Source organism: Melopsittacus undulatus, chromosome 1 (genome assembly GCF_012275295.1).
Source record: "Melopsittacus undulatus isolate bMelUnd1 chromosome 1, bMelUnd1.mat.Z, whole genome shotgun sequence".
In the NCBI taxonomy this organism is placed as follows: domain Eukaryota; kingdom Metazoa; phylum Chordata; class Aves; order Psittaciformes; family Psittaculidae; genus Melopsittacus; species Melopsittacus undulatus.
In genome coordinates this window covers 6,738,846-6,810,934 of record NC_047527.1, presented here as the reverse complement: position 1 = coordinate 6,810,934, position 72,089 = coordinate 6,738,846, and the positions used below count along the sequence as shown (strand labels likewise).

The following is a 72,089-nucleotide window of genomic DNA, read 5'->3' as shown; positions in this document are numbered from 1 at the left end:
CTCAACCTACAACATTTTCCAACCTTTTTGTCCCCCTGTCCTGTTGATAAGGAGTGAAAGAGCAATTGTATGTGTGTCTGGCAGCCCACCAAGCTCAATCCATAGCAGAAAGCTACTGCTGTTCCTGTGGTTGTAGCAAAGCTTTTCCATTTACTAGTTCAAACAATGATGCGCAGTTACGATGGTTAGGAAAATAAACAATTCCCCAGCTTTCACAACTTAACCTATATGTTCTGAAGTTCCTTCTGAATTAAAAACTACAGCACTTAGATTATCTCTGGTTGTCCAGCTAGGGGTTTTGGTGGCTCAGATCTTTACTATAGCCAATGTCTGTAGTAGAGACATGGTCTTTGGGGTGTATGTAGAAGTATTTCTCAAATAAATCCAGTACACTTGTAAATCCAGGATGACACCTTCTTAAATAAAGAATGCTTGTGCCATAAATGACTTTGGATGTAGCAAATTACTGAATTGGATAGAAAATACCCAATTAATATTCAGCTCATCCAGATTCACTTGGCATCTGAAACGCTGTCACCATTGCTGATGCTCATAATTTGCTCCTCTTCTTTGCAACTTTCTTAGTGATTGACAAGTTGTTTTCTCTCAAGGATCTCCTCTGTTCTTATAACAAACCCCCTAATTCCCAGTCCTGTAGGGTTGGCTAAAGTTCACATACTAGCACTTCTGTCAATTTGGCCTAATTTATGCTAACTACTGTTTGTTAATTCCTAATTCCTAATATGAATAAAATTCATAGGTGATAGGCTCTGGGCCAGGCTTGAACTAAGTTCTAGAACAAGTGACAATTTGACCATTTTCCAAGTAGTCTTATTGGCTGTTGCTACAAGCAGATATTGGGTGGGTAGGCTTGACAGATTTTCGAATTAGAACAAAATATATAACATAAAAGAATTCATGTAGTCTCCATTTTGCATCATGAACAAACCTCTTGGCCAGTTATGTGAATAATTCATTCTTGAGTTCATGACCAAACATCAGTCATTTTATTTCTAATGAATCAAAACCTGTGAATGTCCTGATTCTAAATTGAGAGGAATACTCCAGTGATATGAGGAAATAAGGGTAATTTTTCCCAGCATATCACCTTTATTTTTTGAAAGGTTCTTGAATCACTTTGGTTTCCTGTTCTAGAAAATTAAATAAAGAAAATTAACAATTAAAGTGTTTGTGTTTAGACAAAAATCACAAATGAACACATGTAGAAGACAAAAAAGATGAACACAAGAAGCACGTATACAGACGTATAAATGCTTTGTAACACGTGATAGGGTCTGAGTAGGTGTCAAGTTCAGAGAAGTTGCTGGAGCAGTGGGTTTTAAAATACAGTTTAATAGGTTTATGAAAAAGCATTGATTTACTGACAGAATAATAGTATAATAGACAAAATGGTTACATACAAGACCTTGTAAAGAGATGTGTGAAGTGCTGCAGTCTTCTTTGTGAAAGACCTTGAAGTGGAAATGCAAAGAAGCTGTCACTCTGGAGAGCTTTTTATTCCTGAAGACAAAGGCATCACAAGTTCCTCTTGCCAGAAGCTGAATTCAGCTACACTCAGATAAGAAATTAGAAGTAAGACCATACACTTACTGTAATCTGAATAAGACTTCAAGATAAATAACCATGGAAGAAATCAGCCAAAGATATAATTCACTCTTTGAACCTGAAATCTGGAGATTTCAAGGGTTGTCTTTAGAAAGCTTTAATGCCCAGCTTAAAGTATATTAGACTACAAGTTGAAGGAAAAAATAATCAAAATTAATATGAAATCCAAACACAGAATCACACAGTCGCAGAATGACCAAAGTGTCAAAGGTGCCTCTGGCGAATACCTAGTGTCATTCCCTGATTAAGGCAGGGCTAGCTAAAACAGATTGCCCAGATCTGTAGCCAGTTGGAGATGGAATGTCCCTAAGGATGGAGGTTCCATTGCCTCTCTAGGCAGCCTGTTCCAGTGTCTTATCCAGTGCACAGTTAAAAACTGTTTTTCCTTCTGTTTCAGTGGAATTTCCTGTATTTCAGTTTGTGTCCATTGCCTCTTGTCCTTTCACTGAATGTCACTGAGAAGAGACCTTCTTTCTTCCAGCTGTGTCAATACTTGAATTAGATTTGTTTTTGTCTGAACAGACACACAGTGCAATGAGCAAAGAGAAGCTGTTTCTGCAGTTATATTTTGTAGATTTAATTTTTGGAAAATGTTGAAGTTGTTAATATCATTTAGATTACAGTATCATCTAGAGATGCCAGCTGAGAATAGTTCTGTAGATAATGTAAGATGGGGATCTTGTTATTAAGATGGAATAATCTACATAGGCAACGAGGGGAAAGAAAAGGAAAAAAAAGAAACTGAAAAAGAACTTCTCCTTCATTTGCATGATAGACAATTGTCAGGACTAGAGACAAATCCTGCTTTGTTTTACTGAAGCCAGGCTGCAACTTTCTGCTAAAAGCGTCCACATCATTTACATTTCACATTCTGTAATTCTATGCTCATCACAAATTTGTTATTTTTTTTTATTTTTGCATGAGTGTTTGCCTATTAGAAACATTCATTATTTAAAACATTATGCTCATGTACAAGCTCTTACGTGAAATAAACTCAATATAGGTTTTTGTTTTAGAATGCATTTATATAATTTATAAGCAAGATAACGCGTTTGCTTTCAGACTATAATCTTTCATATATGTGAACAAGCTAATAAAATCTCATGGAAGTATGATTTTTATATTTATGCTGGTGAGACATGGTGTTTGTTTAAAAATAAAGAACAAACAGGTTGCTACTTCAGTATTTATGGGAATGCAGACCTGCAGTAGCTACACTGTTATCTCTCACATGTACTTCTTTCTAAAATAGCGTATCAGGCTTTTATTTCCAGTGCTTAGAGTTTACTTAATGCTTATCACATATTTCTTTTAAAGACCTTTTAAATCACCATAGCAGAAATGTACACATCTCCTTTTACATGTATGATATTTTTACTCATATCTTTAAGACACTAGGTGAAATCCTGGCTCCAGCAGTGTCCACAGACATTTTGATCGACTCGTTAGGATGCATGTCTGAAGTCCGATTGCTGGTTCACGCCACTACATAATAACAGTGACAACTAAAGCTACTTTTCCAATCTTGACCATAAAATTATATCATATAAGCTACAAATGCCATGAGAATCATAATTCATTCTGCTAATACCATAAAAAACCCAGGGAAATTCAGTCTGTATTTTGGGCTCATAATGAAATTCAAACACAGAAACTTTTATCATCATCTCCTGAAGACAATATCTATGTGCTATGTAAAACTGGTAAGCATTTTAGGAGAACATTAGCACATCTTTTTACATTATGTAAATGAGAGGAAAAGCAACTTCATGTTTAAAACTTGTGTGTTCAAGTCCCAAATCTGTAACACTGGAATTGCCTGAAATAGCATCAGAAGTTCAGAGATAAAAATATGAAAACATTTGAATTCTTTGTTGATATTTACTTTTATGTTCAGGTGTGCTTCTGATGTATAAACGAACTTTCCATTTCCATTTCCATTACTGATATTTTGCTATGTCCTTTCATTTCAGGGCACGCTGAAAAGATAATAGATTTGATTTTACAGAATCTGTTGGTTTAAAGAAAAGTCATAATTGGAAAATATCAACACATTCATTGATATAATCACCCATGGAAGGAAGCAACAAGGAAACAGTGGAAAAATGGATTTTTGTCAGATGATAAGACAGACTAGAAAAGACTCGGTCAAATTAAAGTCTCCAGAAGAATAGCAACAAATGAATGTATAAAGATGAACATTTAATCTTCCAAGAGTAAAATTGCTCTGTTTTGTTCCTTTGGTATTAAATAGCTGATTTTTTCTCACACAATTTAAAATTTTTACTGGTCTTGTCCATTGTGTGACAAGAAAGATTTTTACTTCAATTTTAACACCTGCAATTTCATAATTCTCTTCACTGGGTCCCTAATCGATTTGCTCCTCAGTCTCCATGATATATATAATGCATGACATTTATTCCCTCACTGAAAAATTTTGGGAGCAATTTCACATTTCATGCATTTAGCTCTGATCAATACTGCAGGCTCTCTTATGTACAGGACAAATACAAACTACATCTACTCAAGGAACTTTGACCAGGGACCTTCAGCATTCGTAATACTCTGCAACCAATAGGTCACAAACCACAGAGCACTTACTATAGCTAAGTAAATGTGAAACACTTTCTCGTCTTATTCTGTGCTGGTTTGATACATTTATATTTTGTTCTTTACAGAAGCAATTTAAATAGTTTTGAACTCTATATGACCCATAGCTGAGCTTCTTCTTACTGAAATACATCAGGGGCAGGGGAAATGAAATTCAAAAATGTGGAAAGTCCCAGAGCTTACTTTGATCTCTTTGTCTTATAGCTTTCACCTTGAACTCTTCACTTTGTACAAATTTGTGTTCTCAGTATGTATAATGCAGGAAGAAGGGAAGGCAATGCATGGCAAGGCAAGGCATGACAACACAAGGCAAGGCAAGGCAAGGGATTCTTCGAATTGAAGTTATCTTCCTCTACTTATAAAACAAGTCAGGATGATAACTTTAGAAATCTTTTACCAAAATTTTTTACAAAAGAGGCACACATACCAGCCTGATTTCCAAGGTTGCCTATTTCATTGTAATCATTTCAAATTAGCTATTATAGAGTGCACCTTGCTTCCAGTATTTACACAATGCATGTCTTTCTCTTCAAGGTCAGAATGTGGCTTAAGATGAATTTTGATCTCCTTTGACCTTCTCTTCCTTTTCCTCATTCCTTGAAATGCATGCTGCTTCAAAATCTTTTAATTGCAAATTAGGTGAAAACCTCACAGGATTTCAGAGCACATCTCACTTTCTTTAAGAGAGAAAGCAGGTTTGTACAGGTTAAACAAATGTGCAGTTTTTTTACCTGTTGCTTGCATTTTTAAGCCTCTGTTTGTTTCTTTGACAGAAACAATACCTGTGAAAAGCTGTGCTTCATGGCCTAATCCTCCTAACCGCTTTTATGTGCACCTTTTCTGGAAGCCAGTGAAGGTTCCACTGGCACAAAACCAGCCATCTCTGTCAAAGAAGATAAAATAAACATATTTCAGCTCTTAGACATGCAGAATAACACGTGCCTAGGCTCAGCTGACTTTGCTTGATTCATTTGGATCTTAGAGGTTTCAAGAAGTAACTGCCGTATTGAAGCTCTTTCTTAAGTGTACCTAAGTCCTAAGTGGATTCTGGCAGCAATATATTCTCCTATACTATCCTTCTGAAAGCCTAGTCTTTCAAAGGGTATTTTAGAGGTGAGGAGTATATCCTCTGCTTGAGTTCAGAATGTGCTAGAAACAGAAATCTGTAGGTTGATAATATCTAAAGAATTCATTTCTTCATTCAAACCTCTAGTTCAGCCTAAAGACAGAAATTCCTACAGTCTTCCAGAGAACAAATTGCAAAGTGTGCTACATAGCTAATGGCATTCAAATACTGTTGTCAGCTCCAAAGCAGCCTGTATAGAGTGTTGCTAGGAAAGGAACTGAGAGAACACCGACCTCATAACACAGAATGTATTATTTGTATTTAACCTGACATAAATTAGAGGGACACAGTTTGGAAATCACAAGTGAAACAAAATGTGAAGTGAGTCAACCATTCATGATGCATGCAATAAAGCATCTTGATGGAAGAAACTGGTTCTGCATAGCACCTTGGAACTAGATGATCTTAAGGTCCTTCCCAACCCCAGCTATTCTAAGATTCTATGATTCTATAATGCTATTAAGAAATGCCTTATGGGTATAGAAGGCAAAAAAAAAAGGCAAGAAGGTAGAAATACTGAACCAAAAGCATTAGGAATCAACACAGGACCTGAGCAGCACAGGGATTTGAGAAATCACACAAGGATCCAAACTCCCATAAAGTGACAATTAATATCTCATTAATCTTGTTTAATTGAAACTTCTTTGTGACAGAGGTTGAATACATTATCTGTAGTTTTCAAAATGAAGTCACACATTGGATCTAAATGTACCTGTGCTCAAGATGTCTTACCTCTTGGTAAGACTAAATACTGAGGTGTCTTCCACCTTCCAGCCTCTTTAAGAGCCAGCTGCTGAGCGAACTGATGTATTCTTTCAGTCAGCTGGTTTGACTAGTGTGTGGCAGTAGCCCTTGACACATAACAATCCCAGAAACACTGTATGGAATAGTATTAATTTTCTGGCTAGTCTAATAAGGTTTTTTTCCACATGAGATTTCTTTCAGTTGAAAATCTTTCTGGGAAGATGATGCTTGTGATGCACATAGGCACTAACATGCAGTCAGGAGAGTATTTCCTTTGCAAATGGGGTATACAGTATTAGGCAGTGGATTAGGAGTAGCAGGCTTTGCACAGCTGCTCCCTCATTGCTTCTAGGAAAGCTGAGCTTTGCCTCTGAAATGTCTATAGTATAATAGTAGCTTTAGTAACTTCAGGATGTGCCAAACAGCAGACATCTGTAAGTGTTTATCCTCTACCAAAGCAGGAGATAAACAGTGAGAATATCTTTCTGCCACAATTAGAGTTTAGATTTGACTTATGAAACATCACAACAATGACTTGAGGCTGCGTCACTGAGGATGTGTAGACACAAAGATCTTCTAAAGTAAGGCTAGTTAACACAATTATAGCAGAAATTGAGGGAGAGATTTAGACTGCCTGATTCATTTGTTACACTAAATGAAATGGTGAGACTTCATGTACGTAAGCAGAGAAAACACGAGGGCCACAACAGGGCACCCTGCATTTTTCTTTAGCACTTGGGATTCCACAGAGTTAGGGTTCTGGAGGAAGCAAACTTCCTGTCCAATTGAATATGATCATATAACCGTTAAAATAATGCAGTTTTGGAGAGTCTCTGGACATTTTAATTCAATCCTTGCTCAAACTGAGATTAGTTCTGAGATGAGATCAAGTTGCTATAGGGTCTTAACAAATTTGGTGTTGAGGATCACAAATCATATTCAACATACTCTCCACAGCCTCTCTGGGCAACCTGTTTCTATGCTTGCTCATTCATATTTGAGCACAATTCTGGCTTCAATTCCTCTATAAGACTAATAGAAAACAGCCATTAGGTGCTCCCTGAGCCTTCCCTTCTACAGCCTATACATGCCTAACATTAATTTTTGCTGAAACAGTAACCTCCGCATACACAATCACCTTTCTCTTTTTTGCTTCCTGACCTTTCTTGATTCACCTTAAACCTTCATTTTTCCCATCTTCAGTCCTTCTCCTAAACTTTCTGCAGCAGGTTTCACATCTTCACATGGTTTCTTAAAACTTAGAATAATAAGTTTTGCGCAGTCCTCAGATTGCCCCTATATTCCATAGGAAGTCCTAAAACCATCCAGGCAATAAACAAGGGAAGAATTTCCTTTGCTGATTGACCCTGATGGGTTTCATCTTAGGGACAATGGTGTAACCTTTGTTCTTTGATAACCTTAGAAGCAGCCCATACAGCTCAGGTTAATTTCCACTGATTAGGTTCTGAATGATCAAGTAACAATGGTTTCTCTGCTTTCTATTGCTCCCCCCATCCTTTCCAGGTCTATGTTGAATTGGCTTAGCCTGTGCCCAAACAAACAGGAAGTATTCATTAACTCTGGTATCCATTACCATTAAGTCTCCACTGCTATGCTTTTGGTGTTGATATTCGTGTAGAAACTGTTCTTATCCTTCAATTTGTCACTATTTCAACTGCATACAAGTTGACTTTGATAACTTTAAGCCTGGATGCTTAGGCAATGTCTTCATTCCTCTTCTGGGTAGCTTTAGCATTTGTGCTGGCTCAGGAGCTATGTTTTCAGCCAATCTGGCTTTCAGCCATGCCAGTTCACCTTAACTGCACATGGGAAAAGACAGACCTCATGTACCAAGGAAGCTGTCCTTAAAGATCAATGAGCTCTACTGAGCTTTTCATACTTCAGAGCATTCTCCCAATGCGCATGGACTACCACTTTCCTGAACAAGCCTGCTTTACTGAAATCCTAGCTCATTTTCTGTTACTGTACTGTTCTGTTTATGTTAGGGTCTTAAACTCCTCTACTTCATGATCACTGTAGACAAGTCTCCTATTGATCATTGACCACTTCTTTCTTACTCATGAGTGGCAGGTCCAGCACCTGCAGCTAAAATCTCTCTGTTTTCCAGAAATTTCATGGATTATTTACACCCTGATGTGATGCTCTTTTATTAGATCCTAATTTAACCATCTAGCACTCTTAATGGATTAGTACCATTGTTGAAAGTGAGAGAGAAATGGTGTTTTACTTTAAAATGTAAGTGTAGTGTAAGGTTGCTAAAAAGAATAAGCATAATGACCCTTCATAATCCACTTAAATTTAAAGAAAACATTGTCAATAAGCTTATATTATACATTATTTTAGTTATAGATGAAGCAAGTCCCTTCTCTCTCAGCTGTTACTTGAGCTTCCATTTCAGCAGTTTACATTTAAAATGCAGATGATTCTTTTTTCATTTTGTTTTCATTTCAAAAGCAACCTAGCTAAAGAGTAACGTTTAAAAGAGAAGAAAAACAGTCCCAAAGGGCTACCATGAGTAATGTACCAATTATTTTCTGTGCTACAATTATATTTTCTGCCCTGAGAGAATGCAACAAAATATTGCTGCATTAAAAAAAAAAGAAGCAAAAAAAAGAAAAAATAAAAAGAAAGAAGCATTTTTGTATAAGAGAAGCGTGACCGCAAATATTAAGTATTCCATTCCACTAGAACTGAATTACAGAACACCCACATTTCTAATTAACACTCTGTAGTTTCAGGACAAGAATCTCCAAATGATTACATTTACAAACATAAAAATGGCCAAAAACATTCACCCACAAGTTACCACAAGTCTGTGGAAACTCCTGTGTCTAAAAGGCCAGTGACCTATTACTACGAACAGTTGCACCATGAAATTACTCTCTAAGGCTTATCAAATAATACATTAAATACAAATATTGCCTTTCTTTATGCTGTGTCTTTTGGAAAGCTCCAGAGTCCAGATGTTCTGGAAGCTGGAAAACATTCCTCTCAGCTTCTGTTGAAGCATGTTTAAAAGTCTTATTCTGATGTGAAAAATGTTCTTTTTATATTTTCCTCTGTCACATTTACCTTCCTTTTTATGTTTTCACAGAGCACCGGTGTTTTGTCTCCACCAATGATGTTAGAGGACTTTGTATTCAATAATGCTTCTTTCAACTCAACTCAATCTGAGCTACTACTTCTTTGTGTATCAGTTATTGTTTACACTCCATCATTCATAGATTGATTAATATTTGTTTCTATAGTACTAAAACAAATGCTTTTCCTTTCTCCTCCAGAAAATCATGAGCTTTCTAAAAACAAGTAGTGCTCATCTGATATGATCTGTCTTTATTTTAAAAATCTTCTATTTTATTCTCTGATGTGGTCAAACCAATTACCTTACAGCTGACCTGGTAACGTGTTCTTGTCTTTTACATATATACATAGAGAGAAGCAGGCTCTTTAGATGTGGAATTGAAATTACTACCACTGTGTTAGGGAAGTTAGAAATACTCATATATGTTCCTTTGAGAGACATATTGAGATGAGTTGCTAACTATCCCATGGGTGTCACACCTCAGGGTTCCAGGCTGTTACAGTGAAGGTAAATGAATGGGGTCCTTCAGATTCTTCTCACTTTAATTAAGTTTATGATGTCATTCAATCTGTAATCCAGGAAGTCTTAAACTCGTTATACATTATGTCCATGTTCCTTCCACTAACAAGGGCCAAAGGTGTTGGAAGAGATGATAAACTTCTGTTTGAAGTGTGGGGAGCGATAGAAGCAATCAATTAGAACCACACAGGGTACGCTTGTTTTGGGTTGCATAGATGATTTGATCTTGCTTGATATTATGCAGTGTATTCTCAGTTCAGAAGAATACTTAAGCATTTGATTAACTTTAAACAGGCAAATTGTGAAATGGATTTAAACTTTCCTTTAAAAGTGTTATTTATACGGATTATTGGTGTGTTTTATGGTAACAATGCAACAACTAAGATAAAAAAGAGAAAAGCAGCAGACAGGGGATCTAGTTAAGTAATTTTAGAAATACCAGGTTTAATTGGAGTCCCATGAAGTGGTTGAGCTCCAGGCAAAAATACATATTGAAAGACATTTAAGACATGTATTAAATTGAAGGAACTTGCCTTGTCCTTTCTTTCAACATTGTTTTCCATGGAAAACTGCATTGTTAACAAAACTGTGATAAACACATCCAGAAATGCAACTCAAAGCTTTTTTAAGATTCTAAGTAAAAGCTTATAGGAAATATTGGACAGTTAACTAATTAACTACCTCTGTTAGTATCTCTGACTAATTGCCTAAAATCAATTAGTCTGTTAACAAAAATCAATGATGTTTTTTCTTTTTCATTTGTTTTCAGAAATGGATCTAGGAAGAAAAGTCTTCATATTCTGGATAAAGAATACATTGGAAACTGATAAAAACCAGCATAAGTTTGTAAGAAATACATTGTAGACCAGTTAGTTTGATTTTTCCAATCTCCTCAGAGAAATATTATAATTCTGATGGAGAAACAGAGAGAAAAGTGATTAGAAATTCTTTCTGCCAGCAGTGGGATGACGGAATACATGTTACAGCAGTCATTCAAAATATTATTACACCTCTTTAAGTTTGTTTTGACTAGTATGGTAATGCAGGTAAAATGGCTTGTCAGGAATGAAAACTGTAAATTTCATATAGGTTTCACTGAATTTTCCATATTAAACAAAAATCAAGACTTTGTAAATGTATCCATCCTCAGGAAAATAACAGCTTACAACTCAAAGTGGTGTCAAAACTCATGCTGGTTTTTATAGAGCAGTAATATCTTTAGGGAGCACAGTATGAAGAGAAATCTCTACCCCAGGCTAAACAGCGCAAACAGCTCACTTCCAAGCTGTTCAGAGTTAGCCCTCTCTGGGGATGACTTAGCATTTAGTCTTACTGTCCTCCAGGAACCCTGTAGTGTTCCTGGGACACAAGCTGTATGTGTGAGTGAATTTTTTTTTTTTCCACATAAGGAGCTGGCTATAGAATCATAGAATAGTTAGGGTTGGAAAGAACCTTAACATCATCCAGTTCCAATCCCCCTGTCATGCCCAGGGACACCTCACACTAAACTATGACATCCAAGGCTCTGTCCAACCTGGCCTTGAACACTGCCAGGAATAAGGCATTCACAACTTCCTTGGGCAACCCATTCCAGTGCCTCACCACCCTAACAGGAAAGAATTTCTTCCTTATATCCAATAGAAACTTCCCCTGTTTAAGTTTTAACCCATTACCCCTTGTCCTATCACTACAGTCCCTAATGAAGAGTCCCTCATCAGCATCCTTATAGGCCCCCTCTTCAGATACTGGAAGGCTGCCATGTGGTCTCCACGCAGCCTTCTCTTCTCCAGGCTGAACAGCCCCAACGTCCTCAGCCTATCTTCATACGGGAGGCGCTCCAGTCCCCTGATCATCCTTGTGTCCCTCCTCTGGACTTGTTCCAACAGTTCTATATCCTTTTTATGTTGAGGACACCAGAACTGCACACAATACTCCAAGTGAGGTCTCACAAGAGCAGAGTAGAAGGGCAGGATCACCTCCTTCAACCTGCTGGTCCCTCTCCTTTTGATGCAGCCCAGGATACGGTTGGCTTTCTGGGCTGTAAGCACACACTGCTGTCTTGTGTTTATTTTCTTATCAACCAATGTGCTGCAGCTTGAGAAAGTGTTTCTTCTAAACCACGTAGTTCAGGTTGCATATTGCTTAACCTTGGAAGTCCCACTGGTAGTTCAGTGGTGGCATTGTCTTTTGCATGAAGGTGCAAAGCCTATCATTTTAGTATTGTAGGACACATAGCACTGTAGGATTCAGCCTGCATTTGTCTCATTTGTGCAGCCCTTAGTGAAGTATCCTATCGTAGAATCATAGAATAGTTAGGGTTGGAAAGGACCTTAAGATCATCCAGTTCCAACCCCCCTGCTATTGGCAGGGACACCTCACACTAAACCATATCACCCAAGGCTTCATCCAACCTGGCCTTGAACACCACAGGGACGGAGCATTCACAACCTCCCTGGGCATCACATTCCAGTACCTCACCACCCTAGCAGTAAAGAATTTCTTCCTTATATCCAATCTAAATCAGTGATACTGTTTTTTCTTTGGGATAACCACTTTGCTTCAGGATCCAACTTGGAAGAGAGCTGATGTTCATGGAGTGTTGGTAATGATGGAATGTTAACCACACAATTAAAAGCAGAAAAGCCAAGTTGATGGTGCATACGTATCTCCCTTGAAACCTGGTAAGGTCTTGTGCAGGCTTATGAAATAATCTGGAAGCCAAGACAGGGTCATGTTAAAGTACAATGCCACTGAACAATACCATGTAGGATTAGGACACCCTTTAGACCGGCAGAAAAAGTTCCATCAGAAGCTACATCAGTCCCTGATGCAACTGACCAGGGTTGAGATATTGCAGTATTCTGACCTTATGTTAAGGACCAGGACCAATTTTAGTGGAAGAAATGTGATGTTATCAAATACTGTAGAAATACTGATACAGTTCCAACAGGGTAGCCTGGAGGAAGAGGAAACAGGAATGCCTACAGAATGAGTCCAGGATACAATGAATTTACAGCTGATCATCTTCAGCAGTGCTTTTAAAACTCAGACAGAAAGAGGTAACTATGATCATAGATTGTAGGTTGGAAAAGACCTTTAAGACCATCAAGACAAACCATTATTCCAGGTCTGCCAAAGCCACCACTAACCCATGGCACTGAGGGCCTCATCTAAATGTTTTTTGAACGTTTCCAGGGATGTGGCCTGGGCAGCCTGTTCCAATGCCTGAGCACCCTCTCTGTGAAGAAATTGTTCCTAATATCCAATCTAAACCTCCCCTGGTGCAGCTTGAGAGTGTTTACTCTTCTCCTGTCCGTTGTTACCTGGGGGAAGAGACTGACCCTGAACTCGCTCCATCTCCTGTCAGGCAATTGTAGAAAGTGCTAAGGTCCCCCCTGAGCTTTCTCTTCTCCAGACTAAACCCCCCTGGTCCATCAACCATTCCCCATCACACTGTGCTCCAGGCCCTTGCACAAGGTCCAATGCCCTTCTCTGGCCCCACTCCAGCACCTCAATGTCTCTCTTGTAGTGAGGGGCCCAGAACTGAAAACAGAATTCGAGGTGCAGTCTCACCAGTGCCAAGCACAGAGGTTAAAAGAGGACAGTGGAGAATGCGGGCATCGATCCCGCTACCTCTCGCATGCTAAGCGAGCGCTCTACCATTTGAGCTAATTCCCCTCATGGTGGTATATCCCTGTAGGAGAAGGCTGCAGCATTCTCTTGGGCAGGAGATGCAAGTAAGATGAAGCAGGAACTGCAGACTGGCTCAGAGACTGAGTGGCAGAGTGAATGGTTGTGAAGTATAAGGGTCTGTACAGTCATCTAACTGCATACTATACATGACTCAGTTAAGATTGCTATCACGCTGATATCGTGAAAGGCTGAAAACCATGCCAGCTGTACAAACATTTTGGAAGTGGTAGTCTGTGGGAATGTGAATTAAAAAACAACAAAAAAAGAAAAGAATCATAGCTTTTTAACACTAAAGGTAGAATAGTTTATTTGTAAATTTGAGTTTTAAATTCAAGGAAAAAGAAAAGAGCTAATCTGGGGAGAAATGAAAGCTGGATCACAGGCTTTGCCATGAGAGATCATTTGCCCTGCCATTTGAGACTGGATCAATAAACCATTAGACCAGTTCCCTTTTCTCATCTACGCAAAAAGTACAGTGATTTGAAAGGCCAGATTGCATGCAAATAGAAATATAGATCTAGTCCTTGTGCAGAATCAGGGCAACAACAGCCTTAGGCTTCTCAGGTTGACCAAAGCTAGTTAGGAAGCAGATGATTAACTGTGGCAGGTTTTGTGTACTTGTCTCTTCACATAAGGATGAGCTTGTAGGTCAACTTTCTGATATTTATGCTACATTCCAGCAGGGATTCACATCATTCCAGAACTCCCTTCCCTACCAATGAGGCAAGAGAAGAAAAATGACCCATACCTGTACTAATCCATTCCAGATGTCAGGTGAGTCAGATCAGTAACAGTGGTTTTAATGGTGTCAGAGTTTGAGGCAGCTCAGCTATGTCCATCTGCAGCCCTGTGCTTTGAGCTAGAGGGTGCTACAAAAGAAAGGAACTACAGTTTTGGCAGTGTTCAGAAAAGCTAGAACAAGTCTTTTTTTTTTGGCCAGAAGATGGAGGTGGGCTTCAACTAAGTTGATTTTAAATTAGACATCTATAGCCAGCAGAGAAAGTTTTTCAGGGAGTAATTTTTCTGCCCTATTTTTAACCATGTACTTTGTCTTAAGCTGTATTGCACAAAGAAGGAACTGTTCTCTCCACTGACTATAAAAGAAGCTGAGATACTTACTTTGGCTATGCACATTGTGCAAGATGGACCAGACTCTTAAGTCCCCAATTCATTTTTCTACAGTAACAGCTAAAAATAAGAAGCTAACATCTAGCCACAAGCACACCCTAAATCCAAGTGTAAGAATTACATTTAGAGAGCTCTGGAAATGAAAATTATGAAGCTGGTTCAAGAAAGACAGCAGATTTGTCACAGCTGGCAGTGGAAATGGTTATTTGAAAGAGGCAGGCAGCATCCTAAGTTATATCCTAGTGGACAGGTCAATGCAAAGGGAAAGAAGGGTATCAGACTGGGCGCTTACAGAGGTATACTTTAGACAGCAGTTGGAGTAATTAGTTAATGAAGACAATTGGGTTGTTCACAATGTAGTGGTGTTCCTGGTAATATCCCTCCCATAATGGGGCTGGTACAGGGCACTAGAAGTTGCTACATTCAGAACTCTGAAGGAAATCATCCATCAATGCTTTAATCTCTGGTCTTATTTCAAAGCTATCAGCCTTCCACTAGGTCTCAGCATCATATGAATCTCCTACTTCGATGGCAGTTTGCAACACACTGACTAATTGGTTTTGACTGCTTTTAAAAGTCTGTCACATTGTTATGCTTCGAAATGTACATAGCTCATGGTATTGCCTTCAAAACAACTGTGTACTTCATCCTGAAAGCATTAGGGCTCACTTGCTCCAGTCTTGCTGGGATATATAGACTGGTCAGGTGAAGCTAGCACCTGGGCCATGTCACTGTTAAGAAGGAGCCAGTTACAAAAGATATGGGGGATTCAAATAAAGGCACCGAATCTTGCTGACTTATGTGAGACCTTTGAATATTTGTTAATTCTTCTATTAAAGTTACAAAAAAAGACGAAGGAGAATGTGTGTGCAGAAGGGAGAAAGGGAGAGGAAAATAAAACATTAAAGTTTTGAAACATGTAGAGTATCAAGTAAAGATGTCAATTTAACAGTGCCCTTCAAAGGCTTTTCTTTTAGCAGAGAGTCATTTTAAAGGAAAAACCTAAAGGGAGAGAAACTATTTAATATTTTTTTTTAATTATTCCACATAGTAATATTTACCCATTCTGGGAAGAAGTTATCTTTCCATTCCTTTTACTTATTGGGACTACTAGTTTTTCCTTCTTCCTTTTTTCCCCCTCAGTGTATTTGATGGCAGTACAGAGCACATAAAGTGCCTTATTTATTAGTTATAAATTAGCTGAGATTGTCTGAAGGTTTTGCTACAGCTGTTATTAGAGCCTGATGTTATTTTCTTGAAGACAAAACAGTAATAACACATGAAAGTGGGGAACAAGAGGAATGGTGCAGTAGCAATGGTTCTTTCTGCTGCTGTTTTCTTGTAAATCTCACTGATAAGGATAAAAAGTAATACATACAGTTTTATTATGTACTAAAAAACCAAATAAAGTTCTGCTACCATCAGGATGTTTAAAAAGCTTTTAACTGGGTTGGTGGTATTTTTGTGTGTGTTTGTGGCTTTTTCTTCATTTTTTCTTTCAATTTTTCCTAGTCATGGGTTCACAGCAGAACTGTAAATGAAACAGTCATGCAGGGCGATATCCTTCTAAGAAAAGGTGTAAGAAAAGAACAAGAACAAGGAGGGAAAAGGTCATTGAAGGAGAAGATCAAGGCAAGGTCAAGGTTTCCTCACTTCTGGCATGTCACTGTCTGGGCTCTAGGAACCATTATGGGATGCATGGGAAGAGCATTGAAATGGTGATGGTCTGGGCAGGGTACAAGAGAGGCCTCTGTCTTTGCACTGGCTACTACAGGAGCCAAGATGTCCGAGCCAGCTACTGAGGAGTCCATGAGGTCTAGGAATCAGCTGAGGGACCATTCTCCATGTATATGTCTCTGTGTGAGAGGTATCTGGAGGGCCACAAGGGCCCAAGGGCCAGCCTCTGAGTAGATTCAGTGTCTAAGGACTATTACTGCATGGTCTATAGTGTGGTGGTGTGTGCAAGTGGATCTATGTACCGTTAACTGGAGTGGGGACCTTAAATCCCAGTGTTGGCAACTTTGAGGGATTGAGATGCAGGTTCAGCTACTGAGCAGACTGAGCATCTGAGGTCACTTACTGCAGTAATTGCTTATATGTATAAACAAGTTTTATTTCTTTTATATTATAAATATATGTTTTATATATAAATATATACTGCTTGTATGTATTTATATTTTCCGGTAAAGGACTTTCATCCAGATCAGAGAGGAGAACAGGACAAGGCCTTTGGTGCTGTTTAGGCTTACATATTTGCTGAGCATGTTTGTTTATTTTGATCTGTGTGTCTAGCTCTGTGTGTGTGCATATGTGTATGGTATATGTCTGTTTGTGCATGTGCTTACTGTAACACACTCTCAGCCTCATTGCTGGCTGAACTTAGGGCATGTACATCACCTCTGTTAGCTGATCAAAATCTGACCACTCCCTAGCAATTAGAACAACTGGAATCAGGTTGGAGATGCTTTCTCTACAGCTGCAGGAACATGGTGAGAAGTGTCAAGAGAGTATTTTTGTCTATTTCAATAGTTCATAAAGCTTCAGGACCATAGGATTCTCATCTGCACCAAGAGGAAAGATACAACCCCAAGCAGCAGCAATTCTTCTGCTTTGCAACTGGTTTCTGGCTCCAGGGAAATTCTTGTCCAGGCTGTGGAGTAAATCTTGGAACCACTGCCTTATGGGAGGTGAGTCGCCACTAAATTGACATTCTGTGCCTGAGCTGACAGCTTTTCCTAAGGTCTGATTTCTACAAAACAGAACTATTAATAATTACGGGGTGAGTAAAAGCCTGTGTCACTCCTTGGCTATTTGGTATTGGCATTTGATGACAGCCACATTTTTAAACGTGACTTTGATGCTGGGCTTTTCATAAAGCAAAATAAAATATATCTGTCTAACTGAATTTAAATAGTCATGTACTTTCCACTGTTCCTGATCATTCTGCATGAAATATTTACTCCCAAGACAGCCTTCCTGTCTATTCCCAGCCTTTTAATCTCATGTGGGTGACTTGTGTCAAGCTTGAATGCCCCATGATGCCTTTCTCTTTAATTTTTTATGATTTTATTAATCTATGACTAATTATCTTGTTAACTGGTTGATCCGAGGTTTTGGCAGCAAAATCTGGCCCGATGAAGCCACTCCAGATTCTTGGAGTTTCCCCAGTATGATCTATAAAGTTGTTCATGGTGTGTCAGTAGGAGACTGATTGGACTGTTCATGTCTCAGAGCTTGCTTATCAACAGCTCTATGTAACAGTTCACTTAGGCTTCTGCTTTCAGAAGTCAGAACCTGTGTGGGTCTCTGCTGCTTGAAAACACAAGTGCAAAGAGTCAAAAAGAGCCCAGCACATGACATCTGTGATTTACTCTTCACTGAGTCAGACCTGAAAGAATGTCTGGAAACACAGGGAGTGAGGAATGCAATTACTCCCTTCTGGAATCAAAGACAAGAAGTTTCATTTCTAATGCAAAATATGAGAGCAACGCTTGGAACCCAGGCTGCTTTTTCTGCCAGAGAAAAACCCAGGCAGAAATTCTATCTCACTTTTTCTCTCCATTCTCTGACCTGATCAATTCTGAGTTCTTCTTGATAAAGTGAAGCCAATTGAAAAGCAACTTAACCTCCCCCTTGTTATTAACAGGCTTCTTGTCAGGGAATATGTTACAATGAGGAACAGCTGGGTCTTTGAAGTTATTCAGGCGTAAAGGTTTATTCTAGGTGCATTCTCTAAAAAGAAGTTGATCTGTTTGCACTTTAAAATAAACAGTGATTTTCTCAGCAGCTGAACAAGACTTCCTTTACACATTCTCTGAGAGCCACCAGAGCAAACTGCTCAGAGGTGATGCATCCTGCTCCCAGATCCTGTTTTAGCTTGGGTGGTGGAATCTGAGATGTTTCTGGGCTGGTAGATTTTAACTTCTCCCGTATGAAGCTGTATAGCCAGAGATAACTTATCCACAGCAAGTCTGGGGTTGACACCAGGCTGGGGAAAGCCATCATTGCCCTGGAGGGCAGGGCCACTGTTCAGAGGGCTCTGGACAAGCTCTAGAGAGATAGGCTGTATTATATCAATAGGATATAATGGGACAGTGTTGAATGCTTTGCACAAGTCTGGATACTAGATACCCTGATGCTTCTATATATTGTGCTCTGTGGGCTTCCCCTCTGATAAAGCAGGTTGGGCTGTCCCCTGCTGTGTATCAGAAGATCAATAAGCAGTTTAGAATCTCAGACTGTTGACATTTTCCTTTCTCCCTCAAAAATATCTTGGCCCAATGAAAATTCAGTCAGGTTTTAACAGCAAGGGAAAATTTAGCAGCAATAGAAGCTGGGGGTTTATGTTGGGTCTTGACAGGAAAGTGAAAGAAGAAAGATTTGAAATCATTTTCAGGCGTAATTCAGTTCCAGAATTTGATTAGGGATCACAGTCTACTGTCTGAGGTTAGTATTTATTCCTTAAGGTATTTCAATTCACTGCAGAAGTAAATGCTAGGGAATGGAAAAACTGTCAAAGTACCTTAGCTTTAAGGCCCACATTGCTAATCATGACACCCATGCCCCAAGGCCTTGAACCTGTAAGTTCTTGTTCAACAAGGACAGCAGGTGGGAGAGGAAGCTGTACAGAAACACAAGTGAAATTAAGTGCCAGATTTATTTCTCTGCACAGAGTGGAAGTGAAATGTCGGTTTTCCACAAAGCTGCTTTTTATTTGCAAGAAGGGGAAGGAAGAAAGGGCTATTGTTCACCAAAGACTGTTGGATCTGACAAATTAGTGTGCCACATCTACAGCCTGTTTATGCTGATTTACACCCACTGAGGGTCTGGCCTGAATGCTGAAATATAGAACTTGGCTTGGTAATGAGATATTTACTCATGTGGTCCTGTTAGCCTCATTACAGCTATTCAGGATTAAATTGGAAGCTGCACAACTCAGGTTGCTTTCCACTCTCTGTCTCCTTTTTTACCTCATGCTTTCACATGAAACAACTGGCATCTGCCCAGAATGAAGGATCGGCCTGCTAAATCCATCATGTGTGCTTTTGTTCTCTTCCCAAAAGAAAGCTTCCTGATCTTCTGGATTGATCAGGCTATTCGGAGCTTCACTTGCTAAACAAAAGAAAGGCAAATTAATGCAAGTGTTATCTGGCTACTGTCTTGAGCAATATTATTACTGATTTGGAAAATTTGTCTCTTTTTTTTTCGTGTATTTTTTCCTTTTCTTCATTGCATTTGGAATTTTACAGAGGTACATGCATTATTCCATTTGTGGCTTCAGTGAATTTCACAGGCAAATCTGCTGGTCTATTTGTTGAGGTTTATTTGGGTTCTTTCCTATCAATCAGGTTTAGAGCTTGTACAACTAGATCCAACTTCAATGAAGCTCATAACCTTAAATTATTTAATGATATGCAACAAAGCGTGCTTACAATACAACCTGGTAGGGGCAGAATTTGAAAGAGATTCATGTACTTTAAGTTAATTCTCAAAGGAGAACTGCATATCAATGATATCCTAAGAAACATGTTTTCAGGGACCTCCCAGGGGATCTACTGTTTTCCCTGGAGAAGTCTGGTTTCCTCACTTGAGCACCCAATCTGCACCTAATTATATACATCTCATAGTATCTATACTTCACAAAGTCAGCTTCCAGTAAAGAAACTATTCATGGCATCAGTACCAAGAAGTACATTGAATATTCATGAAGATTCATACTAATCACGGGTACCTAAAATACAGAGGCATAAAAATGCCTATCAAAGCTAGGTTGTACAAAAAATAAATTATAAAAACAGCTCTGGAATAATTTTATAAATATTTTATGTCAAGAAGAAGAGATGAATCTTGAGATTGGATGTGAGGACAATTGCTCAGTTAATTACCCATGGACAGCATATAATTTAATTACAATGTAACAGTTTTATGGAATTTTCTGGTTTGCATCAGAACTTATTGAAACAAAAGTCTGTGAAAATGAGATTATAAAGTAACCTGAGGCCCTTCCAAATCAAACTCTGTAAACTGAATTAAAATCAAAAGGCCCAAGCCTTTTCAAAAGCATTTGTTATACAGCGAGACGTGTTACTTCGCAGTGGTGGTGGAGTGAAGGAAATAGCTAAAGGCTCTCATTTGATTGTGATTTGTCAAAAGAAACTATTTTTTCACCTATCTGTTGGAGAAGTTTTCTCAGTGGTGATGTAAAATCAATGCACTTCCTGGAAGAGAAGATTTAATTTCACAACTTTGAGGAAAAAAAACAAACCAAAAAGCCTATTTATAAGGAAAAAAGATGTTAACGGCCAAACGCATTCAGTGATTCCTCACAGCTGGACTTCCTCTTGGCAATCTAATTTTATGAGCCTCCCTAGGCTAGAGTTGTATCTTTGTCTCTTCCCATATCTGGAGTATTCTCTGGTGCTACTCAGCCCTTTCCTCCCATGTAGGAGTAGGAATGCATAAAACAATGCATGGAGCTTTTGATGTTGAATAAGCCTTTTAAGAGCCATTGCTTTCAAGGAGGGAAACCCTTATTTTTCATTCTCTAAGGCTGCATAACCCTCACAGCTTTTTTCCCTTACTATTTTTTCATTAGGCTCTATAAAATCGACTATCCTTGTAGATTAGTATTACTGTTTGTTCATATCTTTATTACACCTTTTTTTTTAGTTATCCAGTAATTTTACATTTACTTCAGATATTTAATTCTGATGTTGAATAACTTACTAAGTTTTAATCTTTGCACAGTCCTGCTACCATAAAATTCATCATGATCTGGATGTTGACTTATTGAAATGTCAGATGGATATTCTTAATCTTTTAAATACACACATTATGATTTTTGTGCTGATATTTTCAGTTGAAATATCATGTTGGGTTAAGTGAAATGTCTGTGCATGTTAAATTAAAGCAGATACCTTCACCAGTAAGGCTTGCTATCAAAAAGAGACTTGAGGGGAGGAAGGACAAATTTGTTTACTCATTTTTTGGCTTATGATAAGGCTAAAATATCTGAGTATTCAGAAAACTAGCAGCTACTGATTTTTTACTGCAAACTGATAGTATCATCAGCTTCTGACAAATTTTCCCACAGTACTCCCAGTTATCACTGATGTTCTTCATTACAAATTTATACTTCTTCTTTGTTATACTCCCAAATTTGCTTCCTTGGGGTAAAGTATCCCCTTTGTTATCATTCAACCATCTTTTGTTCAGAGCATGTTCTAAAAATGAGATCTGGATCACTGACTCCAAGAGGATGGTGAACCTCTTCACAGATGGGATATAAGCAGCAAGCTAAGGCTGTTCATCTGGTATCTGTCTGATGCTGTATGAGACTGTGGATCCCAGCATCTGAAGGATCATAAGATTTATTCGCTATCTGTATTTCTCTTCATAATTCTTATGTGTTGTTATCAATACTGTTATTACAGCAGTTTTGTCATACCATTTATGCTGTGCCTTACTTACTGAGATCTGGAAAGAACTCTGCACCTTTCCTGGTGCAGAACTGAGGGCTAAGGAGTAACAGCAAGACTTGCACAACCTCCATAAATTGAAATTCAGATTTAATATTCAGATTTATTTTGGAAGAAAAATGTGTTTATAAAAATAGACCATCTTAGGATGTGTCTGTGACTTCTTGCCCATTGATCACATCTTAATTCGTCAGAAATAGGTCAGTGCTGCAGGTTCGAATCTCAGTTCTTTAGCTCTGCAGTACTATGGACCACAAGTGTATTGTCTTAATTATAAACCATGTTTCTTAGCAGAACTCCACTGCACAACAGAAACAGACTGCAGTGCAAGGAAAAAGTGCAGAGTAAATATTCCAGCTATCATGTTGACCATCAAACTAGAATTCTGAAGTGCCAGACAAGGCAGTATAAACTCTTACAAAGTGTGGGGGAAATTGGCGTAGCTGGGATATCTGTATTTTATGTGGTGAATAAGTCAGTTTTAGAACAATCTTAGCCTGTGGTACACTACAAGCAATAGAGCTTGTAGAGAAAGAGAGCTGCTAACCTAGAAAACATCTAATCATTTTTGCTTTTATGAAAGAGGAAATGATTCTGCTGTTTACAAAGTCTCAAGTGTGACTAATTTATCATTTTACTTATGCATGGGTAAGCTTCATACATAGTGCTCTTAATATGTGCAGCAGAATGAGAAGGGATGGTGGTGTTAAAAATAGAAGAAATTGGTGGGAAGTGAACCAGTCCCCCTAAATGAAATATTTTAACCCCATAACTAGTCAGTGGAGAGCAAGAAAGTATCTCTGACAGCTTACTTATCATCTTCCAGTTTGACTAAATTAGGTCCCTGAACTAAAAAGACTTGTGAATATAGTTGAAGGTTTACCAGTCTGCAGAGAATTTGAACAAATTGCGGTGAACTCAAGCTATTCTTGCAGTGGGAACAAACAGCACTGTTAGCAGGTTGGGAAGTAGAGATGTCTGTAAAATAATAGATGATGTAAAAAGTAGCATGGTAGGGATAAAAAACAAAGAAGGAAAGAGAAGGGCCATGACAGAATAAAATACTTCACCAAAATATATACATCAAATAAAAAAATGTCTTTCAAACCCCTGAGCATACAGGGAACTGTTGTCTATGGCATTTTGTTCACTACAGGCACTGCAGAAACTTACAGTGATTTAAAAAATATGTATTATTCTTTCTATTCTGTTATTTACTATAATTCATATTTTGACAGCATTAATATTATACATATAAAATATTTGCCTATAAGTTTCTAGGGTACACACCTGGGCTCTAGTTAATGGACTATTTTGCACTGAAAAATCACTACATAAAACATTATTAAGGACTTCCCTAACCACTAGGCTAGACATCCATACCCACACTTGCTTTCATTTCCTGTCGCAATACAGAAATGCCTGTGAATTAAAATTAAAGAAGTAATAGAATAAAATGAAATGCATTAAAATTAAAAGAATAAGAAATACATACTTCTGCAGAGCAAAAGAGCTTCCATTATGTCCTAGAACTAAGTATGACATTAAGGAACCATTTTTTAATCTTGTTTAGAAAGTGCTCTACATTCTATGTTCTATTGAGACATACAAGGCACTTTTTCCCCCTTCTCTCTAGATTTTGTTCTTTTTCTGTCTTCTGTATGAAAATACCTGGTGCTCAGTATGTTGCAAGTCTTGCGAAGTGCTTAAAGATGACCTCCTGGTTAAAGTCCCTCTGCAAATAAAAGTAAATCCTTAGTTTGTGGCTCTGTATCTTGGCATAAAGATCCTCTGAACTGCCAAGATGAGGCAGCTCTGGCCACTTGCCTCAGTTTAGAGTGAGACACAGGCCAGGGACAGACCCACCTATGTGATTACAACAGCATGATGTGATACAGGGTCTATCAATCCAGCTGGCACCAGTGGAAGCTAAAGAAAAACACTTGATTTTTTCCCTTCCACAGTAATTATTTAATGTGCTCAAGCTGGGATTTAGTGTCATCTATTTTCAGAGTCACAAGGGAGGTCTAGATTAGGCTTGGAGGGTGTTTTCAGATGGCAGTTTGGTACCATGGGATCACAGGATAATTCAAGCAGGAAAGGGCCTCAGGGACTCCAGTCAATAATCCTGCTTGAACCAGAGAGCTCTACTAGGTCAGAACAAGTCACTCTGGTCTATATCTTCAGCCTTGAAACATCTAAATGCCAGCTGACTTTTTTTTTCTTTTCGTTTTGGGGTTTGTTTTTTTTTTCTACTTTTCTTTTTTCTTTTTCCTTTTTTATTTCTTTTAGTGTTCAAATTCCTTTATTTAAGTAAGCAACTGTAATATGCAGGGTTGTCTACTCAAAAGAGCGTAGCCAGATATAACTTTATGTCTTGACTCTGAGCCTGCTAGATACGAGGTGTGAACAATCTTAACACTGTGCAATTCCGTTAGCTCTGGGATGAATTTCACTAAGCACTTTTAACCTCTGTCTGCCCACAACATCCAGTGTTGCTGTTCCCTAAACAACACTGGGTAAGATTGAGTGAGCTTTTGCATACAAGCTCCTTGCATACAAACTGCTTTCATGCATAATATAACTAGGAAGGCACATGAGGGCAATTCAGAGAAGAGCATCAATGCTTTTGTCTCTCTCCTGAGCCTTCGGGAAATTATTCAAAGTGCTTGGAGTTCATGCTATCTTATGCTGTTGTACATCTCCTGCTTGGAGAATTCAATGAAATCCTGGATAACCCCACTACATCAGGCAATACCTACATTTCCTAGTGTTATTATTAGAAGCAAAATGTCTGTAAGAAATGCCTTTCTTTATTTTTAGCTGGGTTTGTGTTTATGTTGGGTTTTTTCCCCACTGCATTGAATTTATCTAAGACAGCTGTACCTTTAAATATGTAATTACTTTGCCTACTGCTGTAGAGCTTTCCTTGGGGGAAAGGTATCAGAAGAACAGTTATCTTCACCTCGGATGAAGTGGAAAATTTAGTTGTAAGTGGCATTTACTGCTCTCTTCAGTAGCAATAATCTAGCCATCGAAATGTTACTCAGATTGCTTCTTTTGACCCTTTTTAACAAGATCACAGCTTTCAGCATTTCAAATACCCTTATCAACCAGACCCAGCAGTGACTTCAGGAAAGGCATTACCTGATGTGGGAAGCTCTAAGGTGTCGGAGTCAATCAGCCCCAGTACAAAGCAAATCTTATCAGAAATCCTTTGCTCTTTACTTTGTGCGATTGTTCTCTTCCTTATTGATGAAGGGGATGGAAGGTTGGTTGAAGAAAGAACTCTGTGAGTAGCGTACAGGCTTTTTCCCTACACAAGTGTCTTTTATGAAACATCAGCTTATTAAAGCTGTTACTACAGTGGGTGTGTTGGAGGTGATGTGAGTAAAATGAGGTCTAAAAAACATTAGGCAACCTTTAAGGTGGTCAGAGTAAAAATCAGCAGGTCACATCAGCATGGATTTCTGCTGTGGTACCAAAACCACAGAAAATGTCTTCTTCTCATGTTCTCAATAGCAGTACATCACTGCGTTCAGTGGAAAGAGAAGCTGATAGTTTGAAATACAGCAGCAGATGATGGTACTCCATGATGGAAAATAACCTTTGTCAACTTCAGGCATTAAGGGCTAGAGAAGATGCAGGTGCTGAGCACCAAATTAGTTCTTTGGGATAATTTGGCAACACTTTAAAAGTTCAAAGTCACAGGGATCTTTTGGACTTCTAAAACTAGTAAGAAATAGAAAGAGGACTTATGGAAATTTAGCTTGAATTTTCCATTCTCTGAAAATACCAAAGGAAGACATAAAGAAGATGTTCATCTTGAAGGTAGTGAGGCCCTGGAACAACTTGCCCAAGGAAGTTGTGAATGCTCCATCCATCGTAGTGTTCAAGGCCAAGTTGGACAGAGCCTTGGGTGACATGGTCTAGTGTTAAGGTGTCCCTGCCCATTACAGGAGGATTGGGACTAGATGACCTTAAGGTCCTTTCCAACCCAAACTATTCTATGAGTCTATGATTCTATGGTTCTATGAACCACTCACTCTTTTTTGATATGTTGGTAAAAGAAAAGAAGTAGAAGTGGTTGGGATCCTCTGTTTTCATTTTTTCTAGGTGTCACCACTGTATTCACTTTCTGTGCTGAATAACTTGCAATTTTTACATGGATTAAATAATTTTAGACTCTATTGCAAAGTATCTTTGGATCTATTGCCAAAAATTGTTGGAGAAAACTAAATATCCTTATCATATGAATGAGATAATTATTGATCACTAAATTGTTAGATACTTAGAAATATACATTAATATTTTTATTTTATTATTATTATTATTATTGGAGGGGATTTAAAATATTAAAATAACAATAATAAGCAAATTCAAATCTAATTGAAATATTCTTGCATCACATCCATAGTCCACTTGTATGGTTTTTATGAGTAATGGAAATGCATATGGGTAAATTTTGTAGCATGAAAAAGTAGTTATTGAATTCTACTAATAAATGTAATAATTTTGTGAGGTTCTGGTGTATTCTTCATCCTTAGAAGCTGCTTCATGCAGTGGGAATGTCATTCTACATAAATGGCAAGGGGTAATCAATGGAATTGATGCAGAGATTATGGAGTAAAGTTGAAAGGCCTGGGGATATCAGACTTAAGGCCTGTCTAAGCCTACAACTACTGTTGTGAAGATCTATTAAAAAGCACTGCTGCAAACATCATATTCAGCTACCTTTGATTCCTGTGACTGTTTCTATGTTCTTGGCTTGCAGAAAATTATCTGGGAGTCCTGATGGTCATCAAATAAAACATGAACCAACAATACACCCTTGTAACAAAGAATTGTTTTCTATAAGGTGAACCTGGTACTGCAAACCTGCGTGCTAGAATTGTGTATTACTTTCTATATTCCTGAATCTATCTATAGGGTCTGTTAGTGCTCAATGCAGCAACATTCAAAGGATTTGTTTATGCCCTCAGTAAAGATCAATATATTTTCAATATGCCTAGAATAGCTTAATGAGTGTCCTGGAAACCTCATGCAAGATGAAAAATTGATTGGATATGATTCTTGTTAGAGCCTACCTATGAACTCATTGATTTTTGTTAGATGTCAACTTTGCAAAATGCTTCTTAGAAGTTTTCAACTCTGAAACATCTACAGTGAAATAAAAGCTCACTTATGTCAATAAAAAGCTGTGATATCCTTATAGAGCTTAAAACCTTCAGCAAGCGTACATGTTTTGTAAAAGGTATAACACATTAGTATCCATTGCTCCTCTTGTTCAAAGCATGCATTTCCTATTGGATGTTAGATGAATTCGTGGCACCACTCAAAGAAAAAGAGAAAAGAAGGAGGACACTTCAGATTTTACTTGCAGTAGGAATTAAAGCAATTGCAGTAGGGATTAAAGGATTTACTTGGGGAGCAGAATTAGTTATCCATACCTAGGCTTTCCTATAGTGTGCTAGAGGAAGGGTATGATTCCCAACTCATGCTTTTCAGAAGACAGGAATTTTAGTAAATGCTTTCTGAGGACAGAGGCTTTTAACTTCCAAGTAGCTCAGTCCTCTCAGGATTCATAAACTGTTTCTTCTCCTGAAGTTATATTGCTAAACCCTTTTCTAAAAATAAAAAGGAGGGAAAGGAGAAAGTCAGTAATTTCCCATGAAACATAGCTAGATGGGAAAAGAATTCTCTGCTTTTTGCCTTTTAGTCAAGTAGTTAAAATAGTCTTCTAGAGATGGAAAAGCTGAAGTTTTTTCTGACTAAGCTATATCAAACCTACCCTTTTTAAGTAAATGTGCTAACAATTAGAGTGTAAGATATCTGAGGGCATACTGTTCCCATTTGTCTCCTGTTGAAATTATTGTAAAAATATATGGGTAAATAAATATAATAAAAAAGAAATATATAATAAATTATATAGACAATCTACATATTTGTAAAAATATATAGATAAATAAATAGATCTACAAATGATTTCTTCAGCTACTCACAGGTTTAAGAACAGGAAGCGAATCTGATTTCCTAAACGACTGCAGTTGTGTTTCCATACTTACTAACTCACAAAAACTGAAACAGCTTCAACAAAGGAAATATAAGAAAAGTCTAGTATCTGAATGACCATGTCCTGTCTCAAGTGAGTTTCCATTGGCTATTTGAGTGCACCTACTTTCAGGTAAGGCTCAGGATTGTATTTGTTTTTCCTTTATGAGTTTCACAGCCACTAAATTATATACTCAGTCTCTGTTTATTTTGTACATAGCCCAGTTTATGCTTTACTCTTTAAACATGGCTAGATAATATGAAATTAATATCTGAGCATATTCTCTGATCAAATGTTCTATGTGTTCAGCTGGGATGGTGGCAATAGGGATGCAGAATGAGAGAGCAGATTTGATTCAGGTTATCATATATTTCAGAAGAATATTTTTAATTACTGACTACTGGGAAAAGCTGACCCGCATCACTGTCTCAACTAAGAAATGGCCTCATTGAGTTATCTACTTCGACAAGATGGCAAATTGTAAAGGGAAAGATGAGCCAAGATTCCTGAGAAGCATCATCCTTCTGATAGCATCTGCAATTAGCCATTTTAGAGGATTTCCAGGGTCAGTATTAAAGTTTTTATATTTTATACTTTTAAAAGCCTGGATGAGCGATAACACCAGCCTTTAGATCCTGTCCTCAGAAAACCAATAAAATTAAGCACCCCAGTACTGACCTTAAACCCCTTTGAAGTTAGCTTAGTTCCATAGGTACGGAATATCTCCATTCCACAGTTAAATATCCATTTTGGATTTAGCACAATGGTAAAAGAGAAGACAAGGTCAGGATGAAGATCAGTTGAGAAAAAAAGGGAAAAAGAATATTATGAGAATAACTAGATTAAGGCACTTTTAAATATCCCTACTAAATTTCCCCACTGCTTTTTCTTCCAGGCAACAGAAACAGATCTAAGGCCAAAAAGTGGTTTGAATGGCTTGAAAAGTTTCTGCACATATATGTGATGGCTCCAAAGTCAGTTATTCTGATTTATATAGAGCATCAACACACTTGTCTGTGATCACACGTGGCCATGACCAGCCTGAATACATCTGGGCTCTGTGCAGGGATATGAAACTGCTATTTCTGTCATTATTCTTATACCTTACTCACTTCCTGATTTTAAACACTACGTCTTAGATTCAGTTTTTTGTGAAAGGTTCCTCCTTCCCATCATCACTGTAAGTAGTGAATCAGAACGGTTAGAAATACCTTTACATTGACAAGATATTAGAAAAAGCACAAAGACAAAGTGTATATGTCTTTTTTTATGAAATATAAGCTATTCCAGAAGATACAATTGAAACAAAATGAAAGAACAGAAAATCAAAACCCAAACTGACAAAAAAGAAAAAAGCTTCCTGAAAATCAAGAAACTTTCATTATCTCAAATTTGAGACCCAAGATCCATTGCAACTTATAAAGGCTAGAATCAAACCTTTTTATATGAAGTTCTAATATAAAGAACATAGAAATTGTGTTTTCAGCTTTGTGTCTGCAAAATGGGGAAGAAACTGGAAGGAACTTCAAGAAAATAAATAAATGCTATGAACTGATCAAAACAGATGCCTCGGGTCTTCAACTGGAGTCAATTAATTGCAAATGATTATTCTCCTTAGCTGGTACACATTTAAAAGCTATCTTTATTTTCCTACCACCACTAATAGAATTCTCCCAATTCCATCTACATTTCTCATAACCTGTTGCAACATTTCCTTGAAATGCATGAAGCATGAGGTCATATTCCCCACACTCTGCTTCCCAACAGGATGTCCTTTGAGCACATCAGCTCTGTAAATACGATTAGCAACGCATGGTTAGTCTGCGCAGCAGCACTTACTCGGAGAAAAAAAGCAAACTCCAGTCTTGCTCATTGTTTCCTGAGAGTAGTCAAGCCCAGTGGATTCATTCGTTTCCATCTGCTTCACTAGTTTTGTTTCTGAGTAAAGGAAATATTTCAGATTGAGTACAAGATGTGCAGATTCAGTTGTGGACATGTTCACCTTTGATTTAGCTTCTTGGTTTTTGTTGGATTTGTTTGTTTGTGGGTAGGTTTTCTCCTCCCCTAGTCTGTTTTGAAAGAAGCAGCTGTGGTGTGATTCTGTCACTGGTAAGGAGAAAAGGCTGTAAGGGAAAGGTAAATCATAATCCCATATGAGGCTAAAGTGAGCAGTGATTGGTGGTCAAGGAGCAAAAAAAGGGGAATGTTTTTTTGAGGGGCAAACTATTCCTCCATTTCTCATTTCTCCATATAGTATATAAATCCAAATCCATTTACTGCACTAAAAAAAGACATCAGGAGTGTATTTAACTGAGGCAAGAACTGATGGTAATTCTAAGTTGCCGTATCCAGGGTGTCAGTGAAAAAGTGTCATCAGGAGAGGTCTTCAGTGCAGCCTGCACACTTAGGGGAGAGGAGTCCAAGTGAAATGACTGAATCTGGACCTTGTAAAGGTGAATGTGGAGAAGTGTCAGTTTAACTTTTTGTCTTTAAAATAGATTCAGTACTTGAATTTATTTTAATGGGTAAGAAATTAAATCAGTTTTCCCTAAGTTTCCCTAATTACTACCTGTGGCAGTAATTGGTGAGTGATCCCCAATTGTCCTATGTGACTGAAATGTTTTAAAACAAGTGTTCCACACTGTTCCAAATGACATCCCTGACACTAAATTGGAGAGACATCAATCTGATGGGTGGATCACTCGATGGATAAAGAACTGGCTGTATGGCCACAAACAAAGAGCTGTGGTCAATGACTCAATGTCCAGCTGGAGAGCATTAACAAGCGGTGTCCCTCAGGGATCGGTGTTGGGACCAGTCTTGTTCAATGTCTTTGTCAGTGACACAGACAGTGGGATTGAGTGTGCCCTCAGCAAGTTTGCTGATGACACCAAGCTGTGTGGTTCGTTTGATATGCTGGAGGGAAGGAATGGTATCCAGAGGGACCTTGACACACTTGTGAGGTGGGCTGATGCCAACCTCATGAAGTTTAGCCATGCCAAGTGCAAGGTCCTACACCTGGGTGGGAGCAATCCCAGGCACAGTTACAGGTTGGGCAGAGAAGAGATTCAGAGCAGCCCTGCGGAGAAGGACTTGGGGGTGTTGGTTGATGAGAAAATGGACATGAGCCGGCTTCAGTGTGCACTCGCAGTCCAGAAAGCCAACCGTATCCTGGGCTGCTCTTCCACAAGAGGAGCGTGATGATCCTGTCCCTCTACTATTGTGAGACCTCACTTGGAGTATTGTGTGCAGTTCTGGTGTCTTCAACATAAAAAGGACATGGAACTGTTGGAACAACTCCAGAGGAGGCCACAAGGATGATCAGGGGACTGGAGCACCTCCTGTATGAAGACAGGCTGAAAAAGTTGGGGCTGTTCAGCCTGGAGAAGAGAAGGCTGCATGGAGACCTCATAGCAGCATTTCAGTATCTGAAGGGGGCCTACAGGGATGCTGGAGAGGGACTCTTCATTAGGGACTGTAGTGATAGGACAAGGAGTAACAGGTTAAAACTTAAACAGGGGAGGTTTAGATTGGATATAAGGAAGAAATTCTTTCCTTTTAGGGTGGTGAGGTACTGGAATGGGCTGCCCAGGGAGGCTGTGAATGCTCCATCCCTGGCAGTGTTCAAGGCCAGGTTGTAAAGAGCCTTGGTTGTCATGGTTTAGTGTGAGGTGTCCCTGCCCTTGGCAGGGGAGTTGGTACTAGATGATGTTAAGGTCCTTTCCAACCCTAACTATTCTATGATTATAAGACACTTTGTGTCTTTAAGTGGCCTTGTCTTCAGCCATAAGGTTTTCCATCCTGTGTTTTTCATGCATTCTATTGAGGAGTGTGTCAGGTCCACCCACCCTGACCAAAGCATGTGGAAGCTTCCCTGACTAGACAAGATGCCAGAATTGCTCCTGCATGTTCAGATTTTGTTTCACACACATGGAGGTGGTCAGCGGGTGGAGGGGCAGGAATTTGGTTCCTGAGCCCACGGGTGTACATGACCTCATCTGACCACAGCTCAGATCCCTCCAAAGCAGCAATGGAGCCCCTTGGGTTCCATTTGAAGTTACTCCTCCTCAGAGCAGTGGGGCTGAATTCGGACTCTCCCTTGGGTAGGGACATTATCCAGGAGAACTCCTCGAGGTTGAGCCTCTGTCGTGGTTTAAACGCAGTCAACCACACAGTCTCTCTCTCACCCCCCCACTTCTTTCCCTCTCCCTGCATCCAGAGGGATGGGGAGGAGAATCAAGAAAATGCAACTCCCACAGGTTGAGATAAAAACAGTCCAGTAACTAAAGTATAACACAGACCACTACTGCTACCACCAATAATAATAATGATAAAGGAAATAACAGGGGAAGAGAATACAACACTTCACCAACCTGTGATTGATAACTTTCCCCACCCCACCCAACCAAGCATCGACCAATACCTAGTCCAACCCCGCAATGAACTAACCCTTCCAGGTAACCCTCATTTACCTCCTGGGCATGACGTGCTGTTATGGAATACCTCTTTGGCTAGTTTGGGTCAGGCGTCCTGTCTCTGCTTCCTCCCAGCTTCCCCTCTTCCCTGGCAGAGCATGAGACTCACAAAGTCCTTGGTCAGTCTAAACATTTGAGCAGTAACTAAAAACATCGGTGTTATCAGCACTGTTCCCAGCCTGAAAGTCAAACCACAGCACTGCACCAGCTACTAAGAAGGAGGAAAAATGACTGCTACTGCTAAACCCAGGACAGCCTCCCTTTTAGGTGTGTGAGAGCACATTTTGGATCATTGGCCATAAAATTTAAGAGTCAGCAGTGTAGTGATGAATCCATGTGACATCCCCAATCCATGGTTAATGCTGGTGGAGTCTGAACAATAAATTTAGTTTAGCTTCAATTTACTGGCTCCACAGCAAGGAGAAGGATGAAGAATTGCTGAGTGGGTTAGTCAAGGTCAACTCACCACAACTGTGTTACAGAGATGAGCTCAATGAAAGTAATAAGAACAAAGACATAGTATAATTTCTAACATAGAAAATCCTAAAGCTATAGATGGCTGGATGATGAGAAAGCGTGCAAGGGTTATGTGGATGCTGCTCCTAGTTTTTCCCAAAATATTTCATACTATTGGAGATCAGTACCAATGGAGTCTTAACCAGTACTGCTGCTCTTCCAGTTTGTTGTTATTCTGGAATATAGAAATATTATTGGTGTCAAAATCACCTTCAGCACAAAGTCAAAGGGCTAAAGGTATACCACCTCCTCAGAGCAGTCAGTGTCAATCTATCATCTTCCTGGACTCGAAGCTTCTCTTAACATGTCACCTTCATGGATAAAGTTGTCCTCCCATAAGGCTGTGGAGCATTTAGGATTCCCCCTGTTCTGCTGAGTTTGACCCTTAGCCAGTGCTAACCCACCAGAGCAGGGATGATATTATACCTTTTCTGGAGCTCCACACTGAAGTCCCAGATTTGACGAATGTCTTTGCCTGTAACTTTGCTGGGAATAGTCAATAGTAATGATGTCTGCTGTGTTTGTCCAGAAGAGTGACGAAGGGATTTAAGAATGTCTTGGATTATATGGCCTGAAGAGCTTCAGTCACTGCTCCATTAAATAAAATGAAGTGTTTATCTTTCATCTGAAATAGAAAGTCCAGGGCACCTGATCTCCAGTACCCTAGAGGAACATCAATTCTGAATTAGCATAGATAGATACACGCCATTACACATGGTCCACTCTTTACAGTATAGAGACACTTCCTCTATGGACCCCAGTGCTGCTTTGGGTTCATTTGCATTAGGATTTGATCAGAGTTCATAGCCAGTTCTGGTTAGAAATTATCAACTCCCTCACACAAGGTCATTTGAAACAAGGCTAAGTCAGTTTCGCCACTCACAGAACAGCTCTTTAGGTTCTTGTTGGATTTTAATGCGTGTATTTTATATGTTTGCTTGCTCCGTAACCGTGTTTTGTTTCCATGGCATTTTGTTCTTTTTCTCATTTAAGTACTTTCTTGGAAAGCTTAACTTCCATTCAGTTCAGGCCTTGAAATCAATGGAAAAGAACCTGAGAGTCAGCCTGAGTCCAGGTCAAACCAAGGATGTTCTCTGAAAAGGATTTAAGTTTTATCATACAGCCACATTTCCAAATTATACATTATGGAGAAGTTTCCTGTCAGTTTAAGCACTAGCAGATGGAGTGCTATGAAACTGTAGGCCTTACTTTTTTACTAAGTGTATGTCAGCTTAGATTAACCTTAAGTTTTGAAAACATATCAGATAAACATGCAGTTTAATATGTGATCTAAGGGCAGCATCTTTCAGAAGTAAGTGTTTTACTATACGCAAGTACTCCCCTACAATAAAGAAATAAATGAAACTAAACTTGACATTGAGAAGATCCCAGAACGCTTGAACTGTGTCAGGGAGAGGAAAAAAGTCTTCCCACTGCTTCTGTCTAAAACGTGACTGATCAAAGAACTCCATTCTGATCTGTCTCAATTGTACTGCTTAGCGGACATTGAATGAAAGCAGGAGAAAAGGAAACATGACACCGAGGGAGAAATAAAACCAAACAAAAGAAAGAAAACCCAAAACTTCCTTGATATTCAATCCGTGTGTCACTTTGAAGGAATTATTTATCCATTTTAGTAAGTTATTCTACTTACTAAAATGAAAAGGTTTAATAGGAACAAGAATGTTCTGAGGGCAAATTAATTTCAAGATAGATCCTCAGCAGCTGTAAATTGGTGTAATTTGATAGAATTCGTAGCCTGACCTCTAGCTTCCCCAGATGAATATCTCGTCTATTGCATGTTGTATGTTTTAGCAGGCTAAGTATTAAAATTAAGCCATTCTAATGAGCTTTATTTTTCTGTGATTTTCTGTTCTCACATCGTGGCTGGTAGCTTGTTAATAGCCCAGCAACTTCAATTAATTTGTTACAAAGTCTCTTATATTGCACTAGACTAAACTCCTTTAACCTTTCTCTATGACACATCTCAAAGGATATTATGCTTGCTGCTCTGCTTCTTAGCTCAAGGGCAATTATGTTCTTGCTGAGGTATTGCAACAAAAGCTGCAGAGAGTGCTCTGGGTGAGGCATAACAAGTGGCTCTCACAGCAATAATACCACCTCCTAAGAGTTATACGACTCCCCCATAGAACACTAAATGTCATGCTCTTAATTTTCTCTTTGGGAACCATGCATTTCATGGCACATTTAAAGGACATTTCCAACATTTCCTCCATTCTTTTCTTTTTTCTTCCCTGCTTGTGTTTGGCCTCTTTTAAGCAATTTTAAATCAGAACACTGTTCCCTATCTACCTGCATCATTCCGTCTTTTCCTCATTAACTTTTTTGATATAATTTTACTATGATTAATAATTTGAATTCAGGAGTATTCAGAACACCAGTAGCTAAATGCTGTTATGTTTGGCATATCAACAGGCAGTCCATGTTCCACAGATCTTACTGCAAAAGGAGGGAAGAAATCAAAGCTTCTTTGAACTCACTATCAAGACCTGGCTGAACATCAGTCAAGCCAAAGTCTCACATGGAGACATTAACTCATCAATTGCCTATATGGCAGCATTCTGTGCTTTACCTAGTAACTTCTGTGTATACAGAGCAGTCGTTTCTCATCATAAAAATAAAAAGCATAGACAAATCTATTAAAGATAACCCCCTACAGTATCATATTGTCCATCATGGACATTCCATTTGTCAATCAAGTCAATCAACAGCACTCTTAAAAGTACTATACTACATAATTTCTGGAAAAGTCTCCACCAGGAGAAAGAAGCGGTCTCTCATTTCATATTCCCATCTTTCCATTTTGAACAGTTTAATTAACTAACTCATTACATAGATTTTTAACATGAGTGGACAGATCCAGTAATCCATAAATTTCATTTTAAACTGCATGTCTATTAAAGGCTTTCAGTCATTCCATGAGTTATCGTCTTTGCATCCTTAAAGGAACTCATTTCTTTTGATACCGTAATAATGACTAACCTAAATCTCTTTTATGAATGTATTTTGGAGTTACTAAGGGGATCTTCTGTGGGAACAATATCCTCATTTCTGCAAAGTTCCATTCTTCATCTCTATTTCCATTTATGTTGGCTGATGGTAATTATTTAATATAGGTGCTTTTTCCCTATAATCATTCTTAAGAGAATTCATCTTTCATTTCACTATTGTTTACTTTCCCTAGCAAGAAATCACAGTATTTGTTCAGCATTCTGTTGTTCAATGATCATTATATTTTCCCTCTCCAAATAATTTATTTTCACTTCCTCCCAGAGCAAACCCGACCCACAAATTATTAGATTCTGAGTAACTTTTAAATTCTTTTGATCAATCTTTTATATTCTTGTTTACATCTTGGTCTATTCACATCGGTTGTGACTCATGCTGCCTTTTTGACAATTAGGACACTGTTTATGAAACAAATGAATTATTTACATGACAATAACTGGGAACCAATGTGTGTTTTGTTTGTAATTTGTTAGGTTTCATGAGTTATCAAAACGTTTTCCTTGACAGCTGTCTCCTCTACATGATAGAGGAAATGAGTGCTTAATATGCACTATGATTATTTCCTGTTAGCATGCATTACAGACTAATGAAGCCACAACAAAATGAATATTCCTGAAATTATATGGAATAGGGAAAGGTCAGGCATAAATTATTTTGAAAAGGGCCAAGTTGTGTTTGATCATAAGAATGATGCCTAAACTGCTAATGCAATGAATTTAACCATCTCATTCCTCTTTCTACATTAGTACAATGAAGATAAACAGTGACATCTCCTCAAGGAACTTTCAGGTCCAAGGATCAAAAATATGATATTAGAACTTAAGCAAGATCAGTGGAGAAAAGGTATAAGAGTGTTTTCAACTTAGGTAAATTAACTCAAGGTCCTTTGAACATGTACTTATGATAAGAACAGTACTTATATATGGCTTCAAATAAACTTTGCCTGAAGTATCCTGCAAAGATAACCATTGTTCCTGTCATGGGATTATTCTGATCACCAGCTGCTAATGACAAGCACAAATAGGCACAAGCCTCTCTTGCTCTTCTTTTCAGCAGACTGCAGTGAGAGGGGCTCCCAGCCATTACGTGATGCTGTGCTTCCTGACTACACAGAATGGTTGAGACTGTAATGATTCTGAGATATAGCCATAGCAGGAAAAGCTTTTCTGATTGACCTTCACAACCACTTCCTGAAAAGCACTCTCACCCATATCACCATGGACTTTATTGATGGTTCACTGAAAGCTGAGTTACCTTATGGGGCTGCAGGTGATCAAAATGCCATTATCTATTTACCACTGCCAGTTTTTGTTACTATCACTGGCATGAAAGTAACTGGTAAGTTCCTCTAACTGATCCTTTATTATCTCTCACCACCATCAAAAGTGGTAGGGGTTGGATTCCAGTTATCCCCCTTCATTCCTTTTTCATCTAACATACATTTTTTCAAAGTCTAAATGCCTTGCTCTTCACTGAGATTCTCAAAACTCATTGGTTTGTCCCAATGCACTGTCAGTGTGTAGCAGACAGAAAGCTTGGTGCTCCTGGCAGCTCTCTCATGCTAGTATACTTTTTCTTCTCTCCATCTCACTTAGTGCAAGTAAGCATTTATGGAAACCCTGAATCACACCTAATCTAAATTGGTATTTACCAGCTTCCTGTACCTCAAAAGTGCACTCATGACTGAGTATCTGTCCCTCCAGGTAATGATACTGTTATTAGTAACCTGCATTTCAAAGTATGTTTACTCTTAAGGCACATGGTACATAGGTGTTGTGACAGCCCAAGAAGCCACGGAGCATGACAGGACATCTTTGGAATGATGGGCAAGCATGGTGAATCTGGAAGAGGGGTAAGAGAAATGCTTACTGCACAAAGAGGTTTAACACCAGCGTGTTCTGTCCACATACAAATTTGTTTGACCCATTTGAGCCTTGTGTTGAAAAGCAACAAAACTTTAACCTCTTCCAAATTAGGTTACTAGCTATGTTGGAACACCTGAGCCTCTATCAACAAACTGCAGCCTGATGCAGTGATAGGCTGCAGGCTTCCTCTGCTGACCACTGTAGTAGTGGTAGGTCTTAAGGCAGTTAAATGGATTATTTTACCTCCTGTCCCTTTGAGAAAACCAAGGTAAAGGCACTTTAAGTCATTTATGTAGAACATACCTGAATCTGCATGCATTTGTGTATGTGCATGTGTGTATTATTCAGTGGTGAATGTCATGACCGTGTATATATTAACCGAAGCGAGTCCAGGGATGAGCCATGAAGATGATGAAAGGCTCGAAGCATTTTTCATATGCAGGAGAGAGGCTGAAACAACGGCGTCGCCGCAAGTCAGGATGGCCGAGCGGTCTAAGGCGCTGCGTTCAGGTCGCAGTCTCCTCCTGGAGGCGTGGGTTCGAATCCCACTTCTGACAAGTGTTTTTATCTCCTCGATATCCGTTATTTCCAGCTCACCAGCAGGAGGGGTTGGTGGGGAATGTGTTCAAGGCAGCCTCGGTTGCAGTGATCACGGGATGGTGGAGTTTGAGATCCTCAGGACATCGGGAAGTGTACACAGCAATCTAACCGCACTGGACTTCAAGAAAGCAGAATTCAACTTCTTCAGGGAACTTCTTGGTAGTGCCAAGACTTTACATATCAACTGAAACTTAAAGTAGTTCCACATTCATTTATAAGTTTTAGGGGGAAAAAAAAGACAAATCAGTTCTGAAAGCCAAATTTTCTATGTCAGAAAGCCTGGTTTTCAGTATAAAAACATGTTCTATTTATCAACACATTAAATGAAATGGCCACCAGAGGGGACATACTGTGAACACCTTGCAGTAAATACTGCATTTCTGTACAGAAATGATAAATGTGATATAAATATACAACTGGCTAGCAATTTAAAACATCCAGTGTCTTATGTCACTGCTGCTTAGTTTTCATTTCTTCCTTTTAAAATGCACCCAAATGCTGGCACTTCATAGAACTGAATAACCATTCTTAGAAAAAGGTCATCATTGTTCTGAAGTGCTTTGGAAAGAGTAGTTAACATTTTATTATTACCATGGTGGAAACACCCTTTTCTTCCTTTTTATACATGTTCATATCATACATCTCATGCTAGAATATCTGGAGCTTTTAGCAGAAATAAAAATCAAACCTAAATGAGTTTTGTTTTGTTACTGCAGAAAGAACAGAGAATTCACAAAAAAGAGACTAGTATGAAGTGAAAAAAACCCCCAGAATTGAGAAAAAATGTTTTAAAGTTTTTAAGTAGTAATAAATACGAATAATAAATATATTTAATTAATAAAATTAAATAAAATTAATAATAGTAATAAATAGTAAATAGAAATAGTAATAAATAGTATAATAGCAATTCCAATTGATAAATAACAAAGAAAAACACAGCCAAGTGGTAATTAAAAATCAGTCTGACAAGTAAAACTGCAAGAAAAGTAAAAATAAAGTGGAAAGGTCCCCTGCCAAATGATTGTTATGCACACACCAGTCAACAGCTATATACATACACTATAAAAAGAAAGTAAAAAACAGCATTACATAAATCAGCAAAAGTTTTGATAGAGAATTTATACCCTGACTTAATGATGCTGAATAAGCGTTCTGCTGTGATCAAAGAGCAATAAAGGTGTTGGATCACATAACAGAGCTCTGAGTATCAGTGTTGCCCTCTAATGAACAACACATGCCTGTAGAAGTTTACTATTTGAAATATGGAGAAAAACCAGGATAACAGGGGTATGGCACTGATTTATTTCTGTATCTGTAGCTCTGCGCATTTCAGAATGAACTATTCCAGCATTCTGTGATAAAAGTAAATAAATAAGCAAACAGCCTCCAATTCCATTGTCACAAAATCTGTATGTAATACAAACCTAATTCTTCATGAGCATGAACAGCTCTGTGGGTTTGGCCAACAGCAGCACTACTGCTAACCACATACTCTGGATTATGTTTGAGCCTCAGCTTTAATTGCTCTGCTACATTTTGAAGGCAGGCAGCTTAAACCCAAGTATACAGATCCTTTTCCCTTTCCATCTGCCCTTACCCACCCTACTTACAACGGGTAGGAGATTGTAGTCATGCACTGGGAGTACATTTCGACAGTCAACACATTATGATGGGCTACCATATCACGTCCTTGGATATATATTTTTATCTGCACCTTAAGGGGAGTAATTTTCCAAGCCATTGTTCAAAGCCACGATGCAGTTATGAGTTCTTTCTTATGCTCCAATGATATTCCCTGTGCCATCATTGTATCAAAGAGCCTTTTTGTTACCCGGGGAAGAAAGCAGCAGCTGAGCATGAATGAGTTGTTTGCGTGTGAATCCAAATGGCTTATCATTGTATGGCTGTAATCAGCTCACGGCTGGCAGCTGCTGGGTGATGTCACACATAGCCTTGGTTGACATCACGCAACCAGCCAGGAGCAATTGTGTTGCCAGGCAGCCCATTGATGCTCAAAGAGAAATGCAATTGATCATTGCCCTGCAGAAAGGCTACACTTGAAAAACACTGGCTCTACCGACTGAGCAGCAGCAGGTCTGACTTCAGGCCGAAGATCTTCCTTGGCAGTGTTAAAGGCCAAGTTGGATGGAGTCTTGGGTGACATGGTTTAGTGTGTGGTGTTGCTGCCCATGGCACGGGGTTGCACTAGATGATCTACAGGTCCTTTCCAACACAAACATTCTATGAGTCTATGATACTATGAAGATGAAAAATAGCCTCTCAACTGGGTTCCTTGTTCATAAAGTTTGCCAAACAGCAGAGGCAGATAATTTTTCCTGCTGAGCTACTTTGCTGAATTCCGCCTCTAGTTTGCTTTGATTGCTGCAATCTCCTAATGCCATCTTCTTGACCCAAATCATGTGTACAGAGCCTTTCTGTTTGCCAGTCACATCCCAGGCTTGGTTGTTTACTCTTGTTCTATTTGAAAACGTGTTGGTCAACTGAGACTGACGTGCTCTGGACCATCTCCATTCCATCCCTGCTATGAATGCTGTCATCAATCGGGCCACTGCTCCCATTCAAATTTCAATGGTTAAGAGTCAGGCTTTGCTAACAAAACCCCTTTAATTTATGGAGCAGACTTCTGCAGGAGTTGAGGGCAGCATATACAGCCATACCTTCACTGCTAAGGGCAAGAGCAGCCTGATCTTCCCAGGATTTCCACTGACCCCTCATAACTGCTCACAGCAGTGAAAAGCAGCAATCCACCTCCTGTCAGTCAAAGGCTTCTTGAAAGGAGAAAAGAAAACAGTTATGGAACAGCATGAGACACATGCATGGGACAGAGAATCTTTTTAGTGAGGTCTGTAAGGGCTCCTCCACCCAATACTTAGTCACCTGAAGTGTGGTAAAACATCTTAATTGCCTGAATGAAGTGGTAGCCTAAAGTGTGTTAGAAAAGCTCCTCAAACTATGTTAGAAAAAGCCTCTCCATAGGAAATGTAGCAAAAGATAATGCTGGGCTGTGCCATTCAAGGAGATTCTCCCTGCTGTCAGGATAAGAAGATGCACAGCCCTTTTTTCACCAGAAAACAGTAAAAAAATAGATTCCCCATTTTCTACCTTGAGAAAATTCAATAGAGAACTGCCTGAAGGTCTCTCTGAAAGAAAGGTTTTATTTACCTTTACTGTTTGAAGCTAAGCTTGGCATTCAGCAGCGAGTTTAGGAATCTCTAGGGAGTTTATATATATTAATCATGGTTAAGATACATCTCCAAATTATGACCTTAAATTCTGGTGTGAATACATTGCTGTCTACACATGAGCAAGGTGTTCATGCTTCCATTTTAGTCAGGGAAGACCAAAGACTTTCCTGTGTTGAAAATCACAGGCAGTGACGATTGTTTTAAATTCTTTGTAGTATCTGATTTGGTTTTGTTGGGTTATTAGTTACTCACATTCTCTTCTTAAATGAGAGCTAGAGGCCAGGCAGGATGCAGAGAAGCTAAAACACACTACAACACAGGTTTGGAGAGCCAACTCCAGTCCCACATGTCCACCCAAACTCAAAGCTACCAGCTACGAGTAATAATAGGTGATTCCCCAGGAAAATAATAACTTAAAGTATTTGATCTCCAATTTTTTCTTCAGCAAATATAAGCTAATCCAGGGATGACAAAAGAAACCCACAAGACACAAAAGCTGTGATCTTTCCACTGCCAACAATTCGTAATCAAGAAAATCCCAGTCACAGTTAAATATGCTCCAAACATCATATTATGTTAATGTATTAATGACATGTAAATGTTTTCAGAATAAACTACGTTCATGTAAATTTGTTGGCTCTGAACTTATTTTATTCTGACAGAGCAGTATATTTGATCTGGGCACAAAGCAAATTAACATTTTCAGAACTCATTAGTATATGTGAACATCAGGCAAAGGTGACAAATCAGTTTGGTAGACTTCTATTATTTTAGGGTAAAAAGCCAGTCGTTTGGGTGATTTGGGATGCCTGGTGCAAAACACACTGTTGTCTTTGAGAATTCTGCCAGGAACTAAAAAGGAATTTAGGTCAGATCCTTGGACACAGTGCCTAATGCAGAGACAAAACACAGAATAAAGTTTAGACTCAAACTCTGTTAATAGATATGTGGAATTACCAGCTGGAACAGGCTCAGTGGTATTAGGTCGTTTAATTGTCCCTTTGTGTAACACTCACTGTAGGATTGTTCCCTTTGGTATAACAAGTCTCTGGTGAGTTAGTTTAATTGTTCAATAAATTTCAGAGATGCAGTAATTAACATGGTCTATTAAATATAATCAACTACTTCCTTCTAACCAACTGGAAACAAAGAAGAAGAAACTTCAGTCAAGTGCATCATTAGACAGTACTTACAAATAATCCACTATTTGCTAAATCTTAAGGACTCTATTCACAAATATTTGGTTATGCAGTCAGATCTTGATTTCTTCATGATTCTAGTAGAATATATTGATTCATGCACAATGAAAAAATATATCACAATATTTGGTACCAAATATGTGTGTTTGGGAATGAAATCAAACAACACAATTTACATTGGCAATAAAACTTATTGGTTTACTTTTATTGTTGATGCACAGGTACTGATGCTTAAGATAAGAAGACGGCTAGAGGAAATAATACCAAAATTGCCAGATATTGCTGTCACCCGATTACAAACATCTGAGATTTGAAGCAGTTTGATGGTTGACCTTATGTATTTAAAGTGAATGACAATAGTTCCAGCCTTCCATTAAGGCTGGGGTTAAAATTAAGCAATCCAAAATCAAAGAATAAGATATATTTGCATTCGTCTGGGCCAGCCAAATGTCTCATGTATGCTGGTCAGCAGAGCTTACTGAAGTAGTTCCTGAGCTACAAGTGATCTGAAGTAGCCCATCCAAAAGAAGCAATGCAATATATCTTATGGGAATACACAGCTCTTCTTGACATCTGTTAAGCTATGCTGAGACATCACCCAGTCAGAGTACTCCTGGACTCTTAAGAGAGATGGTTCCTGTGGAATGCACTGTTCTGAGCCAGATCTGCCTTCAGATGCAAAGTCGAGCCAGATGTCCCCATATCACCCCCTACCACAAGATACCAACATGTGCTACTCTTGTCTGATTTATTTCTTTCATCTTTGCAGTGTAATCACTTGCACAGTAAAATACACAATCCTTACTTTCTTCCAAATGAATGAGCAAAGCTTTTAATTGTGGTAGGACTTAAGGCATATTTGTACGGTTCAGGACCAAAACTTATTATCTTGTTCTTCCTTTCATCCTGTTTTCAGACAAATTGCAAGCTGTTTTGGACATATGCCTTTTTCCGTCAAGATGGCATGTCCCGCAAGGCAGCATGCTTGTGCAAGCATGTCTTCCAACAATTATATGACTAATAAAACTAAGAGAAGAATAATGACAGGAATCATCTTTGTCTCTTTCCCTTTTACCTCTTCTATCTCCTTACATGTTCGAAGTGATACTTTTAAATGAAAGAATTTTAGGCAAAGAAGATGAGGCTAATGAAATCTTACGTAAGCTGTTCAAGAAAGCCTTGATCCATGAGAATGTGATCATCATGGGTAACTTCAATTACCCAGACATTTGCTGGGAAAACAACATGGTGGCTGCTGTAAATCCTGATTTATTATCCTGCTGACTAGGCCGATTTGTCATGAATGACTGAGGTAGATTGCTTAAAGTATCACTGCCAGAGGTATTCACAAAGTGGTTTTAATAAGATGCTGCAAAAGTGTGACTTACCAAAGTTCAGTGGCAAGGTTCATTCTATTACTTACTACATGGATGAAACATATAAAATGGAATTAGAATCAAAATTGAATTAGAATCACGCTAGAATGATTTATACAGAGACCAGAAACACAAAGTGGTAAAGAAGATGCTCCTGTTGAATCATAAGGTAGACACCTTGTTTTCTGAACTCCTCAGACAAGAGTTTAGATGACCTGGATCCAGACTTCGTCAATGGTTTATGTCTAAAGGATTATATCTGCAAAGTTTATAAAAATTAATATTATCAATTGAATTAGTATTTATTCAGCATACAATCAGTCACAAGGAATTTCAAACCTTAAGAGGCCTCCCAGCTCTGGAGGCTATGCAGCATGTTTCATGCCTCCCTTAACGAATGACATTTTACTGCATCTCTTTAAAAGGAGGAAAGGATAGAAGAAATCAAAAGCACATATCTGATTTTTTTTCCAATTTTGTGAATATCAGTCTTTAAGACAAAATACGCAGAATGATATAAAAGCCTGTTTTCTCTTATAAACTGTGGGAAATGTCTGGTTCTTTACAATCTCACTATTTTATCTCAAAGGAAGACATATAAATAGCATAATTAAAACAATTTTAGGTACCAAATTAATAATTTCTAGATAATATTCCTTCACCTCTAATTTTAGCAGATTTTTCAAAATATTTATTTATATATATATATATGGCAACTTTGTTGAGAAATCCAGCCAAGTTCAGTGATCAAAGTCAAGTAATAGAGGTATGGCATTCATGCCTTTATATTTGAGGTTACATCAGCATTTACACTAAAAGCTCATTAAGAAATTGCTGCAGAATTATGTTTAGTTTGTCTTAAACATAAACACATTTTAAAAGTTTAAGATATTTTAAAATCATATTAGTTTATGAAATAAATGTGGTCTTTCACACCCCTGTATCATGAAAACACATTTGCATCTTTTCTGTCCCTATTGTCATTTTGCTTTTCTGCCTCAGATTCTAATGTCATCAGCTCTAACAACTCAGAATAACATCCTTCTTGCCTGGTCACTGGCATTCCCATCTCACTAGCATTTGATTTCAAATAAAGAATGCTTATTTGAAAGGAATGTCTCAAGATACCCTTCAATACGTTTAGGTTCATACCAGCATGTTTTAGTTCATAGCATAAGGTTGCACATTACATTGTTTTTAGATGAAACTAAACTGGAAGATCTGCTTTAGGACAGTTTTCAAGCCACAGACATATATTCAGTCCATGAATTAGTATCAAGACAGATTTATATATAAAACTTTAAAAACAGGTTGTGTGGATCTTAAACTACCTTCACAAACTGTTTCACATTCCAGACTTTATTCTGCTGCACTACACTACATGTTAACATCAAATCAGTCCTTGGACAAAAGCACAAAATATACAAAAGATTCTTATCTAACACTGTTTTCCTCTTGAAAGTCAATGGGTATCTTGCTATTTCATATAATGCTGCCTGATTTTATCAGTTCCAGAGATACTGCTGAACTCTCTAAATAGCAAATAGTTAAGACCTTAACTTATTAGATCAATACATATAAAGGACCAGATAGTGTTCTATTTAATTCAATAAACACTTTACCATTGATTTTCATGCACACAAAACAAGACTTCAACATGAGAATATTGTTGATTTCTCATTTAAATTTTAATGAATGATTACAAATAGAGAAACTTAACTGAAGGAAAACCAAATGAAGGTATAGTGCCCTGTTTCATGTAAAAAATCAATTTAACTGGGTCAAAGAGAATCCAGATAATCTGAATATTAAAAATGTATGAGTATTAACCTTTGTTAGAAAGTGACTACAAGATAAAGTCATTTGTTGGAAGAATAAAAGCAGAACAGCAGGGGTCTGCATAAAAGCTTCCTTTAGGAAAGCACTTAGCCAACATCTCTATTTTCACCTCACGTTTCATCCTTTTGAGTTCAGCTACTTAAATCTCTCCCTCAGTAAGGAACAAATTCTGACTTAGGGCCTAACTGCCTTAATTCTGCAACTAGTTCTGGCTTAGGCCAAAACCCACAACAGACAATACAAATGTTTTCCAGAAGTATCAGCACATTTTGGACAGGGCAAAAGATACAGCTAATCTGCATATTTATTATTCAGGGGTTTCGCTCCTCTAAAAACAGAAGCATAGGATGGAAACAGATGTATTACAAACTAGAATGTCTAAAACACACAAACTACTGAAACAGATAATGGAGGCAGAATGAAGATATAACACATAAGAATAAAAATACTGTGTAATATGTTGTAATGTTTAATGAAATAGATGATTTTTTTGCAGAAAAAGAATGATGAAGGGAAAATGAGTAATCTAATGACTTTCATATTGTCTATAAGACCAAATCTTCTACTTGTTTGTCAGTAAAACACAGCAGTGACCAAGCACTCTGTCTGAAACTTAAAAGATATGAAAAACTATATCCATTAAGACACATATGAAAAGGTCAGGAGTCTGCAATGTAGCTACTGTCATTCATTGGCTCTTTTCAAGCTGGGCCTGTTCTTGGAATTGATTGCTTTTGCTTGGTTTGTCTCTTGGGAAAACTTGAGATATTTAATTTTTGAAGAATAAACCCTAGAGTTTTGAAGGAACAGTTACATATTTTAGGACATGACGGCATTTCTGGATGAATCTGTTCTTTCACGTATCAAATCAGAAGGTCAGATGACTACATGAGTGAGCATTGCACATAGCCAGGCTTAATGCATCCCAAGAAGTTACAAATGCTAGCCTGCAGAATTCCAGACAAATAATTGAACCTACCCTTTTGAAACAAGCAAGGAGAAAATTGAACTGTTCATGCTGCTTAGTGGTTCCAGTGTTCATGGGGTTACTCAAGCAGGTACTACCCAGTTTACAAGTGATAGGTGTGATGTAATATTAAGGTATATCACTGGCCCTCTAGCTATACACACTGGAAATAACAATATATGGAGTTATGGTTTTTAAACTACCTGTCTGGCAGCATTCAGCATGATGCTGAAGGAGGATCCATGTGCATCTATCCAAACCAAAACTCTGCTGCAGAATATTGCTTCTGGGCAGATATCTCAAATCTTGACTTACACCATTATTTGGCTAAGCGCATAACAGTACTTTTGTCATTTCTTGAGTTATACTAGGTACTGTTAGGAGTCTGGTAACAAACTATACTATCTCATAGAAGAATCTGATTGTTACTCAAAATGTGAATTACTTCTGTAACGGCACCTATTTCTATTAGACTGTTCGAAAAAACCTGTAGACATTAAGGAGTTTTCTGTTATTCTCTAAGATTTGAAGGCTTTTTTTCTTTCATACACCTTTGTAAAACCCTATCAAAATAATCTCTGCCCATTTCTGCAGGACATTCCTTTGGAGACCAATTTTCACCGGTTCAAAAAGGAGCAGAGGTAGATTGCTTGCTCTTCAATTTAATAATGAACTAAGTGTATTAATGATCTTAAAGTCTTTTCCAACCCTAACTATTCTATGATTCTAAGTGGCTGGGGGCAGAGGAGGAATGTGGTTGGAAACATGAGTATGTTGTAAATCCAGTTCACCTTCCACTGTAATGTGTGATAAGGAAACTTCCAATATTAAACCAATGTACGAAACAGAATATTTAGTATAGAACATCAGCTGAAAGAGTTGTTAGGACAATTTAGCTGCTTCACAGTGACAGATGTAAAAAAACAAAAACAACCCCCCCCCAAACCCAAAATTCCTTGTAATTAGAAAAAAAGGGTTAGGAGATGAAAAATAAAACCAGAATAAAAAGCAGAACTGAAATATAAATCATTTTAATGTGAGCAGGAGAGGAGGTATTAGCTGGAGTAATGCCTCAGTGGCAGACAGATGGGCAGTGGAGCTGTTTTATGCCTCTGAGGCCACCTTGCAAGGTAAAAAATGTTTCCTCACTAAACATTTCACCAAGAGGAATAGCAGATGGCTTCTTTCTTACCCTGTCCAGAGCACTGTAATTTGCTTGGTGAAAGGATGACTGAAGACATATTACTACCTGGTTCCTGTAGGTTGCTTCGAAAACAGCTGTTGCTGTTTTCCTAAGAGAAGAAAATGGGCCTGCTGGTGGATTGTCAATCATCTTGGGTTATAAGGTCGCAAAGACAGAGCCAGCATCATACATTCTGAATCTCAGTCATAGCATGAGTAACCACTGCTTTGTTCTTGTTTAGGTGCACTTATCTTACTCAGCACAGATTTATCAGGTATCTTGCCTGCTGGATCCTCTTCATCCATATATGACTCTCAGTGCCTCACACATGCATTGATACATGATGTGCTACCCCTGGGTGATGACAGATACAAACAGAAGTACCAAAACAGTTTTTCTTCCTTCCTCTGAGGACAGGGATCTACCTCTGTTTATTATTAATCAGAGGGAGCATCAGCCAGGCAGTGGCTATAGAAATTAGCTTGGGCTGTTACACTCAATATAGTTTATATCAATTCAGATGGGGAGGAGAAATAAAATTTGAACAGTTAACTTTGTCTCATGTGTCATGTACACAATACCATCATTCTCCCCATTCTTTTCTCTGTTTCATGTGTTTTCAGGACTGGACTCACTATCAGCACCCAGCATGGAATTAGATGACCGGACTCATCAGCACGCCTAGTGTGGTATTAGATCCTTCTCTCCCACTGTTCTCTTAAATGCTTACAAATAGTCATAATCTTGTCTTAAAAAAAAGGTATTTAGTCTCATTGGGAGACTATAGGATAAGAGAATTATTCATAGACAGGTATCGTTAATGAGGAATGGTGGTTACTGTGGAGGGTTTGGGCAATATAAACTAAAACTGCTTAGTCAGTCTCATGTCAGTGCCCTGCAAGATCATGGAACAGATCCTTCTGGAAGCTATGTAAAGCACAAGAAGAATAAAGAGGTGATTGATAACAGCCAATATGGGTTCATTAAGAGAAAATTGTGCCAAACAAATTTGGTGGCCTTCTGTGATGGGGTTATAACATTGGTGGATAACAGAACTGCTGTTACCTGCCTGCATTCATACATAGCATTTGATGCTATTCCACAAAACATTCTTCTCTGTAAACTGGGGCGACATGAATTTGATGAATAGACGGCTCAGTGTATAAGGAATTGGCTGGATGGTCATACCCAAAAGAGTAGCTGTCAACAGCTCCATGTCCTAGTGGAGATCAGTGACAAATGGTGTCACTCAGCAGTTGGTATTAGGATTGGCTCTGCTTAGTATCTTTTTTTGAAACATAGACTTTGGGATTGAGTGCACCCTCAGCAAGTTTGTCGATGACACCAAGCTGTGTGGTTCAGTTGATATGCTGGAGGGAAGGGATGGCATCCAGAAAGACCTTGACACTCTTGTGAGGTGGGCTGATGCCAACCTCATGAAGTTTAACCATGCCAAGTGCAAGGTCCTTCACCTGGGCCAGGCAATCCAAGCACAAATACAGGCTGGGCAGAAAAGAGATTCAGAGCAGCCCTGAGGAGAAGGACTTGGGTGTGTTAACTGACAAAAAGCTCATCATGAACAGTGTTGTGCTTGCATCCCAGAAAGCCAAGAAATGTGACCAGCAGGTCAAAGGACCTGATTTTGCACCTGCACTCTACTCTTTTGAGTTACTGCCTGCAGTACTGTATTCTAATCTGGGGCCTATCACCCAATGTAGCACATGGATCTGTTGAGCGAGTCCAAAGGAGGGTCCTGAAGATGATCAAAGGGCTGGAGCACATCTATGAAGACTGAGGGTAGACCTTCCACCAGCCTTCCAGTACCTGAAGGGGGGTACAAGAAATCTAGAGAGGGACTATTTACAAGGACATGTAGTAACAGGACAAGGGGAAATTGATTTAAATTGAAAGAGGGGAGATTTATAACAGATATAAGGAAGAAATTTCTCACTATGAAGGTGGTGAGGCCCTGGAACAGGTTGCTCAGAGAAGCTGTGTCTGCCCCATCCCTGGCAGTGTTCAAGGCCAGGTTGGAGGGGGTTTTGAGCAAGCTGGCCTAGTGGAAGGTGTCCCTGCCCATGTTCCTGAAGGTCCTTTACAACCCAAACTATACTATAAAATTCTATTCAAAAACACTGCTTCCAGATAATGTCTTTTATCCCATTTTGTCTCCTATATATATATTTTTTTGTTTCCTAATCCCGGGAAATGCACTGAAAAAAGATTTCCTTTTTTTCCTCTTCCCTTAGATAAAAGAAAAACAAAACCAAAGAAACCAAACAGCACACGCTCGACTGACTAAGGCATGTTCAAGAAAACAAACAATAATGAAACTGCTTAGAAAGAAAATGAAGCTTCAGGTAGCTTAGCGTAGGAGCTTGTCTCCTGACCACGAGATGCCTGGCTCAAATGCTGGTGTTTATGTACTACAGAGATAAAGTTAATTGTGATGAATCCCATTGTGGGTTCTTGGTAGCAAAATATCTGTTAATGAGGGCCCAGCTTATGGAGTATTATCTGCTTGATTTACTAAGTAGAAACAGTATGAAGGAAATTTGGATGAACAGGGAGAAAGAAAGCCAAGGATTAGTTTTATTAGTGCATTTCTAGTAATACACAGAGGGTTGGAGCTCACTTCAACAGCTTTCTGAGAACATTTTTCCCACTTTTTTTCATTTGCCAAGTACAGTGGATTGCAGGATACCATCGTTCATCCTTACACTTACAAACTATCCACCACTTACAAACAAGATTAATTCAATGTATCAGGCATTTTGGAGGGGCACAGTAATATTAAGTCAACAATAGAGGAAGGTAGAATAAAATTCCCCTTCTGAATAGGACTATGATTTCCGTAATCTTCTGGATAATTATTTCTGCCACTTACTTGAAAGGCAAGTTGGAGTGACTGAAGTTTTAATTCAGATATCCATGTTTAAGTTATACAGATAAATATTGGAAACAGACATGAAGACACTGTGATGAGAGTCCTGCTTGTCTACATCTGCATTTAAGGGCAGGGCGAAAAGTTTCATGATATTGCCTTCTGGACCTTATACATCCATAAAGGACCTGAAATACAATTCCCAAAGACTGCAGCCACTTGAGATGTCTCCTTTGTTCAACCTTTATGGTTTCCAGGATGTCATGGGTTGAGCCATAGCAGTCATTTTTCTCCTTCTTGTAGCTGGTGCAGTGCTGTGTTTTGAGTTCTGGGCTGGGAACAGTTGCTGATAGCGAGTATGTTTTGAGAGTGTTTTTGTTCAAGGTTTTTTCTGAGCATGTGCTCTGCCGGGGAGGAGGGGAGTCCGGGAGGAAGGAGAGACAGGACACCTGACCCAGGCTAGCCAATGAGGTATTCCATACCATAGCACGTGATGCCCAGGATGCAACGGGGAGAGAGGGCTGGAAGGGTGGAGCTCTGGAGGAAGATGGAGGAGGGAGCACGCAGTGCTCGGCCAGGCAGGGTGGAGTTAGTTATGGGTCGGTGGCTGGTGGGGTGTTGTATTCTTTTTGCTTGTTATTGGCTTTATCATTATTATTTGTAGTGATAATGGCAGTAGTAATTTTGTGTTATGCCTTAGCAATTAAACCGTTCTTATCTCAATCCATGGGGGCTACATTCTTTGGATTTTCTTTCTTAACTCTCCGGGAGTTGGGGGACTTGGTTTAAATCACGACACAGGACAACATCCCCTCAACATGACATTTTAAGGAATAGTAATGAAAAGTCCATCCTTCTGACTTTATTGACTTTTTGGGGTTGGTATCCTAAAGGTATTTAATGAAAAAAACATTTCTGTGGAATAAGCTGTAAAGCTTAAAACTATAAAACTACACAAATTTGTGCCATATTGTAAGTTACAACTAATTCACAGAATCACAGAATCAAAAAAGTGTTGAGGTTGGAAAGGACCTCTTGAGTTCAACAATCGCAGCTCTGCGCAAGCAGGGTCAGGTAAAGCATATTGTGGGACAGTATCCAGTTGGGTTTTAAATTATCTCCCATGACAAAAACCCTGCAGTGTCTCTGGACAACCTGTGACAGTGCTGTCACCCTCTTGTGCTTAAGATGTGATTCCATGTGTTTTGGTTGATTGGAGTATTTTGAAGTAATTCTTTCTTGTATCACTTGGTCCTTCCAGGAAAAGTCTGTCTCCTGCATCTTCTCTTCCTCTAATCAGTTGTTTATACAGAGGGATAAAGCCTTCTTAAGCCTTCTTTAGGCTAAACAGTCCCAGCTCTCTCAGCCTTTCCTCATATGAAAGATGTTCCAGTCCCCAAACCCTCAATCATTTCAGCCTCTAGGGGATTTTGCTATTGAGTTAGGGTTTGTTTGTTTGATTGATTTTCTAAGACACACAATCAATCATGAAACATCATCAGTGGGAAATGATGGGTCCCTCTAGTAACGCATGCAACATTTATGTTTGTGGGTGTATACATGGTACCACTAAGAATTTAGACTTGGAACCTGGGAGGAAAAACATCCATTCATTTATTTACTTCAAAGTCTGGCTGGTACAGTTTGGCCTTGTCTCTGCTCACCTATTTTCTGACATTCCCAGTTTTCTGGCAGATTCCCTAGAAAAAAAGCTGTAGTTAGATGTACTCAAAGAAACCACCACTTTTCAAGAGAAGGTTGATTTTCTTTCAGGTAAGACCTGGCAACTGACTGAATGTAAAGCTCTCAGTGAAAAGGGTCAGGTGGAATAACTTATCAGCTGAGGAGTGGGAATCTCCATCTGAGAGTAGAAAACGTCCAAACATGTATTTAGTTGCTTGTGATCCTTTAAATATATGCACACTTCTCCATATTGAGGGTTTGAGATTTTTTCAGCTGGTTAACCTTTATCTATTGATTCACTGAGAAAACAACCTTTTTCTGTAGAATGGAATATCCATTTCTTAACCTCCTGGAACATTTATACTAAGTGCTCTAGGAATGAATTTTGAGTCAAACCCAAATATATTTAGAAGAATGGATTCTTCACCTGTGCAGTACATTCCACTACTTGTGATTACTCTGGACAGGAATCACAGAATCAGAATAGTTTGGGTTGGAAAAGACATTAGGATCATCCAGTTCCAACCCCCCTGCCTTGAACAGGGACATCTCACACTGGACCACATTACCCAAGGCTCTGTCCAGCCCAGCCTTGAACATTGCCATGGATGGAGCATTCACAACTTCCCTGGGCAACTCATCCCAGTGCCTCACCACCCTCACAGTAAAGAACTTCTCTTATATGTAACCTGAACTTCCCCTGTTTCAGTTTGAACCCCTCACCCCTTGGCCTATGACTACAGTCCCTGATGAAGAGTCCTTCTCCAGTATCCTTATAGGCCTCCTTCAGACACTGGAAGTTGCCCCAAGGTCTCCACGCAGCCTTCTCTTCTCCTGAACAGCCCCAACTTTCTCAGTCTGTCTTCATATGGGAGGTGCTCCAGCCCTTGGCCATCTTCATGTCCTTCTCTGGACTTGTTCCAACTGCTCCATGGCCTTGTGTTGCGGACACTGGAACTCACGAAGTCATTTTGGCTTTTAATTACCATGTACATATAACTCTCATGGTTCTAACCATGTACAAACTCAGTAATATACCTATGAACTTTTATGAATAAATGTCTTCCTGTTAGATATGAAGGATAGTTGTAACCTTTAATGTGTGAATGCTCTTATTACTGGATACATGCATCATGGAAAACTCAGATTAAGTTATTTAATTAAATTAGTTAATGAGTAAATATGAATTATCATCAATTCATTTACTCTGAGAGTAACTGTACATATGCAAAACCACCTTAAAAGAAAACTAATTCTTTGGAGGAAAAAAGTAAATTATGCTTTTGCTAATGGAGTTTGCCATATTGTCTCAAGCAAGGCTAAATTGCAGCAAGAGAGTAAGCCCGAGAGTAAATATGATTTGTGGTTTATTTTATTAGTGTTCAAAGATTATCCTGTTAGAAGGAAAGCATTTGGTAGGGAAAATGGATCCTGTTAATTTATCTTTGTTTATAAAACATTAGAGATGATGTTTATATCGTATATTAACATACCATCCATAAGATGGAAGAACCAGATGCTCATGTTATGCTTTTAGCTGTGATTATTTACTCTTAAAGCCTCTTCTTATGCATTTTTACTTTTATGGAAGGTGACAATTAAATTTCTATTATAAGTTCATTCTCGATTGTCTTTATTTCCTTTGTTTTAAATTAAAGGCGTTTTTTTTTTTCCCCTGTAAAAAAATGTATATTGCTCTCTTTATTTGCTGTGCCATCTGTGTCACTGCACATTGCTCTCCTAATTTGCATTCTTCAAGAATGGAATCTGATCTCTGCTGAAGCTACTGGTCATTTGGGAACTCTCACAAAGCGAGTCACTTAACACAGGGATACAAGGGACATCTCCTGCAGAAACGGGCATAAATACACATACAAGGCAAGGTGAGGTGCACCAGCTGACCTACTCCAACATTGTAATAGCATGGCTGTGGCAAACTGAAGTAGTCAGTATTTTCAAGTCCAACTCAGCACCAAGCAGTTCCATTTCTCTTTTAACCAGCACTGCAATCAAACGCAAAACCCAGACGGTGAACAGTGCACTGTTATTGACAAACCAGCATCTCTGACTGCTACACACTGCAGTTATTTGTGAAACAAATGTACTTAAGCATCACCAAGCTTACTCCTTCAAGTTTTATTCTATGAGTAGCACTGTTGTTCTTGACAGGTGAGCATAGCTTGGGATTGGTTGGAAAAACAGAATTACAAAAGTAAGAAAAGATTACATGAGTGATAATGATTTATTTTCACTGGATAGTACCAGACCCTTCAGCTTGAACTCAACTATACAAATGAATGTTCAGCTGAGGGCAGGAGAGCTTGTGGCAGACAGGAAGCAGGAATGGATGCAGAAGGCATCTTTTCTGTCAGACACAGATGCAGCTTGAGAGGTTCCCTATTCCTGAGGCTATGGAAGTGCTGCATCACTGAGTTTGTGTGGGAAATGTCGTCACAGGGTCCAGAATGTCTAATGAGATTTAAAGGAGCACCTGGGGAAAAGAGAATGGAAACAGCTTCAACATATCAGAAAGAGGTAATCTGATATTATATTATTATTATTATTAACATAGTCCTAGCTAAATGTACAAGTACATTGAAGACTGGAGAACTCTGTAAGGGAATGGAAGGTAATTTTTCAGCCATACTAGCAGTAAAGGAGCAGAATATCTCCTATGATAAAGCCTATTTGTTAAAGCCAACAGCAAAAAAAAAATTGATCTGCTGTCTGCAAATAGTTGTATCAAATCATCAAAACACTGCTTTGATTTCCTGCCATTGGCACAACCCTTTTAGATCATACTGCAATTGGAAGTGGATGTGAAACTCCACTTCCCTGAAACTCCCCTTGACATGCTAAAGGACCAGGGAAATTGTCCTTGGACACATAGCATTCTAACTGTCAGTGACTGCAGTATTGTCGTCACATTGATGAGGCTGGGAAAAGAGGAAGAAAATTAGAACTCATACAGACCTGGAAATAAAATTAAACAGATTAACCTTTTGATATACTTTTTATTCTGGCTCTAAGCACAGGTTTTTTTCTGAAGAGGAAAAACACATTAAATTAAACTTAGGTGAACCTTTAGCTGTTCCAAGTGTTCAGAGCCCTTCCTTAAAGAGCTCTGTGTTGTCCATTTGTGCACAAATGCACTTGAGTTGATTTTAATTAAAAAGCAGTTTTAATAACTTGCTTATGCTGTTTGAAAAAATAATTGGGTTTTCAGTAGGATACTCATGTATTAAACTTACTGTTTTATTAAAATGAGTATATCAAGCCTGGAACAAGTTTTGCCTAATTCTCCAACGTCTTTTAGAGCCAGGTCTTCTGATTACTCAGGTTTCTAAAGCCATTCAATTTTAAGGAAATGTTTGTGAGAAGTTCACACAATGGAGAGCTCAGCTAGTTTCTAATCTATTTAATATACAGCAGTTTTCTTAGACATGAAAGTGTTATTGGCACTAATGCAACAACTAGTGCCTTAGCACTGGAGCACTAAGACTCTCTCCCAAGACTGAAAATGAGCACTTTTCCGAAGTCGCTCTTATTTGTTTTACATTGAAGAAAATTAAGCAGGATGATGGATTTATTCAGGTATTTCCCCGGAAACTGAAGCCAGTCATCCAGGCAAACAGGAAGGCTGGCAGGGTAAAAGGAGTGAGAGGCAGTGCTGTAAGAAAGACTGAACTCCTGTTATTCTAGTTTCATCCCTCAGGATCTCATGACTTCCTACCTTCCTCACCCTCATGCCACCATGGTGCTCTGAACCCAGTTCATACCACAGTGCTGCTGCCTCCACAGTACAGACATTCAGAGCAGAAAAGAGATGCAGTATCTGCTCTCCAGAGTGGTTGAAAGCAGCAGAATAGCTGTGCTCTTGGTGCAGAAGAGGGTGCAAAGGATCGGAGACGTAGAGGATGGAAACAGGAGATCTCTTCATTGTGAGATAAATGACACACATCTACTTAACATGCAGAGGACTGTCTTATTTCTTAGTGACCTCAGTGTAAATAGAAATCTAGGAAATCTTATAGCACATTTTAGTGTGTAGAAGTTTAGTCAACACCAATTGATATTTTTGAAGCATGAACTCCTGCCAAGCCCTTGAACAATTCCTCCTTTCCCCAATGGAGAAGAAAGCAAGCATCTGGGGGCTTCACATATCATCAGGCTGAAAATCTATGCCACCATGCCTAGGAGAATGTAACATTGCTCTTGTCGTGGTTTAAACCAAATCCGCACAGTTCACTCACTCACTCCCCCCCCCTTGCTCCCCCAACTCCCGGAGAGTTAGGAAGGAGAATCCAAAGAATGTAACCCCCATGGATTGAGATAAGCACAGCTTAATAGCTAAGGCATAACACAAATCACTACTGCTACTACTACTACAAGTAATAATGATAAAGCAAACAACAAGTGAAGAGAATACAACACCTCACCAGCCACCAACCCATAACTCACCCCACCCTGCCTGACCGAGCACCAACCAATACCTCCTCCATCCCCCCAGAGCTCCAGCCCCTTCCGGGTCTCTCCCGATTACATCCTAGGTATGACGTGCTGTGGTATGGAATACCTCTTTGGCTAGCCTGGGTCAGATGTCCTGTCTCTCCCTCCTCCCAGCCTCCCCTCCTTCCCTGGCAGAGCATGAGCTCAGAAAAGGCCTTGGACAAACCAAACATTTGAGCAGTAACTCAAAACATACTTGCTATCAGCAACTGTTCTCAGCCCGAAAGTCAAAACACAGCACTGCACCAGCTACCAAGAAGGAGAAAAAATTACTGCTACTGCTCAAACCAGGACAGCTCTAAAATCTTGAATCCTGAGATTCTGCAGCTATCGATAGAATACATGAAATCATCATGAAGGTACGTTGATGCAGAAACCTTTTAAGGCAGGTCTTTTGGTCACTAAGACAAGACCTTTTACAACCCAAATTAAAATCTCTAAAGTAATAAAGTGTATAAAACATGATAGCAATCTCCTTGGCTCCTGAGACCAGCAAAACTAGTTGATATTGCTAGGCAATTTTCAGAATTCCTGTATCATTTCCATTCTCATCAGCCAGAAGTAAAGGAGCAAGTGTGAAACCATAGACCATAACTAGCAAGCCTTTTCATTTATTTCACTTGGTGCCATTTTCTCCTGTGCTATTGCAAAATCTCACCTATGAAATGATGTTGCTGAGATTTAACAGCAGATTTCTCACAGGTTCTGGTTTGGTGAATGAATCTGTTAGGTAGGAAAGGTGTTTGCTCCTTTACAATCTGTGCAGCATTGATTCTGTACCTTGATGGCATAATCTGATTCCGATTTTTTTGGATAATTTTGTAGATTTGTAATTTCATAATACTAAAATGTGATGTTGTTATGTCAACATGATGATTTGAAATTCCCAACTGATTTAAGGCTCCGTGTTTGTGATAGTGAAGGGATAGAGAGCATTCTCTTGAAATAAATCAGCTGAGCTTTCAGCATGCTGAACCTGAATCCAAGTTACCAAATTTCAAGGCTTACAATATCATAAACTTCTCTATTCTTGAGATTTTTTTCACTCTTCATTTCTCAAAAGGGTTTTTTTTTCAGTTTTGCCTTTTTTTCCCCCTACTAGGTTAAACTACCAGACAGTATTTCAAAAACAGGAATTCTCTTGGGCCCCTTTGTCCTTCTGTAGTTCTGTATCACAGCAGAGCTGTTGCTTTTCTTCTGTTCACAACAAAAAAATATTACAGCTCGTCATGGCATATCTGAGCTGGGTGTTGATTTCTGAGGCTTCTGCCAGAAGATGTTTAATAATACTGTCACTCCCACAGAATCCATGTCATGGCAGGTTCTGACAAGGTGCAAAATATGGGACAGGTGTGAATTTACCATCTGTACTGCCCCTACAATACTGAGACAATGTCACTAGGAATTAAACTAAAGGAAAGACCTTGGGAGGGAAAGTCACAGCATACCTTGTGCAAAACAGGCATAAAGCATTGGTAGAAGACTGTAAATCTTTGCTTCCCTAATTTATAAACCCCAAGTACCCAGGTCAGGAATAAAAGCTTGAAGTATGTTTGTAGACATACAAATGATACATATTTGTGTAGACATTTAATAATACAAAACCACATAACTGTGCTATCCTAGAAGACAGCTGATGAACTTTCTCATTTTAGCATTGCCAGTTTCCACCAGTGTCAGTTAAACCTGAGCCAACTGTGTTATGGTGGAAAGAAACCTTTAAAAATTGATCTATTCTTGCCTAAGGGGATTTGTTGTTGGAAAAAAATGGTCTGAGAGTCTAGATATTTGTGTTTCCTTCTGGCTTTCTGAATAACTCACCTTATTTTAGGGGTTGCTATTCTTAAAAGATATTGCATGGCCTCAGGAATATAATACAGAGCACCTAAGCTAGGCACGTACAGTCAAGAATGATACACTCAATAAACTTTTTTATCACTATCACCTATAACAGCTAATTTTGAACAGTGATTCTAGGGATGTGAAAAATTTCATATCATTTAGAGTTTTACTTTGTCTTGTAATAGGAAAGATTTGGCAGACACAAAAGCATCGTACTAAGCAATTAATTGAGGAGGGCTACGTGACTATTCACTTGGAATTGAGAGCTCCATGTCTCTCCTTGATAGGTGGTACTTTCCAACAGAGTAGAAGGTGTGTATATATATATATATGTATATATATATATATACACATATATATAACACTCTTACTTATATATATACACTTCTCTCTATATAGAGGTATATTTTAACACTCTTACTCTAGAGTAACACATCAGTAGCATAGGAAAAGGGAAGAAAAATCTGAATATCATTAAATCCTGAAAAATGAAGCACTTCTAAACATCAGGAAACTTGCAATGTGAAGCTCTTCTAAGTTGCTGTGTAGTTTCAACACACAATAGTTTAAAGTTGGAGAAGGTGGGAAAAGGAGAGCACTTTCTGTTATTAATACTGAAGCTAAACTCTTGCACAAGTGCCTATTTAGAGCCTTGAACCAAGGTATGGAAGGGTTTCATCTTCCCTGGAGACTGGCTCTGATGAATTCAACATTCTCAGTCTCACCCTAACTTTTGTGGTTAATTTCCTGTCCCAGAAATATAACACAATCACAGAATAATTTGGGTTTTGAGAGGCCCTCAGGATGTTCAACCCTCCACTCAGATAAATTCCATGTCATATCTGGTTGCCTAAGTCCTTGGTTTTAGTGTTCAGTGCTGCTTATTAAAACATCTCCAGGGAGGGACATACCTGTTCCCATGTTTAACCAGTGGCAGTAATCACATGGACTAAAGAGGTACATGGACTAACCATACTATTAACTGAATTTTCTATGGGAAGATACTACTTCAAAAAATGCATGATCACAATACTTCCCAAAAATCAGATCATGCAAAGATACAATAAAACCAGCTAAATTTGGGAGGCGGGGGGGGAGAATCCCACAAAAATACTCATAGGTGACATGATGGCAAATTTTTCATGATGGTCCTTGGCAGTACTTTTTCTAGTGGCTGGCCAACTCTCCTCCCATTTTCTGCTGGAGGAGAGGTGGTGAGTTCACATGTTTTTATTCTATGAAGTATATCAGGCTTCTGTAAAACCTCACTTCAAGCTACCTTTTGCTATTGCGTTAGCTTGTAAGGTTAGTGTGATAAAAAAGGAAATGCCAAAGGACTTGCAGGCAGATACACAACAGGCAAGTGAAGGTTTGTGAACCTGGTGCATCCATGGCAGAGAAGCCCTTGACTTCACCTTGTGTCTGCACAAAGGTGTTTCTGCAAAAACTTGCCCTGTTTGTGGTTCCCATGACAAGTTTTCTGTGTTAATCACTGCACCATGTATCCATACCTGAATGAGAGTAACTTTGGTGCAAGAAGCAGAAGTCAAGCCTAATAGTGCAAAGCTTCATAACTTTCAAAGGAAAACCCTCACAAAGAAATTAATATGTTTCCCAGGAGCTCCTTGATGCCATCTGTGATGTTTCAAAAATAGTTGTTAACTGACATGTGCAAACTGCACCTTTCCATAGCTCCCATTTCTGCAAAAATAATGTGATAAACTCTAAAGCTCATCTGTATTCCATCTTCTTGGACAGTTTTTGTCATTCTGTATCACAGGGTAATTCTGCTGTATCATATACGAGAAGGAATTCAGCAACTCCCTATTAAGGTTTCAGAACAATTTGGAATAATACATGAACCAATAATCTTCTATTTCTCTTTTTAATAAGTGAATTGTTGCTTAGTTTTAACAGCCCAGCTGTGCACAGGCTAGTTTAGCAACAGCTTAACCCTTGTATTGAAAAAATAAAGAAATACAATATGATTTACTGATTTATTTTGGGAAAATACTGAGTAAATCTCCTTTTTTCAGAGCAAAGATTGATAAAATAATTCCAATAAAATATCAAGTTCTAACTCTTTGACCTATATCTGATGGATAAAATGGAGAAGCTCTAGTGTCTTCTTCAGGCCACATAGAATTATTAGTTTCTTAAGTCATAAATATACCCTACAGTATTTACTTCAATGCTAGCTTCACAAAGAGGCTTTAATTTTAGCTATGGCATGGAAAGTGACAGAACATCCATTAGCTGGAGAGAGGAACTGAGCCGGTGTTTGTACGTGTTTGATCTTTTCAATGTGCTACAAGTGTCCCCATAGATTTCTGGTCAGAAATTAAGGCATCAATGGGGGATTTACTTACCTGGCTGGTGTCCAAGAACTGCTCTTTCAGTAGAACTGTTTTGATGATTAGTTGACTGAAGTCATGCCACTGAATCTCACTGCTTTTAATTCCTATTGCCTTGTAGCTGTGGAACAAAATGGAATCTCTACTCTCACACTGAGGTCGCACATAACTCATTCCAGGGCTCTTTGCCTGTATTTTTCTTTCATATAAACTTATTGCAAACAGACCAAAACAAAAAAGATAATATTAATTTGTGCTTGTTGCTTCATTCCTTAAGCAGTTTTTGTGGCAGAATTTTCTTTGACACCAGATGCAAACATACTTCACCTTTGGGATTTTTAAGTCATGCAGGAAATGAGTGTAGAGCTGGACTTACTTACTGTATCATCATAACTTCGAAGCTGACAAAGTTACCAGGCTGATCAGTAGCATGAAGGGCACTGAGGAGCCTCTGGAGAAGCTCTACATGGTTTATGTGTCGCAGATATTGAAAATCCTGGTGGAGTAGTGGACTGAAAGAGAAAGTGTATCTCACAGCCCATGGGGGCAGTCTGCATCACCTAGCCTTAGCAATTGGAACACTAAGATACTCATCTAGGCTCTTTTGATGAGAAAGTTATTACCAGACACCTCTAATCAAAATGTATGATATCTAAGATAATTAGGACAAATTACCCTATAAAGGATTCTATTTCTCTACACAAGCATTAGATGGAGTGTAAAGACTAGCTTAGACTAGGTGTTTTAGAAATGTTACCTCATATCAGATAAATCCTAATGTAAACCTACAACCAATAAAATATAGAGTTTGAACATATTTGTCAGATCACTATACCTAAACCATTCCTTTGATATTAGAATAGCTCAGTTAAAATGGTACTTTTTCAGAAATAATAGGATTTAAAGTCAATTTAGCTTTATTGCAATGAGAAAAATAGTACAAATATCAAACTAACCAATCGTTCATCAGCATAAATACTGCCTGATTGTAAAGGGGAACAGTGTACGTTGAAATAGAAAAGCCAATTAATATTAGACCAGGTAGTGTAAATAAGGATTATTAACAGTTGATGAAAGTGTATACTTTTGTGCATCCTAAAGAGGTGTTCTTGACACTCAAATGGAATGTTGACTTGGTTATTATTTCTACATGTTTCTATTATTAAATTGTGGGCAGAGGAGGGGGAAATGTAAACACCCTTTCCTCCACCCAACACCCACCCAAACCAAACCGTAAACACAAACCTGAAAATGCTTTAGAAAGTCTGTGTCTGACCTATCAGGATAATTTTTAAAGCATGTACTGCATTAAGTAATCAGGCATTCTTTCTTATCCTAAAGTAAAATGCCTCTTGAAGCAATTAAATGGCTCAAGATTCAGAAACCCAGACCTACCAGTCTCTTCAGCTTGTGACAGCCAGTCATGTGTGAGAAAGGTCAGTCATGTAAAAGAAATTAAATGAGTTCCGCAATGACTTAACTGGAATTGATGCAAAGCTCTCCAAACCGCAAAGGTGATGAAAAGTTCAGTCAAAGTCAGATGCAAGGAAAGATGCTCATTAATATCCACATCACTGGGTCACAAACACCCTGCTCATCTGTACGGCAGAACTGTGTACTTAATGATGTGATCAGAAGTGATATTCGTGAGAGAACAATGCACTGCATCCCACCCCAGCACTGTATGTTGAATATCCTGCCTGTCCTCCTAAAAAGAGTACGAAAATCTTCATATCTGCCTGAGGATATTACAAAAGGAATAAACACATTTATACAGAGTCAAACATTTCACTCAACACTGAATTAAATGCAGCTATGGCTATTTCAGCGTTCAAAATTAAACAAAATATACTTGCGGACCTCTCTGAAACTTTGTAGAATAAAATTTCTAGCATAAAAAGGTACTTTAGTATTAATTTAAATATTAATGATCATTCGCTGATCTGAAAATGCATTTCAGTAACATTGCATTTTGCATAATAAATGTATGTTCTGACTACAATAAAGACTCACACTTTAAGTTCTCAGAACTGCAGATAGCCAGGCTCATTTGACTGATTACAAAGGAGATCTCTTCATAGCAATTTTTTAAAAACCCAGGAGTAAAAATCAAGGGGTTCTCCCAATCCTGCTTTAATAATTTTGAACAAGACCCATTTCCATTTTAACAACTTATTAAACAAATAGGCTTATTTATGTTTATTATTTTCTGCTTTGAGTATTTTCACTTGTAGCCATAGGCAGCTGAATGAGAACACGCAGAGGTGAAACTTTCCAAAGCCAAAGGAAGTTAATACTGGCCTGTCTATAACTTGAAGTCCTTACTTTCCAATCCAGCTAAAAGTATGTGCAGAGTGCCTCCAGAGCTGCCAGGGAAGAGGCACCCTTGCTGGTGATCCATGCAGTAGCCCAGATTTGCAAACTGTGCTGCAGACACCACACTGCAGAGACATGCGTTGTTACCGATCAAGATCTTCAAGAAAAAAATGAAAAATTACCTCCTTTTGGCATGTTATTGAATTCAATACAGTATTATTCCATGTAAACAAAGATGAAAATCACTTCCAAGGATCCAAAATGGCTGAAGAAATCTAGAGGCTGAGAGATCTGAGAAAATACAAACATTTCTTTTGAGTGGTGCTTAATAGAACACACCCCAAGTTTATTTCTTCCCCTCATTTTTACCCCTTTTTCCACCTGTGCAAAGAAGGTTCATGAAATATTCCCCCACTCTGTGAGAAAAAGTAACACAAAACAAGCAACCTCTGAAGAATCAGGTACAGAATCATTCCTAAATGGCAGGTCCTTTACATTTGGCTGTGTAAACATAGGTAGCAATAGTTTTGCATGTCTGATGGCACCAATACGAAGCCGAGTACAGAAGCTATCTCAGGAGGAATTCACTTGTTTATATTATGCTGAAGTAACTGGAAATATAATTTATTATTAATTTCAAGAGATTTATTTCTTCTTCTGCTTCATTATTATTACTACTTTCTTTGAGGTTCTACTTGATTTCCTCCCAGCACCTCTACCTACAGCTTGATTGGAAGACAAGAACATGTAATTATTTGATCACTTTTCATTTCAGATGATTAAAAGAAAAAGGAAGTGTTTGCTTGGGCCAAAGGTTGTTACAATGCATAATTAATTGTCCAATATCATCTTAATCAACAACTTCCCAGTTTCAGCTTCTTTGCACTTATCAAGGGAAAGGTGGGGTTAAATAAAGGTATTTAATCAACTATGCATGAATTGCCAGAAATGGATTTCTATAAGGGAGCCTTCAACCAGTTATTAGGAAAGGTGCTGAAGTGAAACAACCCTCCTCTAAGAGTGGTGGATTGTACCGGTTCGCAGGAAATGAATTTGAGTATTATTGAACAAAATATTTCAGTCATATGCTCCATCTCCATCTGCTTAATGAATTGAAGTGTCAAGAAAATTTGAAGAGGCAGCCCAGGAAAACAGAAATGTAATTTAATGCAACATGACTCATTTGCTGGCCAAATGTACAGTATTGATAGGATTCAAGACAAAGCATTTAGATTATGGCTATTGTTAGAGGAAAAGGCATTTAATTTGTCCAGCGATTCATATGTTTAAAGGCTGATTACTTTTAAAGAATCACAAGAAACTGAACTAGTTACAGTCTTCTGGAAGAAATAATTGGCAAAACAGTAAATCCAATTACTTTCAGAAATGCAACTTTAAGGCATTTCTGCATCTTTAATACAATCAGGAAAATATATTCTGCATAACTTTCTCAAAACTACTTAAAATCTGAGGTTGTCTGATAAAAATCTACAAGCTGGTTAAACTCTATCAGTTCCCGTTATCTGTCTCATTGCTTTGAGTGTCTGTAGTTCTGGAGGCAATAACTCCATTTACTGGATCTGGAATATCCCAGGGTACCATTAAATAGACACCCACTCTTTTTCATCTCCTTGATTCCCTGATGCAGATATATTATATATAAGCTAGCGATGTAGCTTCTCTCTCTTTTTCTCTTTTTCTTCCCTTATAGCACAACTTACTAATTTAATTTATTGTCCTTTACCTGTGCATTAAATACATTTTGCCCCACTCACAGTACAGTGTCCAGCTGCTGGAATGCAGAAGGAAAAAATTTCTTCCTTGAAAAGATTGTCCAGTATTGAAAAAGGCTTCGCAGGGAACTAGTTGAGTCACCATCCCTAGAGGTATTTAAAAGATGATGAAGCCTTGGGTGACATGGTTTAGTGTGAGGTGTCACTGCCCATGGCAGGGGTGTTGGAACTAGATTATCTTAAGGTCCTTTCCAACCCTAACTATTCTATGATTATATCTCACTTAGAGACATGATTTAATGGTGGACTTAGTAGTGTCAGGTTAACAATTGGACTTGATGATCTTAAAAATTTTGCAACATAAAGGATTCTATGATTCTAGATGGTTATTGTAGGCCCCCTCCAAATAAGACTATTCTATTATCTTCTGTTCCATTCTGTGTTTTATTCTAGTCTATTCTAATTTGGTCACTTGGATGTTAATAATAGTGGAAACTAAAGCACAAGAAGAGGTTGAGCATAATGAAGACAGGAGCTAAAGACTAGAGAACTGCTGAGTATGTTACAGAAGACACAGGATGTAACTATCTGGCGAGACAGAAGAGACAATTCACTCTCTGGAGATGATTGTTTTCCCCAGTGATTACTGAGAGACATCTCAGCATTTCTGTAAGCTGACATATACCTTTTGACAGCTAAATACGTGAGATTAATCTATCACATTCACAGTTCTTGCAACAGTAGCTGTACACACAAATCTGGATTTTCATCATTATCAAGTTAGGTTCAAGTCCCAGTAAGACAAGCATTATCAACCTGTCTTCCTGAATGCAAATATTTGTTCCCTTACCTGGCATTTCTACTAAACTTAATGGAGACTACCCATACTACTTGTGTTGGGGAAATATCAGAACAAGATATACTTTTGAGTCAAAGCTCCAACTTCAGGAGGAAATACATATGTTTTAAAGAGGTCAAGAGGCCTTAGAGGTCAGAAAGCAGGGCAAATCAAATAACAGATGAAAATAAAAACAATCAGGATACACATGCAGATCCTGAGGATAAAGATCCCTGTACACTTTGAACAGAGTGTGAAGATTTGAAGGTTTCCTGAGTAGCTTCTAGACTTACAAGCTTCTGCATACTTCTCTAATTAATTCATTAAGTCATTTTTTTGTATGCATTCTTGGCTATACTTTTGGTGAAGCACTGACACTGACATCTATTGGCTATGGCAGGGTATAGTGTGCCAGGTTAGCTGAGGTCTGAATCTACCAAGTTCTTCCTTGATCATTTACTTCAAACTGGGGCAGCAGTTAAGTACCATTTGCATGAATTTCTACTGCAGTCAGAACACAACCAACTGAATTATCAGTAATAACACTTAATTACGTGCTTAAAATTATAAACATGCTTCAGTGCTGATCTAGCTGAAGGCAGTCCAGAGCTAGGACCTTGGCTTCTGTGTCTGCCATTCAGTCTGTCTACATCATTTTACTCATTTAGAAAACAGAAGCTTTGCCTAGTTGACAGACAGGCTTATTCAATTAATATTTTGAGCTGCAAGGGGATTCTTGGATGAAAATCATTCTAATGCAAAAATATTAAAGTTTTTTAATAGGATCCTTTGGTTTTCAAATGAACTCTGAAATAACATTTCATGTTCAGATAAAAGATGAGTTATAGTAATTGTAGAGGTCCAAAAAAAACCCAGTATTACAGAACAATATCCTTAGTGTGTTAATACCTAACAAAGCTTCTGGAATCTTTCAATTAACTCTTTCCCATAGAGAATACCTGAAGCTCAATATAATGAGTAACATTATCTTTCTGCAATGAATACAATTTAAATCTTAACAGTTTAGTTCCTCTTCAGATAACTGGAGAAAGATTGAGGGAAGGTTTGTTTGTCTGTGGCATGATCCATTACAATTGTCAGGATTACAGACATACCCCTCCATGCAAATCACTTTTCTATTTAAAAGTTTCCTGCTTTTTAGGACTGAATATGAAACCAAAACCCTATATATAAAAACAATACTGATAGGTTTATGCAATAAAAATTAGACATCCTTTATAGATTCTGCTAAAGCTATCATCTTATTGGACTGGCAGTTACACCAGCCAGATCTCTGTTTGCAGGTAAAAGACATTTCAGCTATTCACTAATGTAGTCAAAGGGTGAAATCTTGCATTTACTCATATTTTGTCCTGGAATACAACTCAGAGAGGGTCATCTTACCTTGCCGTTCTGGAAAAAATAGTCTTTCAATGTCCAATACCATAATCTCTGTTATGTATCTTTAATGATTTAAAGAAATTAAAGATTCTTATGTATTGATAATTCTCATTTATGAAATCAATACAATTTCCCAGAGATGTACAATAATTGAACAGGAGTTTATGTATGTTACATAAACTGCAGGGTGGAAATTTTTCCCATAGTAACATTTCATTTATTCCTTTAACATTCAGTGTTTCTGTAAAATTTCCCACTTCAAATCAGCAGGTTCCTGCACTTCTCAATTTTTTTGTGCTAAGAGTGTCAGTCAAAATCAGAAAACCCAAGCTTTTCACTGGAAAGGATGCAAAGCCACTACACACACTGCATGGAGAAAAGGATTCAATTCAGAACCTACACTGACAGCTGTAAGTGTTCATGCCTCAAGCCTTTACAACTTCATTTTCAATATGTCACACCTCTACTGGAGACAGTTTAAACCTATGACCTTAACAAGGGATAATTTTTGATTGAACCAAATACACATAACAGTATTAACAATGGATGTATAAAGTGATTCTTCTGCCCTGCCCTTCATAAGGGTTTCTTGCTCAGTTGAAGAAATAAAGTGGGAATATGAGTTATCTTTTCCTTAATTTAATTTCACAATTTTTCTGGCAAGCAACTTCATATAAAGCAAAACCTGGCAAATAACTAAGGTAATGATTAAGGCAGGAATCATATTTAATACCAGAATCTTAATATCTAAGTGGAATTTGCAGTCACATGTACTTTATGCTGTCTTTAGGGGATTAGCCAAAATAATCCGTGCATACATAAATTCCCAAATAAGAAAGCTTGGAAAACACTGTGAGAGCCATTAAATGACCTTTCCCAACAGACTGCCTAGTTTTAGACATTAAGAAAATCTAGTAGTAAAGAAATTAACTTTCTTTTCTATGGGCTTCAATGTCTGAGACTGTTTATAGGCATGTCCAGTTTACTATCATAATCTTTACAACTCAGGTTCTTCTCTTACTCATATGCGTTTCTGAATAAATAAACTGTTAGGGAATCCTTCTAAAGCAGAGATCAACCCTGAAATATTCCATGTCCTTCACTATATCAGTACCTGGTCCATGTCACTGGCATGATGAACTCAAACTAGAGCAGATGAAGAGCATGCCTGTGAGATGAGGGGATTACATGATCTTCATGGAGCCAGACAGTTTGTGAACCAGTATGAATATTTTCTTCTTAGGGTAATAGCTTTAAAGTGTACGCATTTTAAATCCCTCCAGACTGATTGGCAATTGGATGAGTAATAGCCTGCTACTTTCACTGCACTTCAGGCTAAATTTAGTGTAATCATTGGAGTTGTGATTAGCCCTTAAGGCAGAAGTGAGACCAAGTTTACATGGAGAAAAACAAAATTCTTGTAATTTCCATATTTCTCAGTTGTGTAATATGGAACTAGATGATCTTAAGGTCTTTTCCAACCCTAACTATTCCATGATTCTATGATCCCATGATCTAATAAAAGTCATTATTACCCACAGGCCTCACCTTCATAGAGTTCAACCTCACTAGTAAACATTCTTACTGAGAGTAGCATTTCAAGCCCAGTGGAGCAAATGGAAGGACTTTCAAAAAGTTGCAGGAGTAATTTTTGCATTCAACATACTGCTTTTGTGCTGCAGCGGATTTTCACTTTAAAAGACTTGTGAGAAAAATCCTCAGACTTTTTACATGTCTGAAAGCTGAGCTCCTATCGCAATGTTCAGTCAGGTTATATATCCAGGTAAGACACAAGGAAGTAACATACCAACAGAGGTGATTGTGTTCAGCAGGAAGCCAACCTAAAGCAACATGCAGAAGACAGAGCTATTTAACCTTGATGTAGTAGAAGATATGCTTCATCTTCTGATACAAGTTGTACCCTGAGAAAAAGGAGGTGATAAAGAACTTCAGTGAAAAGGTTTGAATATATACAGATGCTGAAACTTTGTGAGCTTTCTCATGAGTTGGACCTCACCTTCTTCTTGTCTTTCTTTACAGAAATAAATAAAAAATTTCTCTGTATTTAGACATGATGGTACCTCTAGGCTGTCTAATAGTACTTTAATAGTTGCTATTCCCCCATTTGAAACTGCAAAACGATTGAAACTATATTCTGAACTCTTGCTTGCACTATGGGTTCTCCGTGTGCTCATGGTTCAGGTATACATGTGGACCTTATCATGCCTGGTAAGGTAGATAGGCCATTTAATGTCTGAACCCACAGACTTAAGCACCTACCATCCATTCCTTGGACTGCTTCTGCTAATAGGCATTGATAGCTATTGGGCAAGGATGACTTGTATTCTCAGGATATAGGAGAAACAATTTGCCTGACTGTTTGGGGATTGCCAGAAACTGAACCAGGCATGTTATTTTCCATTACTTATGACTTCGTAACATAGGAAGCATGGCATGCTGTGAAGAGATTAACCTGTTTCAGCGATTTATTAGAAATGACTGATATGAGAGTGTTACTGTGAAGATAGAGAGGTACATTAAAAATCATGTATTTTCTGTAACAGTTTGCCTAGTTTCAACTTTAGAATTTGCATTTTCAATGTTTTCAATTGTGACCATAGCTCACTGCCACATTGTTTCCAGCTCTTGGAAGCCACCGATGAACTCTGATTATAGCTGCATTTTACCTTGTTTGAGAAATTTCTTTTTGCTCTCAACTAGTTTGACTAAAACTCCAGAGATGCTCTGCCCTCTGGGTAGGTTGAGGGAAGGTTGGACTGAGGCTTTTTCAGGGCAGAGGGTGCATAAATCTAAATGGAATGACTTGGAACTGCCTGAGGTACCTGTCAGTGTGTTCTTGTGAGGGAGGGTCTAATTACTGATGTCAGTTGGTCTCCAAAAGGTTTTGTATGTGGTCCATGAAGCAAGGAGAAGTGAGCTGAATCTAGACCAAACACAGCAGATAATCGCTTTTATGCTTTCATATGGCTTTCAATTTTTATTGCTTGGCAATAAAATGGAAGGACTGTCACTGGTTCCATTATAAAAGCACATTTGCTCAGGGATTTATCACATTAAGTCTTTTAATTTGCATCAGACTAGAATCTGGCACTTGGTAGTCCCCCTCCTCTTTTCCCTTCCCTTCCTGAGGTGATTTTTCTCATTTAATTTAAATATGCTTGACTGCTTTATAGAGGGAGGTTATTTTATTATCATGCAAGCAGTCGATACGACGAGGTTGTGTTACAATGAGTCTTTGCTCTCAGGTGTCTGTACCTTCTTAAACTCACAGCTCCATGACTTGAAAGAATTGCTTTCTCAACTGAAGTGATGCTTGGTGAGTTTCTGTGGAAGAGTTTTGGCTCTTCCACAAGCCAGCTTCTTTCTTCAACTTGTGATGAAGTAACTGCTGCAAGAGGATGCCATACACTCCATCACCAATATAACATCCATTAGGGAAAAGGAGAAACTATTTGGAAAGTATTTGAGTTCAGTAAGTTCTCTAATTCATCAAATGAGGAGAACAGTGAAGGCAAAATCAGAAAGAAGCTGGGAATAGGAGATGTCTTAAAGCAGCTCCACTGCTGAAGGAAATACATGTTGATCCAATCCCTCAGCATTCTGCATATGGGGGACTATGTAAACATCCTCTGCTTGAGAATATTTATTCATGTCCTCCAGATCAAACTGTGAAATAGGAAGACAGTTATCAAAAGACGAATGTTCAAATGTTGAACTAAGTAATTAAAAATAACACCTCAGCCTTGGAAATCAGTTTTCTGGGGAAAGAGAACAACATGCGTTCCAATTAAAGATAGGAGCTGAAAACATAAGGATACCCAAAGCAGGAAAACAGAATGAAAAATAAAAAGGTAGGTGATTACAATTACATTTAAAACCAAAGCAATAAACAAAACACCAAAAAAAAACCCCAAGCAGTAATGCAGCACTGTATTTTTAATTGCTTGGACCAACTTTTAGGAAAATATATAAAACCTCATAACAACATTTAAAGGTCTGAGGTGAATCTGTGAGAACCAGAGCTATCCTCCACAGGACTAAGGGAACAGCCCACAGACACTGCCTTCTGCCAGTACATCCGTGAGCATCTGAAACATTCATGCTACTTTACATCAATTCCAACGGCTCTGGTAGACACCCCAAAGTGAGTTAAGGACAAGGTAAGAAGTTTGA

At 38.5% G+C, this 72,089-nt stretch overlaps 2 non-coding genes across 2 annotated transcripts; one reads left to right on the top strand and one right to left on the bottom strand.

Annotated features, from left to right (window-relative positions):
- Window positions 1-13,333: 13,333 nt before the first annotated feature.
- Window positions 13,334-13,406, bottom strand: TRNAA-AGC (transfer RNA alanine (anticodon AGC)). The gene has a single exon. It is a non-coding gene; the product is annotated as a tRNA-Ala (tRNA).
- A 25,032-nt stretch (window positions 13,407-38,438) lies between these two features.
- Window positions 38,439-38,522, top strand: TRNAL-CAG (transfer RNA leucine (anticodon CAG)). The gene has a single exon. It is a non-coding gene; the product is annotated as a tRNA-Leu (tRNA).
- The last annotated feature ends 33,567 nt before the right edge of the window (window positions 38,523-72,089 follow it).